Genomic DNA, 72,089 nt, shown 5'->3' on the forward strand with positions numbered 1-72,089 from the left:
GTTTTTCTCGCATCTCACAGTCAGTGTTTATGATGTCATACTCCAAAACTATCGCGTCCATTAATATAACTTTGTAGGTACATTTAGTGGTAGATGTGAACACTGTCTGCAAAATGCGTCGTCGATGAAGTTAGTAGTGAAGAAGTAATAAATTAAAGCATCATGTCTGATGTGGCAGATTTACCCCATGAACAAAACAAAAAGATAAAAAGGAAAACAAAAAATTGCAGTAAACGGTAAACTTTTTTCCTTTCATCATTTTGTGGAGGTTGTCAGAGAGAAACAGTTTCGCAAGAGTGTGTTATGATATACGGTGTATTTGTAGTTAGGGGCCGGCCGCGGTGGTCTAGCGGTTCTAGGCGCGCAGTCCGGAACCGCGTGACTGCTACGGTCGCAGGTTCGAATCCTGCCTCGGGCATGGATGTGTGTGATGTCCTTAGGTTAGTTAGGTTTAAGTAGTTTTAAGTTCTAGGGGACTGATGACCTCAGATGTTAAGTCCCATAGTCCTCAGAGCCATTTGAACCATTTTTTTGTAGTTAGGGTGTGGTCCCCCATTCTGCTTAAGAAAACGTTGAACGTGGAAGGTCTATGAATGCGAATATTAGAGGTACAGATCGGAAACGATTATTGTATCAGAATGCCAATGCACCCTGTCATAAAGCTGCATCTGTAAGGCAATTGTTTGTGGACAGTAAATTACCAGAAATGGAAGGACTGCGAAGTGTCCCAACCTGGACCCTCCAAAAAAATTGAATTCACTCCCTCCCTAGCGTCCAGCATCACTACTTTGTCTGTTTTCGTCTCTTGGGGCAGAATGGGATGTATCACTGTTGTTGCTGTTGTGGTCTTTAGTCCAGAGACTGGTTTGATGCAGCTCTCCATGCTACTCTATCCTCTGCAAGCTTCTTCATCTCCCAGTACCTACTGCAACCTACGTCCTTCTGAATCTGCTTAGTGTATTCATCTCTTCGTCTCCCTCTACGATTTTTACCCTCCACGTTGCCCTCCAATACTAAATTGGTGATCCCTTGATGCCTTAGAACATGTCCTACCAACCGATCCCTTCTTCTAGTCAAGTTGTGCCACAAATTTCTCTTCTCCCCAATTCTATTCAATACCTCCTTATTAGCTATGTGATCTACCCATCTAATCTTCAGCATTCTTCTGTAGCGCCACATTTCGAAAACTTCTATTCTCTTCTTGTCCAAACTATTTATCGTCCATATTTCAGTTCCATACATGGCTACACTCCATACAAATACTTTCAGAAACGCCTTCCTGAAACTTAAATTCATACTCGATGTTATCAAATTTCTCTTCTTCACAAACGCTTTCCTTGCCATAGCCAGTCTACATTTTATATCCTCTCTACTTTGACCATCATCAGTTATTTTGCTTCCCAAATGGCAAAACTCATCTACTACTTTAAGTGTCTCATTTCCTATTCTAATTCCCTCAGCATCACCCGACTTCAGTCGATTATATTCCATTATCCTCGTTTTGCTTTTGTTGATGTTCATCTTATATTCTCCTTTCAAGACACTGTCCATGCCGTTCAACTGCTCTTCCAGGCCCTTTGCTGCCTCTCATAGAATTACAATGTCGTCGGCTAATCTCAAAGTTTTTATTTCTTTGCCATGGATTTTAATTCCTACTCCAAATTTTTCTTTTGTTTCCTTTACTGGTTGCTCAATATTTAGATTGAATAACTTCGGGGATAGGCTACAACCCTGTCTCACGCCCTTCCCAACCACTACTTCCCTTTCCTTCCCTTCGACTCCTATAACTGTCATCTGGTTTCTGTACAAACTGTAAATAGCCTTTCGCTCCCTGTATTTTAACCCTGCCACCTTCAGAATTTGAAAGAGACTATTCCAGTCAACTTTGTCAAAAGCTTTCTCTAAGTCTACAAATGCTAGAAACGTAGGTTTGCCTTTCCTTAATCTATCTTCTAAGATAAGTCGTAGGGTCGGTATTGCCTCACGTGTTCCAACATTTCTACGGAACCCAAACTGATCTTCCCCAAGAACGGCTTCTACCAGTTTTTCCATTCGCCTGTAAAGAATTCGCGTTAGTATTTTGCAGCTGTGACTTATTAAACTGATATTTCGGTAGTTTTCACATCTATCAACACCTGTTTTCTTTGGGATTGGAATTATTATATTCTTCTTGAAGTCTGAGGGTATTTCATCTGTCTCATACATCTTGCTCACCAGATGGTAGAGTTTGGTCAGGGCTGTCAGTAGTTCTAATGGAATGTTGTCTACTCCCGGGTCTTGTTTTGAATTAGGTCTTTCAGTACTCTGTCAAACTTTTCACGCAGTATCATATCTCCCATTTCATCTTCATCTACATCCTCTTCCATTTCCATAATATTGTCCTCAATATATATCACTATCAGATCAAATGTATCTGAAAGACCTATTCGATTGGGTACCTATGTGCGGTACGCCCACCACGCTTCACCTTCAGGGCAGCTTTAACCTTACTGGCGACATTTTCAGCGAGGTGTCTGATTAAGAACTTTAGCCATTCTTCCTCACGAGCCGAAACCAGAGAAGGCAATCACGTTGGATGCCGAGGTTTGCGGCGAAATCGCCGTTCAAACTCATCCCAAAGATGTTCCGTTGGGTTCAGTCCGAGCCTCAGAGCAGTGCAGTCCATGCCATGCCTCACAGACATCGCTTTATGAGAAGGTGAACTATTATACTGTTGCAGTCATCACCTTCGAACTCTTCCGCTACTATAAGCAGTGCTGAATGCTGTAAAATATGTTCATATTCTTCACAATTTAGGGCTTTCTTAAGAGCAATATGGGAACCACGTACTAATGACGAAAAACGTCAGCATAGCGTAACACCACCTCCTCCGCACTTCACTGTTGGTACTGTATGTTACGGCAGGTAACGTTGTCCAGAACGTTCTCCAGGCAACTGCCAAGCCCAAACACTTCCACCGGATTGCCACAAGGCACAGCGTGATTTGTCACTTCGAAACACTCATTTCCTGTCGTCTGTTGTCCTGTCGCGTCGTTCTATACACCATCCTCTGTTGGTAGAGAAACGCTGTGAGAGTAAGATCCACGTACCTACCAAAGGCGAGGGGGTGCGTGTGGAAAAGTAGTGTAGCTCACGACGTGCGAATTTGCAGACTTTATTTATCCAGTATTTGAGTATCGAAGTAGTTAGTGGCTTGCATCAACCTTTCCACATAATTTCAAACCATGCGAAACTGTTTCTCGCTGACCAACCCCACAAAATTATGAAAGGAAAACATTTTACCGCTGACTGCAATTTTTTTGTTTTCTTTGTTCTTGTTTTTGTTTTGTTCACCTGGTAAATCTGCCGCATCAGGCATGATGCTTTAATTTATTACTCCTTCACTACTAACTTCATTGACGACGCATTTTGCAGACAGTGTTCACATCTACCACTAAATGTACCTACAAAGTTATATTAATGGACGCGATAGTTTTGGAGTATGACATCATAAACACTGACTGTGAGATGCTTGAAAAACTGCAGCATCGCGCATGACGTTCAAATTGATTATTTCTCCGCTACTAAGTCTATTCGCAAAAAAAATTCGCAGACAGTATCGACATATGCTGGTGAATGTACCTACAAAAATATAGCATTGTACGATGCACACAGTTCAGCAGATTATAATTATTGCTATGCTTGAAAAACTACCATAGCATGCATGGCGGGTCAATTTATTATTTCTTTTATACTAACTATATCATCTGCAGCTCGTGGTCGTGCGGTAGCGTTCTCGCTTCCCACGCCCTGGTTCCCGGGTTCGATTCCTGGCGGGGTCAGGGATTTTCTCTGCCTCGTGATGACTGGGTGTTGTGTGATGTCATTAGGTTAGTTAGGTTTAAGTAGTTCTAAGTTCTAGGGGACTGATGACCATAGATGTTAAGTCCCATAGTGCTCAGAGCCATTTTTTTACCTCTATCGGCTGTCAGTACTCCCATATATCACTGAATGTAGCTACAAAATAATATCATTATACGACCATAGTTCAGGAGGAACGACGTCATAAACATTGAGCAGTGCGAAAATAAAACTGCAAGGCGAAATTCGCAAGGGATACAGGTGAAATACAGGGTTATTACAAATGATTGAAGCGATTTCACAGCTCTACAATAACTTTATTATTTGAGATATTTTCACAATGCTTTCCACACACATACAAGAACTCAAAAAGTTTTTTAGGCATTCAGAAATGTTCGATATGTGCCCCTTTAGTGATTCGGCAGACATCAAGCCGATAATCAAGTTCCTCCCACACTCGGCGCAGCATGTCTCCATCAATGAGTTCGAAAGCATCGACGATGCGAACTCGCAGTTCTGGCACGTTTCTTGGTAGAGGAGGTTTAAACACTGAATCTTTCACATAACCCCACAGAAAGAAATCGCATGGGGTTAAGTCGGGAGAGCGTGGAGGCCATGACATGAATTGCTGATCATGATCTCCACCACGACCGATCCATCGGTTTTCCAATCTCCTGTTTAAGAAATGCCGAACATCATGATGGAATTGCGGTGGAGCACCATCCTGTTGAAAGATGAAGTCGGCGCTGTCGGTCTCCAGTTGTGGCATGAGCCAATTTTCCAGCATGTCCAGATACACGTGTCCTGTAACGTTTTTTTCACAGAAGAAAAAGGGGCGTAAACTTTAAACCGTGAGATTGCACAAAACACGTTAACTTTTGGTGAATTGCGAATTTGCTGCACAAATGCGTGAGGATTCTCTACCGCCCAGATCCGCACATTGTGTCTGTTCACTTCACCATTAAGAAAAAATGTTGCTTCATCACTGAAAACAAGTTTCGCACTGAACGCATCCTCTTCCATGAGCTGTTGCAACCGCGCCGAAAATTCAAAGCGTTTGACTTTGTCATTGGGTGTCAGGGCTTGTAGCAATTGTAAACGGTAAGGCTTCTGCTTTAGCCTTTTCCGTAAGATTTTCCAAACCGTCGGCTGTGGTACGTTTAGCTCCCTGCTTGCTTTATTCGTCGACTTCCGCGGGCTACGCGTGAAACTTGCCCGCACGCGTTCAACTGTTTCTTCGCTCACTGTAGGCCGACCCGTTGATTTCCCCTGACAGAGGCATCCAGAAGCTTTAAACTGCGCATACCATCGCCGAATGGAGTTAGCAGTTGGTGGATCTTTGTTGAACTTCGTCCTGAAGTGTCGTTGCACTGTTATGACTGACTGATGTGAGTGCATTTCAAGCACGACATACGCTTTCTCGGCTCCTGTCGCCATTTTGTCTCACTGCGCTCTCGAGCGCTCTGGCAGCAGAAACCTGAAGTGCGACTTCAGCCGAACAAAACTTTATGAGTTTTTCTACGTATCTGTAGTGTGTCGTGACCATATATCTATGAATGGAGCTACAGTGAATTTATGAAATCGCTTCAATCATTTGTAATAGCCCTGTATATGTACACGTAAGTGCGAAATATGTTAACAACACGTGAATTATATTTGTCATGAACGTATGTGCGCAAATCCACGTGTAAAAAGCTCATCCTAAACCTCTGGAACGATTTCAACCCAGTCTGGTACACATATTGGTTACCGTCTGGAAAGAAATAGTGTGGATGTTAGAACTACCAGCTTCCTGTTAGGTGAGGGTGATAACGTGTTGAGAGAAGGCGGGAGGAGGAGATGGACAGACAAAGGAGGAGATGGACATAGATAAGGAGGAATTGGGGGGAGAAGATGTACACAGAAAGTGGAAGACGGAAATGGACAGAGAGGTGGGAGAGCAGAAGATGATCAAAGAAAGGAAAGATGAGATGGACAGAGAGAAGGGGGAGGAGGAGATAGGAGATCAATAGAGTGTGGAGAAGGAGGAGATAGAATAATGGAACATTGGAATAAATACATAACCAAGCAATGCTGAGACTCAGATCCTATATTTATTTGTTTATTTATTTTCTGCATGTCAAAAAGTAAAGTACCCAGAAGACATGGCCAGAAGTCAATGTAACTTCGTACACCATCAGTAGGTATGAAAATGTTACACTTGAATTCCTTGTGAATGGTAGAATGGTCACCACAGTGTGGTGCGTCAGTGTAGTTGTTCATGTTTAGTGTTGTTAGCAGACCTGGAGAGGTACACAAGCGACGGGAACTGCATCAGATGTTGAGTGATTACTGTGAAGTACACAGAGCTGCCACGTACTCATGGGAGACAGTGTTATCAGCACCTAACAGGGCTTAAAAGGGCCCCCATTGTCGGTGTCCGTTGGGCCAGCTGTTAAATCATCCAGTATCTAGATTTATGGAGCACTCGTATGTGACAGCAACCCTATATTGGACTGTAGAGGAACTTGAAGGCAGGCACTCTCATTGCCAAGGCTACTGCTTGCACCACAACACCAACAGTTGCGTTTGGAGTGGTACCACGACAGGGATGCGTGGACTGCTAGTAAACGAAGACACATTGTGATCAGCGATGATTTGCGGTTCTGAAATACCCAGGATTGCCATCGTCAGAGAGTATGGTGGTGGTCAAGGTCCCATTCTTCGAGTATTTTGGACAGCTGTAGAAACGCTTTCCCTGGCGTTCTGATGCGAGGAGACGTTGATATGACCTCAAGTCAGGCATGACATTGACTGAGGGAGTTTTTAAGGCATAATAGAATATTATAGATATCCTAGGTCCTCACGAGTTACCTCTCGTGTACCATTTTGCAACAGGACAGTGCTCACTCACACGTGGTACATGTCTCTATAGGCTTTCAGCATGATGATGTGATATTCCCAGGGCCACCAAGGTACCCATATCTGCCCCTGATAGAACGTGTGGAAGCAGCTTGGACACTAACTCTATCCCAGTGCCAATAGCTGGGAAGTGAAAAATGAATTACAAACCCAAAGCTTGTAATCATTCCACAGATAAGTGGGCTCATACTACCAAGTTCCTTCTAAATTTGACTCGATTTTGCATATATATATGGTGAACATTAATAAAACCGACAAACTGCAAGGACGGATTCCTGATTGAAAATGGAGGAGAAAAAGTTCTATGAACATGTGTCCACAAATGGTCAGTGTACGCGCGACGACAAGTTGTCCCAGAACAAAGCAAAGAGTCGCAAAAGACGTTCAAAATGGCCTCCATGGGGTTACAGGTAATGGGGAATAGTAGCGGTTGTCATGCAGGACACACATAAATCTATTCTGGCTTACACCATGTTGACGGGCCACTTGCCTGAGGCCTACACTAGGGTTCGCCTCAATGTCCTGTAGAATCTGGTCCTCTGAATCTGGTGTATGCACAGTCTGCCGCCTCCCTGCATTTTCGTCTGTCAGAAGGAACCCATTGTCACACAAACGCCCAAAAAGGACTTGAAATGATGGGTGACGCGGTTGATGTCTCTGATGGTACTTGTTTTGGTACAGTCGTACTGCTTCTCGATCATTTCCACCTGCTTGGTCATACACAAAAACCATTTCGACTTGTACCTGACACGAATACCAGACCGTTCTGCTGCTTACAGTATGCTGCATCAATCACACAGCCTGTAACACACAAGGAACACGCAGCACTTGGTCAGAGGAGCTGTCATTCATCAGCACCGTCTACCGTGACCATGATGCCTTTCTGGACACATATAAATAGGACCCTTTTCCTCCATTTCCAGTGAGGAATCCGTCTCTGCAGTTTGTCGGTTTTATTAATGTTCACCGCATACATGTACACGCTAGCTGAGTTTCAATATCCATCATTCACCCTGTTAATATAATAAGTTCTTCTTTTGCACCATAACTTCCCACTGCTGGTTTCTTGTTTTGTATAAATTTTGTATCATTTGTATAAATTTTGTATCAAAATTTCAGCTCATACAGTCACATACATTCGCATATGAGCCTGGGTCACACGACCGTATTTGTCTAAGTTATGTACTGATGAAGTAATATATTGTCACATTGTTTTTTATTTAAAAATCTCCTGGAATTTTCGATAGTGCTGTCCTTTCTTCAAATGTCGCATTTTAACTATGACCAAAAGCCAGTATTGCGTGCGGTTCCAGCAATCTACATGTAAATTGGTTAAACATCGTGTTTCCATATGTGCGATATACATATATTTTAAATTCATATTATCTTTTTTGATGGTGATAAGGAATGTGTTACTCTACACCAGATGCTTTGGAATTCTAGAGTACGTTAGACTCAAATAAAAAACATCCACCCTCATGAGGAAACCAGACAGAAATAATTTTCGTAACCGCTGCTGATTTTCAGTAGTGATATCTGACAAATATAAACAAAATATTTCATTACTTCCTAGTCTGGTAAAGGAATTCTGTCACTTTCGTGGAATGTGAGGTAAGTTACCTCATCAATTTCTGGTTGCAACTTTTGTAGTAGCTAGTACATTGACTGAAATAATGTTTCTGAAAATACTATATATGTTCAAAGTGAACTCCATCATTTGTGTAAGTAACGACATGTCAACGCTCATCTTACTGCAATATGAATTATTCACCACAATCACTCTTATATTTACCGGCAGTAGCAGTCCCGTCTGCCTTTCCATTGCAAAAGTATTATCACTGCATGTCCAATCATCTACTACATATTCATTGCGAAGCAGTTGTTTCATTTACCGAGCCACAATAATAACATTAACACTAACATTAACAAGTGGTTGATTTTATAGCGAAAAATAAATGATTTTCATTTTTTATGTTGTTTTATTGGCTGCACGCGATACATTATACACTGAAGGTCCAAAGAAACTGGCATAGGCATGTGTATTCAAATACAGAGATATGAAAACAGACAGAATACGTTACTGCTGTGGGCAATGCCTATATAAGACAACAAGTGTCTGGCACAGTTGTTAAATCGGTTACTGCTGTTACAATGGCAAGTTATCAAGATTTAAGTGAGTTTGAACGTGCGATAGGCTTCGCCGAGGTAACGATGAAGTGGGGATTTTCTCGTACGACCATGTCACGAGTGTAACGTGAATATCAGGAATCTGGTAAAACTTCAAATCTCCGAAATGGCTGCGGCCGGGAAAAGATACTGCAAGAACGGGAGCAACAACTGAAGAGAATCCCTCAAAGTGACAGAAGTGCAGCCCTGCCGCAAATTGCTGCAAATTTCAATGCTGGGCCATCAACAAGTGTCAGCGTGCGAACCATTCAACGAAGCGTCATCGATATGGGCTTTCGGAGCCAAAGGCCCATTCGTGTACCCTTTACGACCGCACGTTACAGAGCTTTACGCCTCGCCTGGGTCCGTCAACAAAGACACAGGACTGTTGATAACTGGAAACATGTTGCGTGGTCGGTCAAGTCTCGTTTCAAATTGTATCGAGCGGATGGACGTGTCCGGGTATGGAGACAACCTCATGAATCCATGTACTCTGCATGTCAGCAGGGGACTATTCGAGCTGGTGGAGGCTCTGTAATGATGTGGCGCGCGTGCAGTTGGAGTGATGTGTGACCTCTGATACCTTCAGATACGACTCTGAAAGGTGACAAGTACGTAAGCGTCCTGTCTGATCACGTGCATTGGGCATTCCGACGGACTTGGGCAATTCCATCAGAACAATGCGACACGCCAAAGTCCAGAATTGCTACAGAGTGGCTCCAGGAACAGTCTTCTGAATTTAAATACTTCCGTTGGCCACCAAACTCCCCAGACATGAACATTATCGAGCATCCAGAACTAAATTTTCACTCTGCAGCGGAGTGTGCGCTGATATGAAACTTCCTGGCAGATTAAAACTGTGTGCCGGACCGAGAGGTCACGAGTTCGAGTCTCGGTCCGGCACTCAGTTTTAATCTGCCAGGAAGTTTTATTATTGAGCATATCTGGGATGCCTTGCGACGTGCTGTTCGGAAGAGATCTCCACCCCCTCGTTCTCTTACAGATTTATGGACAGCCCTGCAGGGTTCATGGTGTCAGTTCCCTCCAGCACTACTTTAGACATTAGTCGAGTCCATGCAACGTCGTGTTGCGGCGCTTCTGGGTGCTCGCGGGGGCCCTACGCAGTATTAGGCAGGTGTACCAGTTTCTTTGGCTCTTCAGTGTACTACATACGCATGTTTTGTTAACCTTAAAATCAGAAATTACAGTACACTGAAAGAAACAGTCAGTGCAAAATCACTCGTAAAATTCTCCTGTTGGCCGGATAATGATGTCGTGAACCTGAAACAAATTAAACACACTAGTTAAGAGGAGAAGTAAGGAAGAAATTAATGATAATGCCAAATACATTCGGTTTTCATAGCTGCTCTTTTTTCATTGGCTTAGAGCAGGAGTAGTGGACGTTTTTTACCTATAGCCCCCTTCGGTATCTCTGATAGCAGTAAAATTTTCTATCTGCTCATTGGCCCCGAGAAGATGTATGTACCTGAACTTCAGCATGTAATTAATAACTTTAGTAATACTTATTTACAAAAGAGATCAAACACTAATTGTAGCTCTTAGTAACGCACCTTGATTGAACTACTGACATGTATCATATCATAATTAATTGAGCTGTGAGACACTTTTTAATTTAACTTTAATTAAAATCTGCATCTAATTTAATACAAGATACATATGCCATTAGCAAGGCAGCATGTCTTGGTGGACATAATGACAAACCTCGTCCAACATCTGGTCCGTAAGGTTTTCATTCTATTAATTTGCTGTTTACTTATTTGCGTAGTTTCGCCTGCAAGCTAAAATTAACTTTACCTAGCATACTTCTGAGTAGTTCAATGGAAAGAGAGGAAAAATCCCATAAGAATATGGCGCCATGTGCATATTTACTGTAATAAGTTACAGCACAGAGATTATGAAATGATTTTCAGCACAGCACCAAACCTTTGCATTAATTTAACTGTAAATTTTGGGCTAACTAGTGCACGTAAAATTAAGCGTATGGTTTCTGTCTTGTTTAGAATTTTAGTGCACAGCTAATGGAACAAATTTTAGATATCATACATGTATTAAAAGTTGTGAATCTGGTTGTTGAATGTACAACATATTAAGTAACGTAGATTCAGGGTGTTTCCATTAGGGGGAGGTCTGGGGTCTTAAAAGAGCGACAGCCATCTCGCAGTCGCTCACGGTTTGGTATGAAGCTGAAGAGGCAACAGCTATGTTGGTCTGTGTGGTATATCACCTGTACACGTTTCCGATGATAAGAGATTTTCTTGTGTCTTCAGTCGCGACCCTTGATAATACACTCCTGGAAATTGAAATAAGAACACCGTGAATTCATTGTCCCAGGAAGGGGAAACTTTATTGACACATTCCTGGAGTCAGATACATCACATGATCACACTGACAGAACCACAGGCACATAGACACAGGCAACAGAGCATGCACAATGTCGGCACTAGTACAGTGTATATCCACCTTTCGCAGCAATGCAGGCTGCTATCTCCCATGGAGACGATCGTAGAGATGCTGGATGTAGTCCTGTGGAACGGCTTGCCATGCCATTTCCACCTGGCGCCTCAGTTGGACCAGCGTTCGTGCTGGACGTGCAGACCGCGTGAGACGACGCTTCATCCAGTCCCAAACATGCTCAATGGGGGACAGATTCGGAGATCTTGCTGGCCAGGGTAGTTGACTTACACCTTCTAGAGCACGTTGGGTGGCACGGGATACATGCGGACGTGCATTGTCCTGTTGGAACAGCAAGTTCCCTTGCCGGTCTAGGAATGGTAGAACGAAGGGTTCGATGACGGTTTGGATGTACCGTGCACTATTTAGTGTCCCCTCGACGATCACCAGTGGTGTACGGCCAGTGTAGGAGATCGCTCCCCACACCATGATGCCGGGTGTTGGCCCTGTGTGCCTCGGTCATATGCAGTCCTGATTGTGGCGCTCACCTGCACGGCGCCAAACACGCATACGACCATCATTGGCACCAAGGCAGAAGCGACTCTCATCGCTGAAGACGACACGTCTCCATTCGTCCCTTCATTTACCCCTGTCGCGACACCACTGGAGGCGGGCTGCACGATGTTGGGGCGTGAGCGGAAGACGGCCTAACGGTGTGCGGGACCGTAGCCCAGCTTCATGGAGACGGTTGCGAATGGTCCTCGCCGATACCCCAGGAGCAACAGTGTCCCTAATTTGCAGGGAAGTGGCGGTGCGGTCCCCTACGGCACTGCGTAGGATCCTACGGTGTTGGCGTGCATCCGTGCGTCGCTGCGGTCCGGTCCCAGGTCGACGGGCACGTGCACCTTCCGCCGACCACTGGCGACAACATCGATGTACTGTGGAGACCTCACGCCCCACGTGTTGAGCAATTCGGCGGTACGTCCACCCGGCCTCCCGCATGCCCACTATACGCCCTCGCTCAAAGTCCGTCAACTGCACATACGGTTCACGTCCACGCTGTCGCGGCATGCTACCAGTGTTAAAGACTGCGCTGGAGCTCCGTATGCCACGGCAAACTGGCTGACACTGACGGCGGCGGTGCACAAATGCTGCGCAGCTAGCGCCATTCGACGGCCAACACCGCGGTTCCTGGTGTGTCCGCTGTGCCGTGCGTGTGATCATTGCTTGTACAGCCCTCTCGCAGTGTCCGGAGCAAGTATGGTGGGTCTGACACACCGGTGTCAATGTGTTCTTTTTTCCATTTCCAGGAGTGTATTTTGCACAGGTTTGTTGGCGCTTAGAGTTTTGATGCAATAGCCAGGACTCTGATTTATTTCTGTCAACAGTTCAGCAGAACCTTTAATTTTGCGTCTGAAGTTGATTTGGACTCTGAATTTGTGCAGTGAGTCTGGAATTTGCCCCATTTTGCCAGTGTGGGACTTCGAATAGTTTCTTCAACTGATCAAAACTTGTATTTAGTGTATCGTGCGCCAGTTAGACTGTTGTTATATATAAGATTGTGTGCTTAGTTTCTGTTAATTTCTAACTGTGAGCACTGTTTTTTCCGCTATTGTATTTCTTACTTTCACGTAGTGTGTTCACCAGCCACTATATTGGGAGCTCGAGCTTTTTACAAATCACTTACGTACACAGACACTTTTGCTAGCCTATGTATGAATTTTAAAGACAATAAACTTTTTCAGTCGAAATTTAATCGATGCAGTTGGGATACATTATTTACCGTTGGTTGCACCTACATTCAACCTTCTATCACGTATCAGTACCGCCCTACGTCTCAAAGTTCGAACGGAATTGCGAATTTCCGTCAGAAGACTACAGTGGTCGCGCAGGACCTGGCGGACCCAAATGAGCTGCCCCTCAACAGTGACTCCGTACCAAGAGCGCCCTCTGCCGCCACGATGCAGGGCAGCCGGTGGCAGCCGCACAATCCACCCGCACCTGGAGCCTCTTCGCCGCATGACACTACGCAGATGCCGCCTAGTCACGGCTCAGACAGCATCATTCGTGCTTTAGTTCAGAGAGCCTATCCTTGTTCCTTTTGTATGAGCTAGACGCTCACCTCGGGGTATGACAATGCGGTGCATTTGACCCGCGGTCGTCGCACGGTGGCGCTGGCACCACTCCACATATGCAGAGGTGTGTTGGTCACGTCAGAGTACGGTGCAGCGAGTAAGTGTGCAGACGTTTTCAGACGTGCTAATGGTGACTGTGTGTGGAAAATTGCTCAAAGAACACATATTGATGACGTTATGAGGGGTAAAATACTAGGGAGACTGGAGGCTGGTCAAACACAGCAAGTCGTAACACGGGCCCTCCGTGTGCCACAAAGTGTGATCTCAGGATTATGGCAACGATTCCAGGAGACAGGAAACGTGTCCAGGCGCTACAGTACGGGACGTCCACAGTGTGCAACACAACGAGAAGACCAATATCTCACCATCAGTGCCCGCAGACAGCCACGGAGTACTGCAGGTAGCCTTGCTCGGGACCTCACTGCAGCCACTGGAACAGTTGTCTCCAAACACACAGTCTACAGACGACTGAACAGAGATGATTTATTCTCCCGGAGACCTGCAAGGTGCATTCCACTGACCCCTGGTCACAGGAGAGCCCATAATGCCTCGTGTCAAGAACACAGTACATGATCATTGGAACAGTGGTTCCAGATTATGTTCATGGACGAGTCTAGGTATAGAGTGAACAGTGATGCTCGCCGGGTTTTCATCTGGCGTGAACCAGGAACCAGATACAAACCCCTTAATGTCCTTGAAAGGGTCCTGTATGGAGGTCGTGGTTTGATGGTGTGGGGTGGGATTATGATTGGTGCACGTACACCCCTGCATGTCTTTGACAGAGGAACTGTAACAGGTCAGGTGTATCGGGACGTCATTTTGCACCAGTATGTCCACCTTTTCAGGGGTGCAGTGGGTCCCACCTTCCTCCTGATGGATGATAAAGCACGGCCCCACCGAGCTGCCATCATCGAGGATTACGTTGAAACAGAAGATATCAGGCGAATGGAGTGGCCTGCCTGTTCTCCGGACCTAAACCCCATAGAGCACGTCTGGGATGCTCTCGGTCGACGTATCGCTGCACGTCTTCAAACCCCTAGGACACTTCAGTAGCTCCGACAGGCACTGGTGCTCGACCAGCTGATCCAGAGCATGCCAACCCGTTGTGCGGCCTGTGTACTTGTGCATGGTGATGATATCCCATATTGATGTCGGGGTACATGCGCAGGAAACAGTGGTGTTTTGTAGCACATGTGTTTCGGGACGGTTTTCTCAATTTATCAGTAATACCGTGGACTTACAGATCTGTGTCGTGTGTGTTCCCTATGTGCCTATCCTATTAGCGACAGTTGTGTGTAGTGCCACGTTGTGTGGCACCGCATTCTGCAATTATCCTTAATTTATGAGCATGAGTGTAATGTTCGAAATAACATACGTTCCAAAATCCTGCAGTAAAAGTATGCTACTGGCATGGGTCTCTAAATCAGCGGATTACTCCCATTTTCTTTCTTGAGTATTGGTATGACCTGCTAAACTTTCCAGTCTTTTCATACGTATCTTTCATCGAGCGATCGGTTTTATGATACCCACGTAAGGAGCTATGACACTGAGGTTACAAAATTCATGGGGTAGCTCCTAATATCGTGTCAGACTTCCTTTTGCCCGATGTACTGCAGCATCTCGACGTCGCGTGGACACAACTAGTCGTTAGAAGTCTCCTGCAGAAATATTGAGTTACGATGCCTCTATAGCCGCACATATTTGCTAAGGTGTTGCCGGTACAGGATTTTGTGCACGAAGTGACCTCTCGATTATGCCCCGTAAATGTTCGATGGGATTCGTGTCGAATGGTCTGGCATGTCAAGTCATTCGTCCAGAAGGTTCTTCAAACTAATTGCGAACAATTGTGGCCAGTGACATGACGCATTATCATCAATAAAAATTCCATCGTTTTTTGGGAACATGAAGTCCGAGAATGGTCTCCAAGTAGCCGAACATAACCATTTCCTGTCAATAATGGTTCACTTGTATCAGAGGATCCAGTCCACTCCACGTAAACACAGCTCACATCATTATGGAGCCACCACCAAGCTTGCACTGTGCCCTGTTGACACCACAGTCGAACCCTAACATCACCACTTTCCAACAGAAATCGAAACTCATCTGACCAGGTCACTGTTTTCCAGACGTCTACGTCCAACCGAAACGGTCACGCATCCGGGAGAGGCGTTGCAAGCAATGTCGTGCTTTTAGCAAAGGCATTCGCATCGGTCATCTGCTGCATTGCCCATTAACGCCAAATTTCGCCGCACTTTCCTAGCGGATAGTTCGTCGTACGCCCACACTGATTTCTGCTGTTACTTCATGGACTGTTACTTGTCTGTTAGCACTGGCACTGACACTGCGTTGTCCGTGGTGGGGGGTAATGCCTGAAATGTGGTATTCTCGGCACAGTCTTGTCACCACATATCGCGGAATATTGAATTCCCCAACGTTTTCCGGAATGGAATGGCCTATTCGTCTAGCTCCGACTATCTTTCCACGTTCAAAGTCTATTAATTCCCGTCATGCGGTCATAACCACGTCGGAAATCTTTTCAAGCAAATCACCCGAGTGCAAATGACAGCTCCTCCAGTGCACTGCCCTTTCATACCTTGCGAACGCGGTATTACCGCCATCTCTATATGTGCATATCGCTATCCCATGGATTTTGTCACCTCAGTGTACATCAGGATGCTCTTATAGGAACTTAATTGGTTTGCTACCTGAACCTTAAAACCCATAGTGGTCAGAGCCATTTGAACCATTTTTTCTGATTGATAAATGGGTTGTGGCTTTCTTAAATTTAGCTTATTTTTATTCTTATTTCACAGAAGAATAAAACCAGTTATATTATTGCTCTAGCAGAATCACATTTTACTAACATTACACTGACGGAGAAAAATTGTCTTCGCGATTTTACACAAAATTATGCTATTTCTACCTACCCTCTATGAGGTTTTGTGTGTCGGCAGGCTTTAGAACAAAAAGTGCCATTATAACTCTTACAAAGTTGTTGGAAATATGAGGGTTGGAACTTTAATAGAGGCAACTATTTATTTACGGGTCGTACAAAATAGATACTTGTTTCAAAGTTTTACTGACCTTCAGAATAGTCATCATCATTGTGTATAACCCGTCGCCAGCGATGTGGAAGTCGTGGGATACTCTTAGCAGTGCCAGTTATGTTGACAGTTCGAGCGTCGAGGTCTATTGCCTGACGAATTTGTAGCAGTTCTGAAGCGAATGCCCTGAAGTGTTTCCTTCAGTTTAGAAATCGAGTTGAACTCACAAGGGCTTGAGTCAGGGAAGTGCAGTCGGTGGTATAGCACTTAGCCGCCCCATCAGTCAAACAAATCAGTAACAGCTCGCACTATACGTGCTTGAGCATTGTCCTGCAAAACGATGGTCAGGTCCTGCAGAAAGTGTCATCACTTCTGTCTCTATGCTGAACATTTTTGGAACACAACCTACGACCAGCTTAGAGACAGAAGTGATGACACGCCCTCGTGAGTTCAACTCGATTTCTAAACTGAAGGAAACATTTCACGACATTCGCTTCAGAACTGCTACAAATTCGTCGGGCAATAGAGCGCGCCGCTCGAACTGTCAACACAACTGGCACTGCTAAGAGTATCCTACGACTTCCACATCGCTGGCAACGTGTTATACACAATACTGGTGACTACTTTGAGCTGTAAATAGATAGTTGCCACTATTAAAGTTCCAGCAACCGTACTTCTAAGTCCATGTATTTTACAGCTCAATAGTTACGTATCTCCTAGTCAGCAAAATGGAGATATCGTGCCTAAGATCCGACGAAAAACTCCGAAAGCATTTGCCATTTCGCTAATTGACGGGTTATTGATGTTTTTAACTGATCGTTGAGTTATGAAACCATACTCCATTCTTGTCTTCTCTTCTCGTCCGCAGCTCGTGGTCGTGCGGTAGCGTACTCGCTTCCCGCGCCCGGTTTCCCGGGTTCGATTCCCGGCGGAGTCAGGGATTTTCTCTGCCTCGTGATGACTGGGTGTTGTGTGATGTCCTTAGGTTAGTTAGGTTTAAGTAGTTCTAAGTTCTAGGGGAGTGATGACCATAGATGTTAAGTCCCATAGTGCTCAGAGCCCCTTTTTCTCTTCTCTTGCTAGCACAAGCGGCTGTGTCGGAATGTGTTGACAGACAAACTATATCTTTAATATCTCATTATGAACTACTTGCCCAGCACAACTACTGAAACTGGCACCGAGGGCAAACTTCGACATTGTTCCAATTCCTTCAACCTTTCGTGTTTATCCCGTTCTTTTTTTTAAACCTCATAGCTGTTCCACCTCTGTATTTGTTTGTTAAGACCAAACAAATTTTACAGTGGAGTGGGAGATACACGTCCATCTTTTGCATGAAAGTGTTCAAAGCATAGAACAAAATACAGACCCCCGCAATGGCTGCAATAATCACTCGATTCCGTTTTCTTTGTTTCATCGTTGATCAGTGCAAATCTGTGTCAAACAAAACAACAAATGCGAAACGTACTATTTACACTTGTGTCGGCTCACTTGGTAAAAAAAAAGAGTAGCCGAAAATAACAAACAAGCGTCTGCTCACAAGGGAAAGTTAGGTCTTTGTCAACTATTGCTCAACACAGTTATATCCCAATTTCTTGATGATTCCATTTCATACATTTTTGTACCACCCCATCTTAGTGCCATCAAATCCATTCCAGTCTTCTTCTTCTTCTTCTTCTTCATCCACAATTTTACCTTATTCCCTGCTCCAATGTCATCTTCCCACATTCCTCTTTCTTTTGTCCTTGCTATTTCCTTTCGCCTGTCTCAAAACTCCGCTATCACAAATCTGCGACAATGGCACGCAGCCATATCCCTGTTACGATGGCGAAGGCCAACTAGCAGAATTGGTCCTCTTTTCTCACACTGTTGTCAATAACTCACTGTCGACTTCCCTTGGCGGTCACTGAACTTCGTTTGCTGCTTGCGTAAATACTGCACGACTACCATCTCCATAATTACCAGTTCTATAAGTAAACTTTAACCTACACATACCTGCAGTATTTAAAAAAATTAAATGAAAATTTTCGAGCATTTCTGAAATAAGGTAATTTGCAGTAGCAGTAGGAAACTCACCTGAACCCTTGGGGGCTGAGAAAGCATGTAGACCACGGCTTTTGCTATGTCTTCCGCTTCCAAGTAAGGCATTGTCTTGAACGTCTGTGCCCACCTTTCAGACTGGTTCATCGCATTGGTTTTCACGACCCCTGGAGAAATTTGCTGCAAATAGAGGAATTAATTGTTAGTGTTCCATATATGTACAATGATAAGGGGATGTTTGTAATTCTATTTTGCATACGAAGGAATTTTGTTATGTATCATAAAAAATATTGCAATTTTTAATGGTTACAGAATTCTACACGCGTAAGCGCGGAAGACCACAACGTTCTTGGACAGACCACATGAATGGTGTAATGGAAAATCGCAGCATCGACAGGAAGATGCGCTGGATAAAGAGGCTTGGCGGAGGACAACAGGAATTTAGCAAGATGTTATTATTAACCAATCTTTATATTGATTAATTCTTTAATAATAATAATTTTTTTAATGAATGGTGTCCATATTCTTTTTTAATCCAAGCCAATTTAAATCAGTCACAGGACGACAGCATGATTTGTTATCATACCTACCGTAGGAAAAGTACCTTTTTGCTAAACATACCTATACTTGAGCTGAAATCTTTTCTTCTAAGCCAGAGTAATACCTACGCTTAGCGATTTTGACAAAATTATGTCTGAGACGGAGACTTTAAGTCACCTTTCCCATGGGAAGGTCAAATTTGTGGCTTAGAGTCTCCATATAGCACACAGTTTTGTTACGTATGTACTTGTCTACTACTTGTCTATTAATGCAAAATATATTTTTCCCTGTTCATATGTAACGTTGTTGGCAAAACTTACAATTACCAAAATTATGTTATTGTGCTCATTAAGAAGGTGGAACTTATTTTACAGCCGATATATCACTTAATTGTAGATTACAATGGTAAGACACATACTTGGAAACACGATGCGTATGTGGATTACGACCATAATTTATTGGTTATGAATTCCAGAATAAAACTCAATAAATTACACAAATGTAGGAAAATTATTCCAGTGCCACAGAAAGCAGTAACTGACAGTATCAAATATTACCGAACCATCATTTCAATAAGTCATGGTTGCAAAACACGAGTGCAAATTATTTACGGAAGAATTGAAAACCTGGTAGACGCCATCCTCGTGGAAGGTCAGTTTGAATTCCGGAAAGGTGGAGGAAACGCGTGGGAATACTGACTTTACGACGTGTCCTACAAGATAGCCTGAAGAAAGACAAGTCTGCCTATATATCATTCATAGAATATTTTGACATTATTTACTGGAATACACTATTTGAAACTCTGAGAGTAGCGGGAATAAAATACAAGGAGCAAAATGTTATTTACAACTTGTACAGAAGCCAGACTGCAGTTATAAGAGACGAAGGACATGAAAGGGAAGCAGAAGTTAAAAAGGGTCGATGAAAGAGATGAAGCCAAACTTCAGGATGAAGAAATAAAAACTTTGACGTTTAGCGATGACATCATAATTCTGTCAGAAACAGCAGAAGTCTTGGAAGAGCAGTTAACGGAATGGATAGTATTTTGAAAACACAAAACGAGAACAAGTAATAGAACGTTGTCGAATTATAGCAGGCGATGCTGAAGAAATTGGATTAGGGCGTGAGACACTAAAAGCAGTAGATGAGTTTTATTTGGGCACCAAAATGACTGGCGATGGCCGAAGTAGAGAAAATACAAAATGCGGACTGCCGATAGAAAGGAGGGCATTTCCGAAAAGCAGAAATCTGTTTTAACATTTAATATAGATTAAAATGTTAGGAAGTATTTTCTGTAGGTACTGGTCTGGAATGTGGCTTTTTATGGAAGCAATACGTGCATATTAAACAGCAATTGCAAGAAGAGAACAGACGCTTTTGAAATGTGGTGGTACAGGAGAATGTTGAACACTGGACGGGTGGTTCGGATAACTAATAACGAGATAACGAGTCGAACTGGAGAAAAATGAAATGCATGACGCAGGTTAACTAAAAGAACGGAATTATTGATCGGACACATTGGAAAATTTGGAAATTTGTGATAAGATCTTATGAGACCAAACTGCTGAGGTTATCGGTCCCTAATCTTACACAGTACTTAATCTAACTTAAACTAAATTACGCTAAGGACAACACACACACAGACACACACACACAGACACACACACACACACACACACACACACACACACACACACACACACACACACACACACACACATTCCCGCGGGAGGACTCGAACCTCCGACGGGAGGAGCCGCGCGAACCGTGACAGGACGCCCAGGACACATTCTGAGACACAGAAAGGAGGAAAGTGTATGTTGGTAAAAATTGTAGAGGAAGAAAAAAGCTTTACTACAACATTCTTCCTAAAACGGATGTTGGTTGCAGTAGTTGTTCAGGCAAGTGCTCAGGATAGTTTAGCGTGGATAATTGCACAGAACCAGTCTTCGGACTGAAGACCACAGTGACAAAATATTAATCAAAGAATTTCTAGGTACGTATATGTTACTGACAGTACGAGAAATGTTGTCTTACTCCAACACGAATGTTGCTCTTTTTGGCGACGAGGTCCTTCCTGAGTCCTTCAGCCATGACCCTCACGGCTGACTTGTTGGCTGAGTGCATACCGAGGCCGTCACTCAGCGTCGGGATATGGGCCGAAATACTGGAAAGGAAAGTCACTCATACAGCGTCGCCGAAGCTCAGGTTGCCCCGTATCAAGTTCCCATTCTGCAAACTACTGTGAAATTAATGGCAGAGCAAAGGCGGACGGCAAGATTGACTTCCAGTCTGCCTCTACACGAGCCGTAATTAATCTAGCCTTGTCTTCGCAGTACCTATGACAATGATACGTCGGGGGTGCTAGTGTATTCCTAGACTCCTCAACATTGGCTCTTGAAATTTTATAGCTAGTCTTTCGCGGGATAGTCTGTGTCTTTCTTCACGTGCCCAACAGTTCGGCTGTTTCATCGTCCTTGCAAGAAAGAAGTCTGCCACCTGCTTTATCTCCTACTGAGCCTATGCTATCATTCCTTTTCATATCACGACAAATTCCTACATCAAGATATTTGTATGATTTTAAAAAACAGACATAATGTCTGATAGGATAACCGCAGCATGCGAAGGTTGCTGTGTATGGACGGGTTACTACTGTAACCGCAATTGCAGATCTGAAGATGGTTCTAGAGGAACCGAAACTGGACATGTGAATAAACATTTTTTGCAATCAAGACGAATTATAAATAACATTGGATATTTGTATGAGTCGACTGTTTCCAGCTGTGACTCATAGTAATTGTACTCATAGGATATTTTGTTTATGCATTTTGTAAAGTGCACAGTTTTATATTTTTCAATATTTAAAGCAAGTAACCAATCATGGCACCTCTTTGAAACCTTATCAGTATCCTACTGGACATTTCTGGCGTTTCTTTTCAGGTAGTACGTCGTTTCAGATAACTGCCTCATCTGCAGAAAGTGTGAGATTACGGTAATGTCTCCCAGATCATCAATAAATAACGCGAATAGCAAGGATCCCAACGCACTTCTCTGGGCAGACCTGAAGTTACTTTTACATCTGTAGATGACTCTCTACCCAACATGTTGGAACCTCCTCACCAAACAATTCTTAATCCTTTCACAAATATCGTTTGATACTCCATATTGCCGACCTTTCTGTAATAAGTGCTGGTGCGATACAACGTGAAATGCTTTCCAGAAGGTAATAAAAATAGCATGCGTCTCGTTGGTCCAATCCGTTTTCGCGATGTTATGTGAGAAAAGCGCGAGTTGGGTTCTCATGACCGATGTTCGGAAGTCCATGCCACTTAAAAAATGGTTCAAATGGCTCTAAGCACTATGGGACTTAACATCTGAGGTCATCAGTCCCCTAGACTTAGAACTACTTAAACCTAACTAACCTAAGGACATCACACACATCCGTGCCCGAGGCAGGATTCGAACCTGAGACCGTAGCAGCAGCGCAGTTCCGGACTGAAGCGCCCAGAACAGCTCGGCCACAGCGGCCGGCTCATGCCGATTAGAATAGGGGAAGCCATTCTGTTCTAGATACCTCATAACGTTTCATTTCAGAACCGTAATGTATCCTCTCCCTCCAGTGAGGATTTTTGTGATTTTTAAATTTAAATAAGAATGTACCATGCTGACGAAGGGAAGACAAATCACAACGCCAACGAGAAAAGAAAACGTACAGTTATGAAAATTAGGAAAAAGACGTTGAACCTTACACTATTTTTGTGGTATAAAATGAATTTATAAGAGATTATTTCTTTACTCTTGCGGGTTTTGCTACAGGACCAGAAGTGGTCGTTGGTGACGTAAGACTGTGTCATTGTTTTCAGTGCAAAGAAATAGCCTGCACAGTAATAATAACAATAATAATAATTACAATTAGACATCGTTAAAAATATAGGTTCAATTTACAAATGTCGAAATGTGAAAACGACAGCGCGCTTATGACGAGTGATCATTGCGTCACAAAACTGACTACTCCTAACTAATTTAAAAGGCCAAAAGTATACGAAATATTTCATTTTACAGGAATGACAGGGTAATGCACTTCACAACCAAAATAAAGTCGTAAATGGCGTACAACAGAAATCATGGTACCAGAATGAAACAACATTCTAATAGTGAGGCCCGAAGAAAGAGAAAAAGAGGAAAGACTGTCATTTCTCTTATTTTTTAAGAAAAATGATAGAAAATTTCATAGGTGGTTATGGCATCGAAATATAGTTACTAACGCATTTTAAAGCTACATCTATGAAAATTGATAACTGACATCTCGCTTAGACGCAAAAAAAGGAAACATCTTTCAGTGGTTTTGGAAATTCAGCCCCCTAAAGAGGTGAAATTGGGGATGAAAATTTTAAGATATTATTTCATTATGAAAGCAGTTTCAAACCTAAATCTGCGAAAATTTGTATTTGGGTCCTCTGTTAGTAATAAAAATCACATGTTTCACGGGTTTTGAAAATCCAGTCCCACAAAGTATGAAATAGTGGATAAATATTTTTAAGAAAATATTTCGTCATTTAAAAAAAAATTTGAATATAGTTTTATGAAAACTGTTACTTCACTTCTCGATTAGGTATAAAAAAATATGTGTTAGAGGACGAAAGTTTTTATTGAAATATCACCGCAAGAACGCAAAAGTCATGACTAACCAAAAACGTTGGACTCAGCTACCAGAATCGCTTTTTGGGAGGAAGTAGAATCGGAAAAAACCATTCTTCTATGGCTTTAATTGGCGTGAAAAGTTTAGAAGGTTCTAAAATTTGTGAGTAACTTATAAACTCGATTAATGAAAAAGAAAAACCCTCAGTGCATACCACACAGTCTATGCAAGCGAAGCAGCGAACGATAAGCTAGTTATTTAACAAAATAGTTAAGAAAACTTTCCCAGTATTCTTCCTGCAGCTCTCGTAGGTGCCCGACCTTTATTGATCGTTCCCATGCGAACTCAGTATTGTCGAGAAATACCGTAAAACACTGTTCACCAGGTAGATTTTTAGCAACTGTAATTAAATAGTGCAGGTCACATTTTTCTTGTAAGTTGTATGAAAGGTGCCGATGCGTTATGTTTACAGTGCGCTTTTAATTTCATCCGTAAGAGTTTTAGAGCGTTAATAGTCGACTGTAACATTCTATAACCATGGATCAAAAGTTAGTGTTCGGAATCATACTCTTGTCAGTAGATATTTTGATACTTTTTATTAGTGTCAGCATCATTCAGCAAGTGTTAAAGAGAATTACGGAATAAAATTGTTGATGTCAGGCATCTTCCCTGGCTCCAAAGTAACACATGTTGTCACTAGCGTTTTCACCATAGGATAAAAAATTCCCACTCCCACTCAGACACTAATCAACAGCGATATTCAGAAAGATTTAATAATTAGTACGAACAGATCGACTAACACTATTTTAAACCAATTAACGGACATATACGTACGTTTTCCGTTGTATCTTGCATCCTTGGTGTGTGACATACAACATTAGAACCATATATCTACTACCGATACTCTCGGAAAAAGTACACAAAAGTAATTACTCTTCAGTTAAAGATATTCCTACGACGGTTTTGCGGACAAGAAGCTATCAGCCCATAAAACACGCCAGGGAGACATGTGCAGTCTCATTTGTAAAATTAATACAGATCAAGTGAGTATTCACAAGAAAATAAAAGTGCCTTTCCTACAATTTTTAGGTCTGAAGCAGAAACTCAACCAATAGTGTTTAGCAATATTTTACAGAAAAAGAAACGATATAAAACTTAGTTGTCAAAATATCTTTGTTTTAATAGCTGCAACTTCGAGCACTTGACAAGTACGCAATTTTCAATCTAAATCAACAATAGTTCGAGTGTGCCAGTCGATATGAGTAAGGACTCTTAGGACTTATGTTGACCCATTAATAAATTTTGTCCTGCTCTGTGTCAAGAGACGACGTTTTTTGCAGATTTAGATCAGGTCTTGCATCCGTGTAAGAAGCCTGAAGTTCGAACCACTTGGGACTGAAATCGAAAGTATTTAAATTTGGCATCAATAAACGCAGCTAGGTCGAAAAAGAACTTCTTTCTTGTGTGAAATATCATAATGTACCATTGACACCCACACTTTATGTACAAATGTATACGGACGTCGTATGACAACAAAGAGTGTAGCAACGTTCATCATCAGTATCGAGATTGCGAACTCTGTACGTCAGTAAGCATTTGATTTTTGGTTACCAAGAATTTTGGGAACGTTAGTATCACTAAAAGAAGAAAAGTAGTATATATCTAAATGTCAACAAGGATGTAAAGTACTGCTTGGGTGACAGATGAATCACTACTAGAATTAGTCCCACTACAGTCACTACTGCAGCATCTACTTACCAAATTATTCACAGAAGTTTGTATATATATATATATATATATGTGTGTGTGTGTGTGTGTGTGTGTGTGTGTGTGTGTGTGGTGTGTGTGTGTGCGTGGCCGCTTGTAGGGGCCTCATCAAAGTCCTGGCTCCTACCTGCTTACGTGAAAGTGTGTGTGTGTGGGTAGGAGGTGTGGGAGGGGGGAGGGGGGGCGGTCGCCTTTAGGAGCCTCATCATCTACTTGCTTACGTGTGTGTGTGTGTGTGCGTGTGTGTTACGAGCGTCGCCACGTAAGCGCTGGTTCCTACCTGCTGATGTGGATGATGAAGCCGTCGTCGACGCCCCTCCTCATCATGTCCTGGACCGCCTCCCTAGTACAGATGGCCAGGCCAAGCTCGTTCACCTCAAACATCTGTCTCCAGTGTTCTGTTTTACCGGCTGTACAAGTCAACACAGTTGAACATCAGTCACTTTTCTAAATATGGTTACATAATTTAAATCGCAGTTTGGCGCAACAATTTCAGAGCAAGAAGCAGGTTATAAAAGTATGCTTAAAAAAAGAAATCTATCAAGAACAAGTTAAAAGGAGCCGTGGTACGTGTTGTGCTAATGTTGAATTTTCATTGTTCATGACTCGTTACTTTGGTTTTAAGGTTCGCCGTATTAGAGGGAGTGAGAATGAAGTAGCCGACGCTCTGAGTCGCGTATTTTGAGGCCATTCCCCGGAAGATGAGGAATCAGTAGAACCTAGCCTTGAGACCAATTTTCTTCTGTCCGAAACTCCTGGGCTATTCTGTGACCTAGCCGCCAAACAGGCCCAAGATCCGCGCTGGGGACCCATCAGGCAACAATTGGCTTATGGAGAGGTTGTCCCGGGTTATTGTCTTCGAAAGGGGAGTCTCTGTAGACTGGAAGATCAGGATCAATTTAAGGTATGTGTCCCTCAGGAGTTAATTGGCATGGTGCTTAGGTACTTTCACGATTCAGCCGTTGGGGGACATTTAGGATTCTATAAAACTCTGAACCGCGTTCGTGAAAGTATGTTTTGGCCCAAGCTCTACCGGGACGTTAGGCAATTCGTATGGGACTGTGTTCGATGTAGGCGTGCCAAACCGGATGCGGGTCCGAGCAAGGGGTTGTTACAGTCAGGTAGGGAAGAGTACCCCCTGGATCGAATTTTTATCAATTACATCGGCCCTCTGCCCCGTACTAAAAGAGGAAACAGGTACATACTGGTTGTTGTTGATGCCTTCACCCGTTTCACGTGGGTTCTGCCCACTCGTGGCGTTACTGCCGAAATTACGGTGCAACAGCTGTCTAGGATCATCTCCTGGTTTGGCCCTCCAACAACGCTCCCACCTTCTTATCTAAGGTGTTGAAAGGGTTTTGCCTTGCTAATGGTGTCAAACACATCACAACTACTCCCTATTATCTGAAGTCATACTTCGCGGAGGGTGTCAATCGGAATTTGAAGGCCGCTCTCTGCATTTATCATTCACGAACACCTACGCATTGGGATGCTACCTTACCCTGGCTAAGCCAAGCCTTCAACTCGCCAGGCATGAGTCCACGGGCACTGCGCCTAGCCGTTTAACGTTTGCTTATGTCCCGAACTCGCCACTCTCCAATTTATAGGACATTAACGACCTTCTTCCACGCCAGGTTACTCCGGCGAGTTTTGCGGGAAAATTGGAAACGGGGTAAAAATAATATCGATCTGGCCCACCGGCGCCAAGCCACTTGGTATAACAAAGGTAGGCGCCCCTTTCAGGGTAAGGTCGGGGATCTCGTGTTCGTCAGGGATGTTGCTGGCGGTACTGGTTTTGGTCCAAAAGGCAAGCTTATGCCACGATTCAGGGGCCCGTGCCGGATACTGAAAATCATTAGTCCAGTCAACCTTGTAGTCAAGGATCTCTCGTCTGGCCGTAATTCCAGGGTGCATCTCAGTCAGGTTAAACTCAGGAACCGGGGTACCCCACAGTCTGCCGCGGTTCCTAACAATCCCCCCCCCCCCCCCCCCGGTCATCTTTGCGGGGGGGAGATTGATCCGGTGGGTTTCTGGCGCCAGGCGATATCGTTTCTTACTTCCATCTTTGATCGTTGTCCATGTGCCTTGTTCTCTTTGCGTCTTTGAAGCAGGATTTTTATGGTGGCGCGCATGCTCAAGTCGAGGAGGGTGCGTCCGCCCATGAGCCGAGTCAGTCTGTGACGTGACGTGCTTTCGATGTTGTCGTTGTGGGGAGTTGCCGACACGATGTCACGTGGCACGGCCGTATGCCGTGAGGACCAGTTGAGTTGGAGCAACGAAGAAGCATTGGCCGCTGCCGAAAAGTATTAAAGTTGTATTGACATGGCTGGCCAGTGGCGAACAGGATTTGCCAATACCTCGAGAGCTATGTGGATGGATGGCGTGTGAATTTCACATGAAGAAGAAAAAGTTAATCGCCAAGCTTTCGTGGTGGAGTTCTCCTTCTATATATAGTGAATATTATTGTGTACTTAAGGACTGTTGTCTGTTGCAGTTGCTCGTGCTAGTGGCCAGCAAAACATTCACTACAGTGGTGGCAAGGCGAGTTATGTTCTGGGACGGCCATGAAATTATGTTACTAAAGTGGCTAGAAATAGCGCCTCGCATTTGTAAGTTTGGATTTGGTGCTTAGTGGCATGCTGAAGGTAGCTGGATCACTTGAACGTCATTTCTTAATTTAGTTATAGATTTAGAATTTTCTGGTTTTACGAATTAGTGGTAGTTGCTGTTTCTTAAAAATTTCTTGTGTGTATGGAACGCAAGTGGCCATGATAAGTATAGGTCACATTGTGTTTTATCGTCGGATAGAGACAGTGTGTATTTTGGTCTGTGGCCATAGGGGCCGTGCTTATTGCATTAGCGAGCTATTGAAGTGACATTAGTTTTCTATTGCAATTTCATGTACCTATCTGAAGGTTGATTTCACGTTAGGTACTGCACGAAACAAACACATTTTTAAGTCATTTTTTTATTTGGCATTTGTGCTACTTTCGATAGGTATCACTGAGGAGGCGCAATCTCCAATTCATAATTTGTAACTCACCAGACATTTTTATGTTAAATACAGATCTGAATGTCATTTTCACCACAGTTGTCACACACCACAATAGAGGAGATCGTCCTGTGAATCATATAAATTGTGTTAAGCATTTATTGTGTTTCTGTGGAATAACAGCTCAGGAAGTCAACCTGTCATTTACCATACGAGTGTGGACGAGAGATCTTGAGGCTGCACCCAACCCGGCCAGAGTGCCGGACCAGTAGGCGTTAATTCTGTTCGCAGTGGCGACACACGTCTGATTCGTCTCCTTGTCTTGACGTGTATCGTACTTCTTTGTCGATATTAAAATGTATAGATACGCTGCAATATTAGTAAATTTTTACTGTAGCTGATAATGCATTCAGAATGAATTTTCACTCTGCAGCGGTGTCTGCGCTGATGTGAAACTTCCTGGTGGATTAAAACTGTGCGCCGGACCGAGACTCGAACTCGGGACCTTTGGCTTTCGAGAGCAATTGCTCTGCCAATTGAGCTACCGAAAATGCATTCACGTTTCGGAGGCCGCGCTTTGGCATTTCAGTTTGTGGAGCACTTGCCCATGAAAGGCAAAGGTCCCAACTTCGAGTCTTGGTCCGGTAAACAGTTTTACCTTTCCAAGAAGTTTGATAATGCATTTTTCACATTTTTGATCATTTATACATTAATTCAAGAAAATTCTTTAAAATCTGAAATATTTGCATACATACATATAAAATCAGTGTCGTAGTCGGTACCAGCGCTGTTGACCAGGATGTCGACTCCATTGAGGTTTTCCCTAATCCACTTGAAAGCTGAGAGGATGCTTTCTTCTTTTCCCACGTCTCCCTGAAGAGCGTACAGTTTTCCTGGCGACCCCTTCACTTCAAGGACCTAAGGTAAAACACAAAGAACGCTTGTAAATGCTTCATAAGACAACAATGGCACAGCGATATGAAACATGGCCCTGATACGTTGCTCTACTACAGAATGTTAGACATGTTGTTTCATGCACGGTGCAAGCGCTGGTGCTCTGTTGTGTGGGCAGCCTTGCGGTCGTTGCCTGCCTCTTGGGCCGTCTGTGCGGACACTGTGGCGGGTGGCGTACCGGTTTTAACTGAGAAAGAAGTAGACGAGATAGGAGTGGACTTGGAAAGAGGAAAGGGAAAATCGTTGCGCTGTGAAACTCGACATACTGTTGTGGCAGTGGCCTCTGCTACAAACACCGCTGTTCGCGAATTCAAACAGAAACTTGACAAATCAACGGTAGTGTGTCCATTCACCAAGTCACATACTGCTAGCGCGAAAAATGATTGTCGGTACGCCTCTGTATTGGCTCTTATTTCTCTAATTTTCTCGGCGTAGTCATCACGCGAGGTGTATATGCTGTCAGACTCTTCTCGGAAAGCGCTTTCTCGAAATTTCGGTTGTAAACTTATCCATGATGCGCAACGCGTCTCTTGTAACGTCTCCCAATGGAGTTTGTTGAGGATCCGGGTAACGTTCTGGCACTGACTAAACAATCCTATGACGAAATTATTAATTGAAGCCAAAAAGGGGCGTATTACTGTTAATAATATAATTGAACTATAAAGTTCCAATTAAGGAAATGTAAAGCAAATATGAAAGCTGCTAACTTTTTATATTAGCGGTTAAATTCCGTTAACATTTCTAAAATTTATATAGTTTAAATAAAACATTACATTTTCACTGTAAAAATAATATATCTATATTTATAAATACCTAAAAGTAAAAATACTTCCTTAACATCTTCAGTGTCACGCTCTAATTATAAGCTGTTTAAGTACACGAAAAACAACATCACTAAAATAAATACTCAAAAAATAAAAGTTAAAAGATAAATCTATTAGAATCATATCAACCCTGAATATATCCAATTAAATAAATAAATAATCTATATAAACCTTGGCCACCAAATAACCCAGCTCAACCATAATCAAATGATTTCGATGAATAATAACCTAATTTTAAAGGAATATATCTAACAAACTTAGTTGAAAGAAAAGGTATAAATCATATAGAACCAGAAAATCTAACAAAAGGAAGCATACTTAAAGAAAACAAATTATGAGAAAAATCAAACTTAGAAATAAGATAACCCAAATAAGCATCTAAAACAACAACTGTAATAGTCAAAAACTTTAAATAATAAGGTAAACCAATCATATGAGGAATAGGAAAAATTAATCAAGATAAAAGACTACCACCAAAAACAGCAACAAACAATAAACCAATCATACCAAACGAAATACACTCCTGGAAATGGAAAAAAGAACACATTGACACCGGTGTGTCAGACCCACCATACTTGCTCCGGACACTGCGAGAGGGCTGTACAAGCAATGATCACACGCACGGCACAGCGGACACACCAGGAACCGCGGTGTTGGCCGTCGAATGGCGCTAGCTGCGCAGCATTTGTGCACCGCCGCCGTCAGTGTCAGCCAGTTTGCCGTGGCATACGGAGCTCCATCGCAGTCTTTAACACTGGTAGCATGCCGCGACAGCGTGAACGTGAACCGTATGTGCAGTTGACGGACTTTGAGAGAGGGCATATAGTGGGCATGCGGGAGGCCGGGTGGACGTACCGCCGAATTGCTCAACACGTGGGGCGTGAGGTCTCCTCAGTACATCGATGTTGTCGCCAGTGGTCGGCGGAAGGTGCACGTTCCCATCGACCTGGGACCGGACCGCAGCGACGCACGGATGCACGCCAAGACCGTAGGATCCTACGCAGTGCCGTAGGGGACCGCACCGCCACTTCCCAGCAAATTAGGGACACTGTTGCTCCTGGGGTATCGGCGAGGACCATTCGCAACCGTCTCCATGAAGCTGGGCTACGGTCCCGCACACCGTTAGGCCGTCTAACGCTCACGCCCCAACATCGTCCAGCCCGCCTCCAGTGGTGTCGCGACAGGCGTGAATGGAGGGACGAATGGAGACGTGTCGTCTTCAGCGATGAGAGTCGCTTCTGCCTTGGTGCCAATGATGGTCGTATGCATGTTTGGCGCTGTGCAGGTGAGCGCCACAATCAGGACTGCATACGACCGAGGCACACAGGGCCAACACCCGGCATCATGGTGTGGGGAGCGATCTCCTACACTGGCCGTACACCACTGGTGATCGTCGAGGGGACACTGAATAGTGCACGGTACATCCAAACCGTCATCGAACCCATCGTTCTACCATTCCTAGACCGGCAAGGGAACTTGCTGTTCAAACAGGACAATGCACGTCCGCATGTATCCCGTGCCACCCAACGTGCTCTAGAAGGTGTAAGTCAACTACCCTGGCCAGCAAGATCTCCGGATCTGTCCCCCATTGAGCATGTTTGGGACTGGATGAAGCGTCGTCTCACGTGGTCTGCACGTCCAGCACGAAAGCTGGTCCAACTGAGGCGCCAGGTGGAAATGGCATGGCAAGCCGTTCCACAGGACTACATCCAGCATCTCTACGATCGTCTCCATGGGAGAATAGCAGCCTGCATTGCTGCGAAAGGTGGATATACACTGTACTAGTGCCGACATTGTGCATGCTCTGTTGCCTGTGTCTATGTGCCTGTGGTTCTGTCAGTGTGATCATGTGATGTATCTGACCCCAGGAATGTGTCAATAAAGTTTCCCCTTCCTGGGACAATGAATTCACGGTGTTCTTATTTCAGTTTCCAGGAGTGTATAATAACCCTTATCATCAAACGAAAATCTAGAATAAAAATTATTATCCCCAGATATCGAATAATAAAATAAACGAAAAGAATAAGAAACAGTTAAACTAGTAGAAAAAAATAAGGAAAAATAAATTAAACAATTAATTCATCTTAAACAAACCATTTCAAGAATCAAGTCCTTTGAATAAAACCCTGCCAAAAAAGGTATACCACACAAAGATAAACTAGAATCATTAAAACAAACAGAAGTTAAAGGTATAAAATTAACAATTGAGCCTATAAAACGAATATCCTGAGAATCCTTTAAATTATGAATTATTGAACCTGCACACATAAATAATAATGTCTTAAATAAAGCATGGGCTAATACTCTCTCTCTCTTCTATCAGTTCCTACCTGGTCAGGATCCTATATTGATGAACAACACTCAAGTATCGGTCAAAGAAGTGCATTATGAGCCACTTCCTTCGTGGGTGAGCTACATTCGCATGAATATCAGCCTGACACGCACTTTTCCTTCCAATTGTTTTATGCTACCATTCCACTAAACGTCCCTCTGGATAGTTACTCCTAGATATCGTTTCCAGCAGTCTCTCACGAATAGTGTAGTTGTACTGTATTGGCTTTCTTGTCCTACGTATGCGCAACTAGTTACAGTTATTTACGTTCGGGGTCAACTGCTAGAGCCTGAACCACTGATCAGACTGCTGTGAACGTCATTCTGAAAATCGCTACTGCCTTCTGGCGTTGCTATTTTGTTATAGATAATCACATCATCTGCGAACAGTCTTAAAGAGCATCCAACGCTTTCTACTGGATCATTTACATACGGCATATTTTAAACAGCACTGGTCCAAGTAAACGTTGTAGTTTTGAAAATCCTCATCAGTTACATGTAGAGGATTTATATTATGTAAAAATCTGACTGTGGTCAGTAATTAGTGTAATATAAATTACTGCAATAATTTTTTTTCCGCCTAGTTCTGGTAGGCACTCGAACAATATATTGCAGCCTATCCTCAGAGATCTAATAACTGAGGAAAAGAAAGTTATTTCAGGGAGGGAAATGCTAGAGCACACATCGCCAACGCGTGTTTGACAGTATTACGAGATGTTATTATGGTGGGATTGTCCAACGACAGGATAGTTCTTTATGCTCGCAGCCTGCATGCTGCGTCACTGATTCCCGCGCATTGTCATAGCGAAATATCCTGTTTATGCCAGCTAATTTATTTGTACTTTAGTGTAATTGAAGGGGACGGCTGAAAAAAGTGATAACTCACATGAGCATATTTTGAGGTATTCTGCACAAAACCTCCCCGTTCTTTACCTTATCAGTCCACCTAATTTTCTACACTCGTCTGTAGAGGTTCATCTCAAATCCTTAGATTCTCTATTGTTCCGATTTTCTCACAGTCCATGTTTTTGTAGCATACAGTGCTGTGCTTCTTCCTCAAATTTAGCTCTATGTTTGACACTAGTAGACTACTCTTGGGCAGAAATGCCCTTTTTACCAGTGCCAGTCTGCTTTTTATGTCGCCCTTGCTCTGTCTGTCATGACTAGGTAGAAGAATTCCTTAACTTCACTTACTTCCTGACCATCAATTCTGACGTTAAGTTTCTGCTACTCCTCATTACTTTCGTCTTTCTTCGATTTACTCTCACAAGGGAACCTCCCCATCGCACCCCCCTCAGATTAAGTTATAAGTTGGCACAGTGGATAGGCCTTGAAAAACTGAACACAGATCAATCGAGAAAACAGGAAGAAGTTGTGTGGAACTATGAAAAAAATTAGCAAAATATGCAAACTGAGTAGTCCATACCCAAGATAAGCAACATCAAGGACAGTCTACACTCAGGAGCGCCGTGGTCCCGTGGTTAGCGTGAGCAGCTGCGGAGCGAGAGCTCCTTGGTTTAAGCCTTCCCTCGAGTGAAAAGTTTAATTTTTTATTTTCAGACAATTATTATCTGTCCGTCCGCCCGTCCGATGCGAGGTAACTGCGCCGTAGTATGGGGACGCCACACCTAAAGAAACATCGAAACATCCACAAGAAAACCTAAATCGGGCAAGGTAGAAGAATCTTTTTACCCATTCGCCAAGTGCACAAGTTAGGTGGGTCGACAACATATTCCTGTCATGTGACGCACATGCCGTCACCAGTGTCGTATAGAATATATCAGACGTGTGTTCCTGTGGAGGAATCGGTTGACCTATGACCTTGCGATCAAATGTTTTCGGTTCCCATTGGAGAGGCACGTCCTTTCGTCTACTAATCGCACGGTTTTGCGGTGCAGTCGCAAAACACAGACACTAAACTTATTACAGTGAACAGAGACGTCAATGAACGAACGGACAGATCATAACTTTGCGATAATGAAGGAAGTAAATTTTTTACTCGAGGGAAGACTTGAACCGAGGACCTCTCGTTCCGTAGCTGCTCACGCTAACCACGGGACCACGGCGCTCCTGAGTTAACAGAATTCTTGATGTTGCCTATCTTGCGCATGGACTACTCAGTTTGTATATTTTGCTTATTTTTTCATAGTTCCATACAACTTCTTCCTGTTTTCTCGATTGATCTGTGTTCAGTTTTTCAAGGCCTGTCCACCGTGCCAACTTATAACTAAACCTGACCGGGGTGCGATGGGGAGGTTCCCTTGTCAGTTCATATTCTACACTCATTAGACTGTTCATTCCATTCAGTAGATCATGTAATTCTTCTACGCTTTCGCTGAGAATAGCAACGTCACCAGCGAATCATATAACTGATATCCTTTCACTATGAATTTTAATTCCACTCCTGAGCCTATATCTTATTTCTATTATTGCTTTTTCGATGTATAGATCGAGCGGTAGGGGCGAAAGACTACATCCCTGTCTTACGCTCTTTTTAATCTAAACATTTCATTCTTGGTCTTCATAGCATCAGAGAATAAATTATTTTTTTAAATGTAGAACTTGTTTGGAATATAATAAATGGATGTGTCGTTTAGTACAAGTGTGCCGTGAGTTACGACAGACTGCATTTCCGTCCGTTGCGATGAGTCTTCCTGTCACCGAGTCAGTCAGAGGTCGCCACGCTCGAGCTGTGTGAAGCCTTGGCCGGAGAGGAAGGCAGTCCGTGCAGAGCCACTGGAAGGACAAGAAGGGAGCAACTGAGATGGGCGAGAGCTGTAAGGGCGGAGATGCAAGTTCGCGTGGCCAACAGTGGAACAGGGTGGTTGAGTCGGGCGAGAGCTAGCAGTCAACGAACCTTGTTGTCAATGCGCGGACAAGGGTTCCTGTTTGGAGTAGAAGGACGGCGACTTGCGTCTTGGCTCCAGAGGTGGCTGTGCTAATACACTCAAGTGGACAATCGCTGTGGTGTGTCCTCTTGAGCAGCAGTGCACACGAAAAGTATCGTGCCTGTGGTACTTGACGAAAACATTGGCTGTAGAGTCACTTGCATTCTGGTTGCGATTCACCTCCAGTCTGAGCCAGCAGTTGGAGGAGTCAGTGATTTCCTATCTACTACTGTCAGTGGGGCCGCTGCAAGGCCTATGTGTGTTTAGATGGAATACGTTTTGGTTGTTAAATATTTGTGTGAACTGGACCTAGAGGGGATGCTCTAATACACTATAAGACACACACACAAAAAAAGAAACGAAGCACCACCAAGGGATTATCCGAACGCGCCGGAAGTCGGTAGAAGTGATGTACTAGTACAGACAAGCAAATGATGACAATTCCAGAAAAGTCGGATGATTTATGCAAGAGAAAGAGCTTCACAAACTCAACAAGTCAATAACGCGTTGGTCCAACTCTGGCCCTTGTGCAAGTAGTTATTCTATTTGGTTCAAATGAGTCTGAGCACTATGGGACTTAAGTTCTGAGGACATCAGTCCCCTAGAACTTAGAACTACTTAAACCTAACTAACCTAAGGACATCACACAGATCCATGCCCGAGGCAGGATTCGAACCTGCGACCGTAGCGGTAGCGCGGTTCCGAACTGTAGTGCCTAGAACCGCTCGGACATCCCGGCCGGCTATTCTATTTGCCACTGACGCATTTGCTGGATGTCCTTCTGAGGGATATCGTGACAAATTCTGTCCAACTGGCGTGTTAGGTTGTCAAAATCCCGAGCTGGCTGAAGGGCCATGCCCATAATGCTCTTAAAGTTCTCAATTGGGGAGAGATCCGGCGATCTTGCTGGCCAGGGTTGAGTTTGACAAGCACGAAGACAAGTATCGGAAATGTAAACGTAGGCTTCCGCGACCGTTGTCACGGTCATTAAAATTCTTCTGGGTTTGAAGCCGCATTGTCATCTGTAAAATTCCGACGTTTCGGCGACTGTTGCAAGGCGCCTTCCTCAGGGTATGTTGCTAACTGCTGAATGAGCAGTAGTTTGGATATTTATATACTATGGAGGAGTGCTGTCATTGGATGTGAGGGTGAGGAGGAAGCGTATTAGGAGTTCATTTTACTGGTCTTTGCATTACGTATTGTCATGGGTGGAAATGGGCGTTTTCCATTGGAGTTTCCTTTACTGCTTACCATTGGTGGAAATCGGTGAATAGGAGACTGAGAGGCGACTGCAACTGCCTAGTATCGCCTAGGGCGCGTCAGCGCTCTGTGTACCCTCCACCGCTGTGGCCAACCGCGCGCCTGTTGCTTTCCGAGAGCTGTCCTTCCGCAAAGCTGTCACTGCTCGCTTGCATACGCGGAAGTGTTAAGACGTGCTAAGCGGTCGCTCTTCCGTGTGACGCTTGTGTTTACCTACTGGTGCACAGCTTTCGTTTGGTACGGTTTTCTGTTAGGCACATTAACACCTGACATTACTATCGGTGACGGCAAGCCCCGCCATGTATGATGGGGTGTACGGAGAAGGGGGTGGTGACTTCGACGCCCCTATGGGACAACATCAACAACAACCACCTGCCCAGCGGCTACATCCAGATGCAGCACCCTTACCAGCTCCTCCAGGAACTACATTGGACAACACGACGGCTGTGATCAGCCACTCGTTAGCAGTTGTTCGGGGAGAATCTGGAATACAGCCGGCAGAAGAGCATATGGATTTATCGGAACAGGATTCCTCCAGCTTCTCCGCTACGAGAAACAAGCGACAAAGTGAGGTTAGTCTGGACTTAAGAAATTCCAAAACCTTCATAGCAGACGCTAATCAACTCTTACCTGTAACTGACGTTTCAAATGTAGCTGACCCCCTGTAGCAACTGCTTCTGGGCTCACTCCTAACCAACACGCTGCAACTAACACCCCTCCTGTGGGACCTGCACCTACTCCGAGGTCTCTCAACTTTTACAAACGTACAGATAGGGGACCATTCGTAGTTTACATGGAATGTTTGGACAAAAACTTAGGCCGCTTGCACCCTATGGCACTAGGGAAATTATTGCATATTTACTTGCCAGAAGTGAAGAATTCTATACTTAACATCTCTTCAGCAGGAAAAACAAAAGTTAAGGTGGAACTGAAAACTCCAGACAAGGCTAATTTCCTAGTTACCAGTGAGGTATTAAAGTCAAAAAATATAGAAGCTTACATTCCTTCCTTTGTTGTCCATAAGGTGGGAGTAATCAGGAAAGTAGACACCAACTTTGAAGAATCGGAGATTTTGGAAGTCGTACAACCTCCCTTCCCTGTTGTAGGCGTTCGGAGGTTTACGAAGAGATATGGTAAAGACCAAATCGTTAAATTGCAGACCTGTTTGTTAACCTTCGACTCTCAAACCTTACCGGAAGCCGTGTCTATTCACTGAACAAGATGTCCCGTAGAACTTCATGCACCAACTGTCAGGCAGTGCTTTAATTGTCTTCGTTACGGGCATATCAGCAAACAATGTCGATCTCAGATGAGATGCATTAAATGTAGTGGTCCACATAATGTTGAATCCTGTGTCTCACCTATCACTATTTGCGCTCATTGCGGGGGACAACACGCATCCACGGACCGTTCCTGCCCGGAATACCATATACGGCGACGAGCTCAAGAATTAGCTACGCTCAACAACATTGACTTCAGGGATGCGCTGTCTATTGCTCGTATGCATCCGTCACCGGGGTTCAACAACATCACTTGCCGGCTCCGATCATTCCTGTTCCAACAAATTTGAGCTCTCCGGACTTTCAAAACCCACAACTCTTCCCGCCGCTGCCCGTCGCAAGCATGCAGTCAACAACGCGGAAGTGGGGACGCAACTCAGTGCGCAACTGTGCCCCAGCAGACACACGTCGCTTACCGGCCTCCCTGGCGGCAGGCGCAAGTAAACAACCAAAGTAACGTTCGTGAGTGGTCTCAGTACCGCAGTCTGTTATACCCCATGCAACATTCATTCACTCCTATCAGCCAAAATCCATACCAGCCTGCTGCTCACAGATTAGCAACCCCACAAGCGCCGAATCAACGACAGCCTCAAGGTCATGCTAAACTTATAAGATAAGATAATAAATGTGATTGATATTGTCATGCAAAACATGAGACGAAATAGTGCTATGAACGATTCCGATATCCGGCACCTCGTTACTGGCATATTTAAATCTCTCTCTCCCTAAATTATGGTGGCTTTAAAAGTACTGCAGTGGAATGCGAGATCGGCTAATTCTAATAGAGAAAGCTTGCAACGAGAACTGTTCGTAAGTCGGCCTGATATCGTTCTGTTATGTGAAACTTGGTTCAAATTCGAACGAACTGTTCGCTTTCAAAATTATTCTATAGTAAGGGAAGACCGTCTCGATGGGTGGGGTGGCGTAGCTATACTGGTAAAAACTTCGCTGCCGCATCGACCACACCCGTTACACGTACCTGTCACCAACCTCGAATTAGTTGCTGTGGAGATACGAACTGCCCACAAAACCTTTACAGTTGTCTCGTTGTATAACGCTCCCCACCACAGTATCGTGGAAGATGACTGGAGACAATTAATAAGTCAGCTTCGTCCTCCCTTTATCGTAGCTGGAGACATGAATGCCCACCATGTAGTGTGGGGAGGAGACGTGACAGACGGAAACGGCAGGACCTTGATAAGCGTTATCGAAGATAATAACCTAGTGATACTCAACGATGGCTCTCCTACTATGATAACTTCACCTCTCCGTAGACCCTCCGCAGTTGATATAACTCTTTGCATCTCCTGCTTTACTGAAATATCTAATTGGTGCGTTAAAAAGGATTCAATGGGATCCGATCATCTCCCAATAGAGTTTCACATTAACATCAGCGTCTACACTACGCACATCTGTTACTCTAATAGTACGTGGAAAATCAAGGAAGCCAATTGGGCCTCTTATCAGGAAACGGTTCGGCGGGCACTCGCAAATATGAGACGTGACTTACGGGACGAAGATGCATACCCAGTTTTACTCAATGCTATGAACGTCGCAGCTGGCATCAGCATCCCTAAGAAAAAAGAGTTTACAGTAATGAAGCACCGTTCTCCTCCTTCGTGGAATTCTGAATGCTCTCGGGAAATTGCGAAGCGACGACTCGCCTTGAAAACCTATCGTCAGAATCCTTCATTGGACAACTTCTTGGCTGTGCAAAAAGTGAATGCGCGAGTTAACAAATTCCTGAAGAAAAACAAGAAGGGCAGTTGGAAACAATTTTGCCTGTCCCTAAATAATGAAACCAGTATGGCAAGCATCTGGCATAAAATAAAAGCTTTTATAACAAGAAGACTGTCTTCCTCCCCCTCCCCCCCCTGCTACCACGGCCTGGTTAGAGAAATTCATAGGTACAATCGCTCCTCCCACGGTGTCATTTTTAAACCATCGGTTCCCTGCTGAAGAAGACCGCTATCATGTTCTCCTTCGTCCTTTCTCTAAAGAAGAACTCAACGAAGCTATTAAAGTATCGAGCGACAGTTGCCCTGCCATTGATCATATACACTACTCTATGCTTGCACACCTGCCTATAGAAGCGAAAGACTTTCTCTTGAACATTTTTAATCAGTACTGGATGAAGAAAGGCCTCATATCAACATGGAAGACGCAAGTAATAATTCCAACTCTCAAAAGTGGTAAAGATCCAAATGTCGGTATTAATTATAGACCTATTACCTTGTCGTCGTGTGTTGCAAAAACACTCGAACGAATGGTAAAAAGGAGACTAGAATGGTGGCTTGAAAAAAGTAATTTGTTGCCTCGGAGTCAATACGGCTTCAGAAAAGGCAAAGGGACCAGGGATAACCTGCTTTTGCTTAATATGGATATCACGTCAGCCTTTCAAACGAAAGAGACAGTAGTGGCAGCTTTTCTTGACGTTAAGGGTGCATATGATCACGTACAAATACCGGTACTCTTGGACAAGCTGTCAGGATTTGGAATTCCTTCACGGATGGTCTACGGTATCAGTACCCTGATTACTCAAAGAACGATCTACGTCCGTTTCAAAGGTACCATGATCGGACCTTTTTATGTCTCCCAGGGCTTGCCGCAAGGTGCAATTTTAAGTCCTCTCCTGTATACGCACGACCTAGAACGCATACTTACTCCACCCACAAAAATCCTACAGTATGCTGATGATATATGTGTTTATTCTACTGCTGCTTCATATCTTCAGGCCAAAACGGCATTAACCACAACCATCGCGGACATCGATGAGTGGCTCTCTCTCAATGGGCTGGAGATCTCGGCTGAGAAATCAGCAGTCGTTCCCTTCTCCAAGTCGACGACAGCTCGCACTGAAGATCACATTACCTGTGGCAAGTAGACCTTCCAAATAAAATCTCACGTTCGATTTCTGGGGATGATTTTTGACTCTCGGTTAAGCTGGGCGCTCCACATCCGATCCACCGTTACCAAGTGTGAAGAAGGTTTAAATGTAATCAGATCACTCACTCGTGTCTGGTGGGGAGCGCACCAGAGTGTTTTACTCACCGTGTACCGAGGAATAATTCGATCTCGATTAGACTATGGCTGTCAATTCTACCACACTGCGTCAAAGATTCATCTCTCCAAATTAGATACTCTTCAATATAGAGCCATTCGTACCTGTCTTGGAGCCATGCGATCGAAGCCCACCAACGCCCTTTTAATAGAAGCAGGGGAGATGCCCTTGAGCTCTAGGCGCCAAATCTTATCGGACAAATTCTACATTCAAGGCATGGTCATTATGGATAGTTCCGTCTATCAAAGTAGAGACTGAATTTATCGACTTTGGATTGCATCCCACAGAAGGAATAAAGTGCCAGCCGTTTGTGCCAGCTTTGACACTTGGTCACCTGTCATACATTCTATACGGTGTTCAGCGCATCTACCTGTTTTTGAATATGATCTTCAAACGCTCTGCTCCCATATCCCAGTCCATTATTTAAGTACGACCTGGCTGGACAGTACTAATGTCAACGTTGGCTTCAATCGTCTCGTTCAAGCACAATGGCCGGGTTTTCTCTGTGTATATACCGATGGCTCCAAAATTCCGCAAGAAGAGTGTACAGGATGCGCTTTTTTCTGCCCTCAGATCCAGATCCGCAAAACCTTCAAACTGCCTACGAGCACTTCTATTTTTACGGCGGAGACAGTGGCAGTTTTGGAAGCACTTAAGTTTGTCTCTAGCACTTCCTTCCCCAAGATATTGATAGTATCTGACTTGCAAAGCGTTCTTAAAAACATTCAGTACAGTCGATGGAACAAAACAATCAACAGTTATACCTTGGATGTGATATCTGAATATATTCGCTGCACGAGCCGGACGATCCATTTGTTGTGGGTACTTTCCCACTCTGGTATCCTCTATAATGATGAAGTTGATGCATTAGCCAAACAAGCGGCAACCTTAGGCACCGTCCTGGATCTGCACCTTCCTTATACAGACTACTTATGTGAAGTCAAGGATCACGCAAGACAACAACGGCAGGAAATGTGGAACGTTTCTCAACAGACAAAAGGCGGTTATTACGCAGTGCTACAACCTCGGATTCCTTCACAGCCGTGGTTCATGAGGACACATCTGGACCGATCCACTATTTCTACCATCATAAGACTCCGCTTCAATCATGCCTCTTTCCCACAACATCTACATCGGATCAACGTTTACAGTTCACCAGCATGTGAGAGTGATCCTGAGTCGGAAGCTGATGTCAACCACATCTTATTTATGTACCCCAAATTTGACCGTGAACGGTTGGTCTTTCTGAAGACATTGCTGAGTATGGGCTACCATCTTCCTCAATCAGCTTGTTCTCTATTGTGTACCAAAGACGTTCGTCTATAAAAAGTGATAGTTAACTTCATCAAGAGTACTGGTTACAATCTGTAGGTTTTAATGGTATACGTAAATTATAAATATGTCTTGCTGCTGAAGATATTTCAGAATTGGTGTGAATTGTAAGTCAAGACACTTTTAATTATTTTCCAATGCAATTCAATTCAATTTTTAAAACATTATGTACAAAACTGTAACAGTTAAGCTTTTTATTCTTGTAAATATGCATTTCTATATTTGTTTATTCAATTATGTGTACATTGTCACTATGTGTTGCCGATGGCTAAATTGAGTACACACTCAAAGGCCAAATAAACAAAACAAAAAAAAAAGCTGTCACTGCTGGCAGCCAAGACGCTGGAAGTCGGTGCCCGTCTTCTCTATTCATATTGTCGGGTCACTTGGCTATTTCTATAGCCTCTCTAATCTTCCTCCTCCAACTAAACGGCTGTTTCGCCTGTACGCGGGCCTCTCGAAATTCCATTTTCATCCTGCACTGTTCCTGATGTTCTGCCACCGCTGACTTGTTGTACTGTATTTGACGCGGATATATCTCTCGTGTTCAGTTAACCTTGTGCTTATTGGACTGGCGCCGAAACGTCGGTGTTTTACAGATGAAAATGCGGCCTCAAACCCAGAAGAATTTTATTGAATTAGCGGAAAGTCTCGCAGTGTGCGGGCGATCACTACCTTGCTGAAATGTAAGCCCAGGACGGCGAGCCAATTGGCTGGCTCTGAGCACTATGGGACTCAACTGCTGAGGTCATTAGTCCCCTAGAACTTAGAACTAGTTAAACCTGACTAACCTAAGGACATCACAAACATCCATGCCCGAGGCAGGATTCGAACCTGCGACCGTAGCGGTCTTGCGGTTCCAGACTGCAGCGCCTTTAACCGCACGGCCACTTCGGCCGGCGAGCCAATTGGGGAAACAAAATAGGGCGTAGATTAACGTCAATGTACCACTGTGCAGTAAGGATGCCGCAGATAACAACCGAAGGGGTCCTGCTACGAACAGAAATGGCACCTCAGACCGGTAATCGAGGATCATTCAGAAGCAGGGCTGATACTGAAGACAATTCTACTCTCATCAATGCCAGCCGGAAGACGTGTCTGGAGTCGACCCGGAGAATGGTGGGATACCAACCTGCCATACGGCCCGACAACCGCCAGTTATGGTCTGCGGTGCCATTTCTTTTCTTAGCAAGACCCAGTTGCTTGTCATCCGCGGTACCCTTACAGCACAGCGGTACCTCGACGACATTCCGTGCCCCGTTTTGTTGCCCTTAATGCCACGCCACCCTGGGCTCACATTTCAACAAGATACTGCTCGCTTGCACTTTATGAGCGTTTCTACTGCTTGTCTGCGTGCCTGCCAAACTCTGTCTTAGCCAGCGAGGTCGCCAAGTCTCTCCCCAACTGAGAACGTTTAGAGCATTGTGGGCAGGGCCTCCCAACCAACTCGGGGATTTTGACCATCAATCGCGTCAGTTGGGCAGAATTTGGCACGATACCGCTCATCAGGACACGCAACAACTAAATCAACTGCATAATGGCGAGAGGTGGACCAACGCCTTATTGACTTGCTCAATGTGTGAAGCTCTTCCTTTTGAGTAAATCACTCATTTTTTCTGAAATTGTAATCATTTGTTTGTCTGCTTAGAGAGTATTTTCACGTCGTAACCAGAATCAAATCCAAAACTGAAAGCAGGGTCATCAATGAAAACACTACTGAGAAAACGAAGTTATGGTTTACATAGCGTATGTTTTCATAACGGATTTGACTGGTCTTTCCAGACACTGCCTTACCTCTAGTCAGTTCCAGTGGGAAGATGAGTTTTATGAGCAGGTTGATGGTGTGACCATGGATAACCCATTACGTCCTACGATTGCAAATTTTTACATGGAAAAATTCGAACAATTAGCTCTGGAAAAAGCGAGTAAGAAACCATGTCGATGGTATCGATATGTGGATGATACATTTGTTTTTTGGTCACATGGCAAGAAAGCTTTAGAGGAATTTTTCTGTTATTTAAATTGTATAAATCAAAAAATCCAGTTTACCATGGAAATGGAGAAAGACAATGCAATATCCTTCTTGGATGTCTTCTCACGAGACAGACTGATCGCAGCTTGAAACATAAAGTCTTTCAGAAGGTTACACATACCGACAGATACTTGCATAAGGATTCCAATCATCATACACAGCAGAAAAGAGGTGTAATTAAAAGTCTAGTGGACAGAGCTAAAAGGATTTGTGCGCCGGAACACCTCGACGCCGAGTTAAACATCTAAAGCAGGCTTTTGAGAAGAATGAGTACTCTAGTAAGGAAATAAATAGAGTTCTGCGACCGAATAATAGGAGGCCTAAGGGCAACGATAGGACACAGCGATGGAAGAACACGGTTTCTCAACATTTCATGAAAAAAGTAACGGATCAAATTTGCAAGATTCTAAGGAAACATAATGTTCGACCGATTTTCAGACCAACTAAGAAAATAGGCCAAGCACTTCGTTCCGTTAAGGATAAACGACGCCGACCATGGTGGCCGAGCGGTTCTAGGCGCTACAGTCTGGAACAGCGCGACCGCTACGGTCGCAGGTTCGAATCCTGCCTCGGGCATGGATGTGTGTGATGTCCTTAGGTTAGTTAGGTTTAAGTAGTTCTAAGTTCTAGGGGCCTGATGACCTCAGATGTTAAATCCCATAGTGCTCAGAGCCATTTGAACCATTATGATAAACGTCCCCCTCTGTCTGCAAGTGGTGTATATAAGATTCCGTATACGAGTGGCAAGGTCTACATTGAAACTACAAAGAGAAGTGTGAACACACGGTTGAAGGAACATAAAAGTATTTGCCGACTAGGGAAAACAGACAAATCAGCCGTGGCGGAACATGCTCTTCAATCAGGTGATCACGTAGTAAAATTTTCGGAAACTGAAGTTTTATGTACTATGACGAACTATTATTCACGCCTGTATAGAGAAGCCATTATTCCAAATGTAACAAATATTTGTAAATATATGTATACCAATATCAGTGTGCTAATGTACTTCTGTGAGTTTCAGATTACCAAATGTACTGTAAATGTAAAGATGTATGGAGAAAAGGGCTGAAAAGAAATAGCAAATGCTGTAAGCCAGATAAAAGATGAGACTGCCGAAAACCAAAGTGGGCAGTATATGAGTCATAATATAAAGGACTGCCAAAAATCAAAGAGGGCAGATAAATAGTTAAAGGAGAATTGTAAGTGTGATGTAGGAGATGTGATAAAAGGGTGCGAAATGGACTGCCCAAATCTGAATAATAGGCAGCAAATATGTGTAGTAAATTTTCTGAATATTATTGTGTGTTTATTAGTAAGTAGGGAAATGGACTGCCATTCAATGCAAGCAGCAACAAATTGTCTTATAGTGTATATAGGTATTTGTATTTGCTTTTGTAGCTAAGTTTTTGTGTTCCAGATTTTGATTTTTTATTTCTCTGAGAAATTTAATAATGATAAGTAATTTGCTATTTAAATAATGTTGTGATAGGAGGTTGGACTGTGCCAAAGGCACTTAAGCAAACGATGGGTAAATGTTCTTGATATGTTAAAAAGTATAGACCTAAATAATGTGAGTGGAAGGAAGTTTGTGGTATAAAATTTTTGATGGGACATTCACACAAAGATTCAGAACCACTGTATAAATGTAAAATTTAGTGTTCCCATCAAATGTGCACTTAGTGAAATTTACTGGAAACAGGGGCATGTGTAACAGCAACAACGCTGTACTATTGTACATATAATTTTTTTTTCTTCTGATTTTCGATAAATTAGTGTAATCGATATTCTGATTTCATTTCTTTTCTTTTCATGTCATTGTGTTAAGAAAACTGTAAACAAATTTCGATGTGAATATTAATGTTTATGTCAAATGTCAAACAATACTGTAACAGAATTGAAATGTAAGAAATGTTGAAGCTGTTGTAAGATGTTAAAGTTGTAATTGTGCGTCTCGTCCATACGTAGGCAATGTATTGGGATATGTAGAATGCAAAACCTCTGGTGAATACGCTGTCTGCAGGGGAGCGGTAAAAGGTGGATGGCAGGCGAGCGCGGGAAAATGCACACGGGCGCTGCACGGCATAACGGGCTCAGCAGTAGTAGTCGGAGTTGGGCATCGGTCTGAGCCACACGTTCTGGATCGAGGAGGCTCTCCTGGAAGACGTAGTTTCATTGAGCCTCGGATGTGCCGTCCCGACGCCTATACAGCATGGCAAAATTCCATAGGCACTAAATGGAAACGAATTGCGACGCTAAGAAGAAGCAAAGTGCCGATACATCAAGAGCCATAGCTGTGATTGTATGTGTGCCCTGTGCCTCGCCATCTCGCTACCTGCCGACCGCCGCATCGATACGAACAGGTTGAAACTTTTAGTACTGTATTCGTGTGGACCAGTGTTACTTTTGTTCCATACTGTTCAATAACAACTTAAATTTTACCAGAACTGTCCTATCATTTAATTATCCTCACAACTAACCTAGACAGGGTCCTTTCCACATGTTGTGCAATCCGAGTGTCCCGAGATGAAGATTTAAAGTTTATGTTAATAATAATTACTTGCAGACCTAGCTATGTGAATGATGTTTAATGATCTGTTTTGTTAATGAATCTATAGGTAAATAACAAAGGTCTGACAAAGTGGGAAGATAATTTTGAAATTGGTTTAGTAATGAAGTTTAATTATTTTGAGGCAGATATAATGGTAATTAAATGAGCAGGAAATAAGCTAAAAAGAGTAGTAACTCATATAGTGGAAATTTTTAGTGCTTTCAATAAATTAATTGTTTTAATACAGTGATCGTAACAGTTTCAGGGTCCCCCCCCCCTCTTTGTTATTCATTTGAATTCAGAAGTGTTCTAAACTGATTGGACCAGCAAAGTTAAAGCCAATACAAAAACCAAAATTTATCAGTGTTTTACATTTATAAAAATTGACATTGTGTGTGTGTTTCGAAAGTGCTATTTCAAGGGTAACCTATGCCCGATTTTAATCAGATCAATAGACAGTACGAAGTTTTGTAGTAAACATTATAGTGTAGTGTTATGTATTTATGGTTTACCCCTATCAGTACAGAAAGTGAAATTATCAGTTCAATAGATTTTCTGGTTCTAAAATTTACCATATTATACTGTGTTACTACGTGTTGTTTTGCTTGAACGTACATCAACTTGTACAGGGAAGAAACTCAGTTAATGCCTAATTAGGCTGGCGACCGTATTATTAACAAATTGGTAGCATCTTCTGTGTTGTTTCTTGTCCGTCCTGACGTGTAGTTGCATTTCGGACTTGCTTGACGTATCATTGTTATTACAGAGTGGGTGTAAGTCTGATTTGCCTCCATTCAGGTACACGCGGTCAATTTCTATACAAAAATCCTTTCTCATAAGGTGAAGCCCGTCAACTTACCATAGTACAGGCTTTAATGAGTATCGTGCCCCACGCGCGCGTTTACAAGTTCTACTAGCACCTGACCAGTTTTCTTCTAATATTTGTGTATCTTCTACTTCGTTTTCTTTTCGATTTTTTTTAATGCATTGTAATGCAGAAAGCAACTTCCTTGGTCCATTTTTCACCATTCGCCTCACTAGTGCCCCACCCAATCGCGTATCATTTTCATTGCGGTCAGAACTACACGTACCGCACCAACCTATTTCTCTTCCACGTGCTTGTTTTATTCTCTCTCTCTCTCTCTCTCTCTCTCTCTCTCTCTCTCTCTCTCTCTCTCTCTTCTCTTTTGCCCTTAGTAAACCGCAACGTTTCTCTCCGCTACTCTGAACAACTCTCAATTACACATACAAAGCGAAGACTGCGTCGTACCAGTGCTACAGATTTTCCGTCCTTTCATTCGCATATTGAAGAAAAAATGGCATACCCTAATAACTTTTATCTTAGAGAGGAATTCTATCTTCTGCAAGACACATTTGTAGTTTTGCTTTGATTCAGATATGCTTCAGCACTTTTGTACTATCGTTCAGTGGGTTTATTTATTTTCTTTCTAAATTATTGTTGTTAACGTCTAAAAGAAACTTTTGGTTCAAAATACTTATATTTGTAAAATGAATGATTATTGTCAAATATTTTACATTAGTTTGAATACTGCACGGAGTTGAGACATCTATCGCTGAGTTGAAGTTGTTCGTTTTCGATAAGTCTAAAAGTTCTAGTTTCATAGTAAAGCCGCGCGGAGTGGCCGCGCGGTTACAGGCGTCATGTCGCGGATTGCGCGGCCCCTCCCGCCGGAGGTTCGAGTCCTCCCTCGGGCATTGGTGTGCGTGTAGTTCTTAGCATAAGTTAGCTTAAGTAGTATGTAAGTCTAGGGACCGATGACCTAAGCAGTTTGGTCCCTTAGGAATTCACATACAGCTGAACATTCATAGTAAATTTGGGAATAAGGTGGATAAATTCGTATACATTTGTTTACATGCCTCACATGAGGCTTCTGGTTGTTAATTTGGTAGCTTTAGATCTACTACGCAATCTGTAGCTTGTCACCTGTAAGCAGCAGAACACTTTTATTTTTATGCTTATTATTATGCATTTCCGACTGATAATCGCTATACAGGGTGGTCCATTGATCGTGACCAGGCCAATATCTCACGAAATAACCGTCAAACGAAAAAACTACAAAGAACGAAACTTGTCTAGCTTGCAGGGGGAAACCAGATGGCGCTATGGTTGGCCCGCTAGATGGCGCTGCCATAGGTCAAACGGATATTAACTGCGTTTTTTAAAATAGGACCCCCATTTTTATCACATATTCGTGTAGTACGTAAAGAAATATGAATGTTTTAGTTGGACCACTTTTTTCGCTTCGTGATACATGGCGCTGTAACAGTCACAAACATATGGCTCACAATTTTAGACGAACTGTTGGTAACAGGTAGGTTTTTTAAATTAAAATACAGAACGTAGGTACGTTTGAACATTTTATTTCGGTTGTTCCAATGTGATACATGTACCTTTGTGAACTTATCATTTCTGATAACGCATGTAAATACCACATTACTGCAATAAATGCTCAAAATGATGTTCGTCAACCTCAATGCATTTGGCAGTATGTGTAACGACATTCCTCTCAACAGCAAGTAGTTCGCCTTCCGTAATGTTCGCACATGCATTGACAATGCGCTGACGCATGTTGTCAGGCGTTGTCGGTGGATCACGATAGCAAATATCCTTCAACTTTCCCCACAAAAAATAATCCGAGGACGTCAGATCCGGTGAACGAGCGGGCCATGGTATGGTGCTTCGACGACCAATCCACCTGTCATGAAATACGCTATTTAATACCGCTTCAACCGCACGTGAGCTGTGCCGGACATGCATCATGTTGGAAGTACATCGCCATTCTGTCATGCAGTGAAACGTCTTTTAGTAGCATCGGTAGAGCATTACGTAGGAAATCTGCATACATGACACCATTTAGATTGCCGTCCATAAAATGGGGGCGAATTATCCTTCCTTCCATAATGCCGCACCATACATTAACCCGCCAAGGTCGCTGATGTTCCACTTGTCGCAGCCGTCGTGGATTTTCCGTTGCCCAGTAGTGCATATTATGCCGGTTTACGTTACCGCTGTTTGTGAATGACACTTCGTCGCTAAATAGAACGCGTGCAAAAAATCTGTCATCGTCCCGCAATTTCTCCTGTGCCCTATGGCAGAACTGTACACGACGTTCAAAGTTGTCGCCATGCAATTCCTGGTGCATAGAAATATGGTACGGGTGCAATCGATGTTGATGTAGCATTCTGAACACCGACGTTTTTGAAATTCCCGATTCTCGTGCAATTTGTCTGCTACTGATGTGCGGATTTGCCGCGACAGCAGCTAAACACCTACTTGGGCATCATTATTTGTTGCTCGTCGTGGTTGACGTTTCACATGTGGCTGAACACTTCCTGCTTCCTTAAATAACGCAACTATCCAGCGAACGGTCCGGACACTAAGATTATGTCGTCCAGGATACCGAGCAGCATACACAGCACACGCCCGTTGGGCGTTTTGATCACAATAGCCATGCATCAACACGATATCGACCTTTTCCGCAATTGACAAGCGGTCCATTTTAACGCGGGTAATACATCACGAAGCAAATACCGTCCGCACTGGCGGAATGTTACGTGATACCACGTACTTATACGTTTTTGACTATTACAGCGCCATCTATCACAAAGCGAACAAAGTGGTCCAACTAAAACATTCATATTTCTTTACATACTACACGAATATGTAATAAAAAATGGAAGTTCCTATTTAAAAAAACGCAGTTGATATCCGTTTGACCAATGGCAGCGCCATCTAGCGGGCCAACCATAGCGCCATCTGATTTCCCCCTTCAAGCTAGATGAGTTTCATTCTTTGTAGTTTTTTCGTTTGGTGCTTATTTCGTGAGATAGTTGGCCCGGTCACTATCAATGGACCACCCTGCATATCGGCTTATTACCTTGTTACTTAAGAGTTTTTGATGTGTTAGTGTTTTTCCTTTGTTTGTGTCGACGTAACATGCTTATTTCTTTCGCTATGATCGTTACACATGCACTTTCTAATATTTATACTCCACGCATAGAGTTTCCGCCGCCATTACTTGTTATTATGACCGTTTGGTGTTCTTTTGCCTCGTGGCATGTTCGTTTGGAATCTGGCACGTCGATTTGAAGTGTTGTTGACGTCTGTGGTGTTTAGATCGTGGCACTTATTGGATGGGGGTTGTTTATAAAGTTATTTTATTGTGGCAAAGAGGGTTTTTTGTTGCACAGTGATGTCTACGCTTATTACTTTTCTTCATTGGACTATTGATTGTTGAGTGTGATAATTTGTTTTTATTTGTTAATTTTTGGTATAGGCTAATACTAGTTTTAGGATATTTTAAATCAGTCTCCATGTTTCTTGCGCCGTGAATCTGTGCTATTAGGTGATCTGCAAATGTTAAGTGTGAACCAGTATTTTTCACTGTTATGAGGTGTTCTGTATACATGATTCTAAAATTCCTGCGTGTTTGACCCACATATACAGATTGACAGCAGTTGCATGTTAGTCGATATATACCAGACTGGCTGTATATCTCAGTGTTGGTGGTATTTCTTCCAAATCTGTTCTCTATTGTATTGCTGGTTCCGTTTCTCCAGAAGCTAAAATACAACAGTTTTGCAGAAAGAAGTAAACTAACAAGTTAACTGAAGGCAGCACAAAAAGTGCTGAAACATGTATGGGTGAAAATAAAACTACAAAACTGTATCTGGCATAAGGCGGAATTTCTCTCCAATTTTCCTGGCATCAGTGAAAAAAAGCAGAACCGCAACATTCACAAGATAATCACTGTCTTATTTTCGTGATCCCTTCGTGACACATACCACAATGACCTTATAATGGTCGAACTGTATTCTTCAAATATAGTTTCTCTAAATTTATCCAACAGAATTTCGCGAGAACTAGTCGTAATTCTTCAAAGGATTACCCATTTAAGCTGCATCGGATTTTCTGCTAATCTTCTGCGTCGGCCAGATCGACCTGTTACAATCCTGGCAGCGCGTCTCCATTCCCGTGCGATGTTCTTTGTTGTGTCTGCTTAATAGGGACTGCTGATACTGTAACAACACTTTGCAGTCCTCTGACGGTAAAAGCCGCAACACCAAAAAACAATTAATGTAGCGTAATGAACTTTCGTGGATAAATTTGTCGAGGTAACGTAATTGACTAACATTGCAAGATAACAGATTAATGTAAGAGAGAGATACGCCATTGCAAATGACAAATGCTGGTACATTAATAATCGGTCTAACCGCCAGAACGTTGAATGCAAGCATACAGCCGGCCGGAGTGGCCGCGCGGTTCTAGGCGCTACGGTCTGGAGCCGAGCGACCGCTACGGTCGCAGGTTCGAATCCTACCTCGGGCATGGATGTGTGTGATGTCCTTAGGTCGGTTAGGTTTAATTAGTCCTAAGTTCTAGGCGACTGATGACCTCAGAAGTTAAGTCGCATAGTGCTCAGAGCAATTTGAACCATTTTTTTGCAAGCATACAAAATGTGAATGCATTGCGTCGTACAGGTGCCGGATGCCACTTTGTGGGATCGAGTTCCATGCCTGTTGCACTTTGTCGGTTATTAAAGGGACGGCTAGTGTCGGTTGTGGATGACGCTGGAGTTGTCGTCTGATGGTGTCCCATATGGGCTCTATTGGAGACAGATCTGGTGATCGAGCAGATCAAGGCAACAGGTCGACACTCTTAGAGCATGTACGGTTACAACAGTTAAATGTGGGCGAGCGTTATCATGTTGGAAAACACTTCTTGCAATGCTGTTCGTAAGTAGTAGGACAACAGGTTGATTCATCAGATTGACGTACATATTTGAAGTCAGGGTGCGTGGGATAATCGTCAGAGTGTTCCTGCTGTGGTACGAAATGCATCTCAGACCCATAACTCCAGGTGTAGGTCCAGTGTGTCTAGGGCGCAGGTTAGCTGCAGGCTCTCAACTGGACTCCTCCTGACCAACACATGGCCATCAGTGGCATCTAGGCAGAACCAGCTTTCACCAGAAAGCACAACAGACCTCAAAGCCTGACCTGTAATGAGCTCTCGCTTGACACCACTGATGTCGCAGACGGCGGTGGTTTGGGGTCAGTCCAGTGCACGCTACAGGGAGTCTGGCTCTGAGTTGACGGTGGAGTAACTGTTTGTAACAGTTCGTTGCCACTGTGGTGCTAACTGCTGCTCAAATTGCTGCCGGCGGCACAGGACGATGCGCCACAGCCATACGCCGAACACTACGGTCTTCCCTCTCGGTAAATCCACGTGGCAGTCCTCAATCCTGCATCTTGCGCCCCAAATTCTCGTGATGCCCCTGCCAGCAATCATGTACAGTGACTACTTCCCTTCCAAGCTTTCTATAATATCGTAGAAGGAACATGGAGCTTCTCGTAGCCCTATTACACCACCTCGTTCAAACTCGGTGAGGTGTTGAGAATGGCGTCTTCGTCGCCTTAAAGGCATTCTCGACTTGTTTCTCACCATGTCCAGTCTCAAACATAACTAAAGCTCACGACCGTTACAGCGTATATTTGAAGTAAACCTGATACGTATCCTCATAGTGGCGCCATTAGCGCCTTCTTATGCGTCTGGTTTGAAATTTGAAGAGACATAATCTTTCAGATGTAGGACCACGCATACCAATTTTAGTTCATGTCGCACAACTCCTTCCTGACGTTGCGATTTTTTTTCCGTCAGTGTATTACGAGAACGTAGTCTGAACGAACCTCATTCGTAAACGTATTGTGTTTTAAGTGACCTCTATTACACGTGCTGACTGGCTGTATGAAAGGGGAATTCTTGTTTATGATGTGAATGGCTGACGCAATGTACTCAACAGTCTTCTTCGTTTCTCTTGTTTTGTTTAAAGCAAAGCGTTTATACAGTACGCAAGTATGGTATCTTAAAGTAAAGTGACTGACGGTATAATGTCGAAAGTAAAGTCAAATGTTCGCTCTCCTTTGCAACTATATGTTGCTGAATCTTTACAAGCAGTGGGAGAATTCTATTCTGTCAGAAATGTGGGAACCCTGTAAGCGCAGACCAGCGATCTCAAGTACTACAGCATTTAGCAGGTATTAAACAAAGAACAATCCTTTCAAGTACAACTTCTAGCCAAGCTTTTTTTAGGTGAAGCAGCTTCCTGTTCACACACTCTAGTTTCAAAAAGTTCCGAATATTGCGCAGATATATGCACCACTTTTCTTTCGTGTGATATTTCTTTATGTAAATTGAGAAGTCCAGCGTTCAGAAATTTTCTTACGAAATACACAAATTTTGAAACACCGGACGAATCAACATTAAGAAAATTGTATGTGCCTGCCTGTCACGAATAAATGCTAAGAAAGATCAGAACAGAAGGTGAAAATTTAAAGAAAAATGGGTAAGCTTTCACGAATCACCTGACTGTAGAGGTAGCAAAGTGGGAAATGTTGCGCGAGGTGTGCTAGAAAATGATGAAGTAGTTTCCAAGCTTTGTTTTCTATCGATATATAAAGAAATATCAGCATCGAATCATTTAACAATGGCTCGCTTACTCAACGAATCTCTGCAGTAGTTGTGGCCGAATGGGGTGAAATTTAATAGGGTTCTACTCTTACTTACGGATGCTGCTCCATATATGGAGAAGGCAGCCGAAAGCCTCTCTGTAAGCTTCCCACATATGATATACGTAACTTCACTTGATATACGTAACTTGTATAGTACTTGGTTTACACACAGTATGTGAGCAGATATGTACATTGTATCCTAAAGTGGACAAATTGGTCTCAAATGGCAAAAAGGTAACTGTCAAAGCGCTATCAAGAATTGATTTGTTCAGAGCCAAAAATCCACATCTTGCACTTTCATCTAGACCCATAGTTACTGGTTGGGGGACTTGGTTGGAAGCAGCAGTGTATTATGCAAACAATTTTGAAAATTTTAAATCGGTAATTTGCGAATTAAATAATGATGACTCTTCTTCAACTAAAATTCCTCAGAACTTGCTCAATGACAGTACACCAAAAGAAGAAGTCTTACATAACTGAAAATTTCAGTTTTTTGCTTCACGCTATCAAAAACTTTGAGACATCGACCAGCCTGTTAACTGGTACAGTTAATGAAGTGCATCGCACTGGAAAAAAATTAATGCTCTGGAAGCCGCAAAAGTGAAAGCTTCTAAACAGAAATTTAAAATTGCGTTCGAAAAAATAGTGGATTTCACACTAATAATGGGCCGAATTTGTAACAGACGTTTCAACGTTTACAGCTGCCGAATTCTAACAGCGACTACTTTTTGTAATGAAGCTATGTATATTTTCTGTAGCATTGAAATGAGCCTTGGAAGAGTACTTAGACATAACATTTACGGAACTTAATGAAACAGTTGCAATTTAATACCGTCTTGGATATGGGAACCAGTAAATAAATGATACCACGAAGAAATTTCCCAAAAAATGAGTCCGCTGTCCAGGGACGAATTATATTCCGCGATCGGTGAACAGCACATTGAAAATATCCTGGGAAACAAGTCCAGCAGTCCTGATCATGGAAGGTGACAAGAGACTCAATCCCCAAAATGTGATACGGTGAAAAGGAGAATAATAGCTCTATAATAAGGTGAAATATACACAAATTTACGTCCATGGAGGCGAGTGTGCGAGATGTAGTTTTAGTGTGTGTGTGTGTGTGTGTGTGTGTGTGTGTGTTCCACCATGACTATGGCACGTCACATATGATTTCCTATCTGAAAAGAACACTGTGATTATGGTAATACGTTTAGGGTGAGTTTGAGAAGGAATGTGGTGACCCATAAAAAGAATCGAAATCGATTACAAGAGCCGAATATCTGCTCCTTAAGGTCGGTAGCCTGATTTTTAAGGATTTGATGTACATTTTGGAGGCTCAAGAACAGTGAATTAGAGGCCGCCATGTCACTCCCTCAGGTAATTTTAAGTTGCTTGCTGAAGGGTGGGTGTATTCAAGCAGTTTCTGTAAACTTGCTTCTAGATGAAAACTAACAACGTTAATTACAAGAAATTTAATTAAATGTTATAGTAACTTTATAACAGCTTTCGTTCATTTTCTTTAACTACACAGCAGAGAAAAATTTTAGTTCTATTTTATTTCTTTTCTTGCGAACAACGTCAGGTAATGTTAATACAAACATTTAGGTAAATGGGCATCTGTCGAGGAACTACAACAATAGACAGATGCAACATGACGACACAGGCGAGATTTGGTGATCATTCTCTGCCGAGGACAGTGTGTTCGTATTTGCCATACATGTCTCAGGAATGATGAACTGTCGATTCTCTTGCCGCTTATCCAAAGGAATAAATACGGATGTATCGTGATAAAGCATGTGTACATGACTGGGTTGTCAGTGCTATTGACAAGTGATTTCAGATCGATTTCGTACTTTCGGATTTTCGGAAGGCTTTTGACACTATACCACACAAGCGGCTCGTAGTGAATTGCGTGCTTATGGAATATCGTCTCAGGTATGTGACTGGATTTGTGATTTCCTGTCAGCGAGGTCACAGTTCGTAGTAATTGACGGTAAGTCATAGAGTAAAACAGAAGGGATTTCTGGCGTTCCCCAAGGTAGTGTAATAGGGCCTTTGCTGTTCCTTATCTATATAAAACGATTTGGGAGACAATCTGAGCAGCCGTCTTCGGTTGTTTGCAGATGACGCTGTCGTTTATTGACTATTAAAGTCATCAGAAGATCAAAAGAAACTGCAAAACTATTTAGAAAAGATATCTGAATGGTGCGAAAAGTGGCAGTTGACCCTAAATAACGAAAAGTGTGAGGTCACCCACATGAGTGCTAAAAGGAACTCGTTAAACTTCGGTTACACGATAAATCAGTCTAACCTAAAAACCGTAAATCCAACTAAATACCTAGGTATTACAATTACGAAAAACTTAACTTGGAAGGAACACACAGAAAATATTGTGGGGAAGGCTAACCAAAGACTGCGTGTCATTGGCAGGACACTTAGAAAATCTAACAGACCTACTAAGGAGACTGCTTACATTACGCTTGTCCGTCCTCTTTCAGAATACTGCTGGACGGTGTGGGATCCTTACCAGATAGGACTGACGGAGTACATCGAAAAAGTTCAAAGAAAGGCAGCACGTTTTGTATTATCACGAAATATAGAAGAGAGTGTCACAGAAATGATGCAGGATTTTGGCTGGACATCATTAAAAGAAAGGCGTTTTTCGTTGCGACGGTATCTTCTCACGAAATTCCAATCACCAACTTTCTCCTCCGAATGTGAAAATACTTTGTTGACACCGACCTACATAGGGAGGAACGATCACCACGATAAAATAATGGAAATCAGAGCTCGTACGGGAAGATATAGGTGTTCATTCTTTCCGCGCGCTATACGAGATTGGAATAATGTGAAGGTGGTTCGATGAACCCTCTGCCAGGCAATTAAATGTGATTTGCAGAGTATCCATGTAGATGTAGATGTAGATGAACAATATCTTCTACAATGGAATTGTGAAAGAGTGCATTCTGAAATTCATTAGTGGAGCCTTCCTCACTCTAACTTACTGTAGTGATCATATAAACATTAATTGTGCCTCTCTTGGGAATTAGAAAATTGTCACATGCAGCATGTCAACACTAGGATCACACAACATAGGCGGCACTGCAGGATGGGGCAGGTGGAGAAATCAGCCGTGGCAGAGCACGCACTGTGTGAGGCCGACCACATAGTAAAATTCGCCGACACGGAAGTTCTGGCTGTAGAGAAACTCTATCAAATCCACTTCTTCAGAGAAGCTACAGAAATACAAAAACATGAGAATAACTTCAACAAGAAAGAGGAAAGCCTCAAATTGAACGGATCCTGGACTCCCGTACTGCATCAATCGACCGTTGCAGGTAGCAAGAGGAGAACCGCACTGGAAATGACCACGAAGAAACCCTTGGACGTTGGCGGGCCAAGTACACATAATCTGATGCGGCGAGCTCGACCCCAGTCCATCACCAGCAATGGAGGGTGAAGCTTTGACAATGCCAGCCATTCGTGCAGGCGAAACGTCAGAAAAATCATCAAATAAACGTCGGCTGACGAACCCAAAACAGAAGCCAACAAGAGTTTGTCAACAAGTGCCCACGAAAGCGTTGACAATTTTGTAGATATTATAAATCTTGCGGTGGGTAATCGTCTATTACTGTCGACTATGTGTAAAAAGTTTGCTATACACTTCTCGAAAAGGAGGAACTACAGCAAAATGGCTCTAAGCACTATGGGACTTAACATCTGAGGTCATCAGTCCCCTAGAACTTAGAACTACTTGAACCTAACTAACCTAAGGACATCACACACATCCATGCCCGAGGCAGGATTCGAACCTGCGACCGTAGCGGTCGCGCGGTTCCGGACTGAGCGCCTAGAACCGCTAGACCACCGCGGCCGGCTGAACTATAGCATATCTTGCTGGAAAGCTAATGGATTAGCTACGAATTTATCGTGACAATATACGGAAATTGTTGCGTAAAGATATAAGAGAGTGCCTTCCGAAAGGAATTGTTGCAAAGTGTCTTGTATTCTTCAGGAAGGTCCTAAATCTAGTTAGGAGTGTTCCACAGACTGACCTTGATCAGTTCCACCCTCCTGGCGAGGCCGACCACGTGAATGCCATTCTTCAGCAGTTCCTGAGCGATAGCGGCGCCCATGCCGGAACTGGCGCCAGTAACCAGGGCAACGCGGCCAGCGTACTTCTCGATGCCCATGTCTGACGCTGCTGTCTACTGCTGCTGCTGTCTGGTGCTGAGTGTCTCCCCTAGCATCGACGGATGACATTTATAGTGCTGAGGACGGAGCACGGACGTAACGCAGTCCCGCCCTCCTCCCACCCCCACTCCACAGCAGAGTACGCCGCCAACGTCACGTGACCGCGCAGCGCCGCTCGCCAGGCGCGAAGGCCATTGGTACCGCTGCCTGACAGAACGGTTGAACATTGCGAATTCTGCTACGCATCGTTATGTCGCTTTCCTTTATCGACAAAGTAGCTGCTCTCGATAACTAAGAAACGCGAAAACCCAAATAAGAATGTCATGATAATTTAAAGTAGGGAAGTGTTACCCTGACAGGTACGACAACTTTGACAATAATATAACACCTTAAAGTTTTGATGAACACCAAATTCAGTAATTACTGAGTATGTCATGATATAAAGCTAGAAAGAAAGAAAGGTTATTTTTAATTAGCTATCAAAAATCTTAGTAATAACTGCAAATCGGTACGACGAAAGTTAAGTCCAAAGTAATATGTCGGTCAGAGATAACATTTATTGTGAAAGAGAGTTGTGTAGTGACCTATTTCTGACAATCGATCCCTACAAGTGTACAGTGCTTCATAAACATTCCGTGAAGGGTTAATTTACGTGCAGTGATATAGCTATTATTTGACTTAGCTTTTGTTAGTTATTCCGTGCTGTTCATGTCTACACAATTCATTCATGTGTGTAGTGTTAAGTTATTGCTAAATATATGTGGGAATAAAGGAACTGTTTTCTCCAACACCCACAACCTGATTAGCCTTGAGTAAGAAACATTAATACGACCACACGAAGATAATACAAATACGCCGATTGAAAAAGTTGTCGTAATTGTCACGATCACCGAACTGAAAACAATCGTAATTGATCTGATTCATCGGTGTACGTGTGGTGTGATGATTATAAACTAACTGCTAAGAAGGAAAAATAAAAAAAATTGTTCGTCAGTAATGGAAATCTCACGTGTTGGCTCCATCATTAATTGAACTGTGTGACAGTTGATGATCAAAATTAATTAACTGTGAACATTTTAATTGAAAGAGTGACTTGATGAACATTGAGCATTGAAAGGAGTGTTTTGCCGAAATAATATTACGACGCACGAAAGCAAGATAGCATTATAGATTATCTTTGGATTTGCGTCGTGCCGTATTGAACATTTCTGCCTAGCAACGCAACAACTGATACTGAACCGCAAATGAATTTTTCCTCGCTTCAGTGGTGTGAAACGACGCCGGTGATGAATGATTCACTCAATACTGCAATAGCCGGCCGCGGTGGCCGTGCGGTTCTGGCGCTGCAGTCCGGAACTGCGGGACTGCTACGGTCGCGGGTTCGAATCCTGCCTCGGGCATGGGTGTGTGTGATGTCCTTAGGTTAGTTAGATTTAAGTAGTTCTAAGTTCTAGGGGACTTATGACCTACGATGTTGAGTCCCATAGTGCTCAGAGCCATTTGAACCATTTGAACCAATACTGCAATAACTAACTAACCGGGCATAGCAAATCATCATAAAGCCATAACAGACAATTAAAATCAGCAGTTCGCATCGCTGAGAAGACTGTACGGACTCGCAAACTGACTTTCATACATTACGCGAGGAACAATTTTCTTTAGAGATTTTCAGGTGCTGTTCCGCGTTATCCGACGGGGACAACCACCACTGCGCGACGCGTCTCCATTCCACCGACCGAGCTGTAGCAGTAGCGGCTCAACATCAACGGCGACAACAAAAGGGGACAGGGGACGTCACACGACGTTCAGTTACTTGCACAGGTCAGCAAAGTGCTTCCGTGGGATTGACAGTTACTTCGTAAATTAAACTTGTGCTACAGTTAACATTATCTTACTAGCTGACAAACTCAGCATTCCTGTTGTTTTCATTTTGTCAATTTTCCATTAGGAACGAAAACAAAAAACGAACAGTGTTCGCAGCGTAGTATCGGAAAAATTCCATTTCTACATCTACATCTACATCCATACACCGCAAGCCACCTGACGGTGTGTGGCGGAGGGTACCCTGATTACCTCTATCGGTTCTCCCTTCTATTCCAGTCTCGTATTGTTCGTGGAAAGAAGGATTGTCGGTATGCTTCTGTGTGGGTTCTAATCTCTCTGATTTTATCCTCATGGTCTCTTCGCGAGATATACGTAGGAGGGAGCAATATATTGCTTGACTCTTCGGTGAAGGTATGTTCTCGAAACTTTAACAAAAGCCCGTACCGAGCTACTGAGCGTCTCTCCTGCAGAGTCTTCCACTGGAGTTTATCTATCATCTCCGTAACGCTTTCGCGATTACTAAATGATCCTGTAAAGAAGCGCGCTGCTCTACGTTGGATCTTCTCTATCTCTTCTATCAACCCTATCTGGTACGGATCCCACACTGCTGAGCAGTATTCAAGCAGTGGGCAAACAAGCGTACTGTAACCTACTTCCTTTGTTTTCGGATTGCATTTCCTTAGGATTCTTCCAATGAATCTCAGTCTGGCATCTGCTTTACCGACGATCAACTTTATATGATCATTCCATTTTGAATCACTCCTAATGCGTACTCCCAGATAATTTATGGAATTAACTGCTTCCAGTTGCTGACCTGCTATTTTGTAGCTTAGTGATAAGGGATCTATCTTTCTATGTATTCGCAGCACATTACACTTGTCTACATTGAGATTCAATTGTCATTCCCTGCACCATGCGTCAATTCGCTGCAGATCCTCCTGCATTTCAGTACAATTTTCCATTGTTACAACCCCTCGATACACCACAGCATCATCTGCAAAAAGCCTCAGTGAACTTCCGATGTCATCCACAAGGTCATTTATGTTTATTGTGAATAGCAACGGTCCTATGACACTCCCCTGGGGCACACCTGAAATCACTCTTACTTCGGAAGACTTCTCTCCATTGAGAATGAGATGCTGCGTTCTGTTATCTAGGAACTCTTCAATCCAATCACACAATTGGTCTGATAGTTCATATGCTCTTATTTTGTTCATTGAACGACTGTGGGGAACTGTATCGAACGCCTTGCGGAAGTCAAGAAACACGGCATCTACCTGTGAACCCGTGTCTATGGCCCTCTGAGTCTCGTGAACGAATAGCGCGAGCTGGGTTTCACACGACCATCCTTTTCGAAACCCATGCTGATTCCTACAGAGTAGATTTCTAGTCTCCAGAAAAGTCATTATACTCGATTTCCATGTAATCGTGAAAACATCTTTGAAACTGTGCAGCATTCTCGGTGTGACACGATCCCGGACAGTTTCTGCACGCTGGGCGCACGTGCATCGCGAGTCTTTAACGCGATTTTGTAAACGTCTCTACGGCAACACCTCTTCATAGCTGTATAGAATATTATTGTTTTCGCCTACAGCCACTTGCGCTTCGTAGTTGAAAGTTGTCAAAAGCGTTGCCAGCTGTTTCCTTAGGTTGACTTCCTCAAGTTGATTTCCGTTCAAAAAATGGTTCACATGGCTCTGAGCACTATGAGTCTTAACATCTGACGTCATCAGTCCCATAGAACTTGGAACTACTTAAACCTAACTAACCTAAGGACATTACACACATCCATGCCCGAGGCAGGATTCGAACCTGCGGCCGCAGCGGTCGCGCGGTTCCAGACTGAAGCCAGCGACAACGGCCGGCTTCATTTCCGTAAGTTGACTCGACTGCAGCAGTGTCTTAGAAGTAAACAATAAATGTATTAAAACTTTATGCATTCTGCGCCATTTTTTTCACACATCTCTATGTTTATGACGTCATATCTCTTGAAGTATGCGCCATACTTTGGTATATTTCTGTACTGTGAATGTTCAGCGGCATATGTGTATACTGTTGGTTGGTTGATTCGGGGTAGGAGAACAAACAACGAGGTCATCGGTACCATCGGAATAGGGAAGGACGGGGAAGGAAGTCGGCCGTGCCCTTTCAAAGGAACCATCCCGGCATTTGCCTGAAGCAATTTAGGAAAATCAAGGAAAACCTAAATCAGGATGGCCGGATGCGGGTTTGAACCGTCGTCCTCCGGAATGCGATTCCAATGTGCTAACCTAAGTGGATACTGTCTGCCAGACATGTTGTGAACAGAGTTAGCAGCAAACAAGTAGCAAATTTAAACGTCATGCACACTGCGATAGTTTTTGACGCATCTCAGTGTTATGAGGTCATATCTCCTGAACTGTGTGATATTATGACGTAATTTTGAAGATCCATTTAGAGGCATATGTGAATAATGTATGTGAAATTATCACAAATAGACTTAGTTGCACAGAAGTAATAAATTCAAACCTCATTGTCATGCATGATCTGGCACATTTTCATGCACCTCATTGTTTATGACATCATATCTTCTGATCTATGATAGCTCAGTGGTTTTCAACCCCACAGCGATTGTTAGCTGACAGTAAGGAATACATGTAAGAGGTTTGGTTGAAATCGGTCCAGTAGTTTAGGAGGTTGATGTGGAACATACACACATACGAACACACACACATACGCACATCCATTTTTTTAAAAATATCTATAGATTACTCTGCGATCAATTGCTATTTTTCATCAGACATTCAACATGTTTAGTTTCCAAGTACACTGGTGCACAAAACTTAAGGAGGGATGTGACTTTCGCATGATGTGTTACCGCCAACCAACATAGCTGGATGAAACTTTTATTCATAGATAGTAATTACGTACAGTCACCGCGACTTACTGTCGTCTCCAATACATTACAAAAGCGAGGACATGGTTCTTAAAGGGACGTGTGATCGCCAAGGAAGGCAACGCACGCTCTGCAAAATCTCCCGTACTGGTCACAAGGCTGTTATGGATTTCTTGTGGTAGGTCGTTCCATTCTTCCACGAGCGCCGTGAATAACTGGTACATGGTCTTTGGTGCGTGTGGACGTGCTGCAAAATACGTCTCCCCAACGCATCTCAGAGGTGCTCAACGGAATTTCAGTCGGGGACCCTGTTCTGCCCTGACTTTATTTTTATGGCTGACAAGGCGTAATGGCATGGAACAGCTCATCATCCCCACCGCCCCCGGTCACCAAATCGCACGACGATGCCCATTGGAAGTGTGTGCCTACGGTACATCGGCCAATAAACTATCCAACTGATATCCTTATCAACTACAAAAAGGACTTCAGGACGCAACCCTGTACTCGAGGTACGAAATCCGTTGAGTTCCTTATGAAATGTACACATCAAGCTTCTAATGGACTCAACAGAGCAGCAAGGTGTTTTGCTATACGGGATGTTGGAGAACCAGTGTTACTAACTATAGCCCTAAGAGGAATCCTTTCGTTGAAACAAAAGCGAAAGTCCCCCCTGTCGGATTTGAGTTCGTTCCGGCGCGTAAGCTGTTAACTTAGGGGAATACAGCCATGTGACGTCTTTGACAAACATCCTTTCATTTCCAAACCACCAAATTTCTGAGTAATTTAGGACACGTGACCAACGGTCTCCGGTGGAGCATTACACATTAATAACTTTGTTACGATTTATTTTGACTGTTAACGAAATTAGCTTTGTTTCTGTGAAAATATCTTTACAGTGAAAATGCCTGAAAAATACCAACAGCAAACGTACAACTCAAGAGTACTGCAATAACTCTCAGATGCAGAACAACTGTGATGTGATTGCCGACGCTGCGGTTAACAACTTAGTATACAGGGTGGTCCATTGATCGTGACCGGGCCAAATATCTCACGAAATAAGCAACAAACGAAAAAACTACAAACAACGAAACTTGTCTAGCTTGAAGGGGGAAACCAGATGGCGCTATGGTTGGCCCGCTAGATGGCACTGCCATACGTCAAACGGATATCAACTGCGTTTTTTTTAAAATAGGTACCCCCATTTTTATTACATATTCGTGTAGTACACAAAGAAATATGAATGTTTTAGTTGGACCACTTTGTTCGCTTTCTGGTAGATGGCGCTGTAACAATCACAAACATGTGGCTCACAATTTTAGACGAACAGTTGGTAACAGGTAGGTTTTTTAATTTAAAATACAGAACGTATGTACGTTTGAACATTTTACTTCGGTTGTTCCAAAGTAATACATGTACCTTTGTGAACGCGTGTAAAAAATCTGTCATCCTCCCGTAATTTCTCCTGTGCCGAGTGGCAGAAATGTACACGACGTTCAAAGTCGTCGTCATGCAATTCCTGGTGCATAGAAATATGGTACGGGTGCAATCGATGTTGACGTAGCATTCTGAACACCGACGTTTTTGAGATTCCCGATTCTCGTGCAATTTGTCTGCTACTGATGTGCGGATTTGCCGCGACAGCAGCTAAAACACCTACTTGGGCATCATTATTTGTTGCTGGTCGTGGTTGACGTTTCACATGTGGCTGAACACTTCCAGTTTCCTTAAATAACGTAACTATCCGGCTAACGGTCCGGACACTTGGATGATGTCGTCCAGGATACCGAGCAGCATACATAGCACACGCCCGTTGGACATTTGGACCACAATAGCCATACACCAACACGATATCGACCTTTTCCGCAATTGGTAAACAGTCCATTTTAATACGGGTAATGTATCATGTAGCAAATACCGTCCGCACTGGCCGAATGTTACGTGATACCACGTACTTATACGTTTGTGACTATTACAGCGCTATATAGCACAAAGCGCAAAAAGTGGTCCAACTAAAACATTCATATTTCTTTACGTACTACTCGAATATGTAATAAAAATGGGGGTTCCTGTTTAAAAAACGTAGTTGATATCCGTTTGACCTATGGCAGCGCCATGTAGCGGGCCAACCATAGCGCCTTCTGGTTTCCCCCTTCAAGCTAGACGAGTTTCGTTCTTTGTAGTTTATTAGTTTGATGCTTATTTCGTCAGATATTTGGCCCGGTCACTATCAATGGACCACCCTGTATATCCGTTGTGCCGCTCTTCCACTGTAGTCAGTTAATCCCTAAACGAAGTGCGTATCAGATAACTCATCAGTAGCCGTATTCATACATCTCCGTATTACTGTTAACATTGAGCTAGCACTACCGGAAAAACAAACCCAAAACAACATCAGTTAGTACTGAACGCGTGCTTGGGAGCGAAGAGTTAAATGTGAATTACTGTTGTCAAGGGAAAATACGATGGGTGAAAGGAACAAGTTTGTTTACAGACAAGACACACAGCGCATGCCGTCGACATGTAGACTTGAATAATTGTGATCAAAGGAATGGAACGCAAATTGGGTAGGAAATATATAGGAAGGAAATAATGACTTCCAGCAGCACAGGGCATTGTGGCAATGCATCGGCGAGAGTTGAAAATTTGAGCCGGACCGGGACTCGAATCCAGATGCTCTGCTCCTCTGGAACCGTTGTCTTAACCATCTCGTCCATCCGGAAGCGTTTTTCACCAGGCCCAGTTTCCCGCTCGCCTCACCGCCACGACCCCCACCCATTAAACCTCCTACTTGCAGATTTCTGACTCCCTTAGAAGTTCGGATGTTGCTTGTGCTTCCGCACTGAAACTTTTTCATCAAACAGCCGTCGCGTCCATAGAGTTATAGATATGGGTTTTGTCTGTCCTGTCGCACATGCCGGATATTTCTAAAAGACATGTGGAGTGTTACACAGATACTTCCAGTAGAATGCAGATAAACGACTATAAGAAATCAAACGAAAAGTATTTAATCTGTAATGAACTACCAGAGGCCACTGTTTCTGCAAGATAAATGTTCCTGAACAACCTCTAACATTTTTGTCAACTCAGTTCGGTTCCACTCCGTATGTGCTATACGACCGTAAGAAAGAGGGAACCAATGTGCGGTTGAAATGAAGTAAGCGATAAACATCAACATTGTGGACCACGCTGTGAAAGAATGAAGAAATTCTCGTACCTTGGAAGAAACACATGAAGGATGGGTCGAGGAGGACACGAAAGCAGGCTGGCCCAGGCAAAGACTGCATTCCTGCCAAAATAAGTCTGCCAGCATCAAAGATAGGCCTTAATTTGAGGAAGAAATTTCTGAAAGCGTGCGTTTATTATTTGAGTGCAGGATTGTATGGCAGCGTGCAGGTCGCCTAACCAATCTAAGAGTTTTTGTTGTTATTTCTAAATGTTTTGTCACTTAAATTGTCATATGTAATGTTCGGATATAATTCGTTGTGGCCAACACGATGAACAGGAGTGCCGCTTCAGCAGAGGCTGTTTGCTCGCGTGGAATGTGCTGATCAGCAAGCTACACTACTGGTCATTAAAATTGCTACACCACGAAGAGGACGTTCTACAGACGCGAAATTTAACCGACAGGAAGCAGATGCTGTGATATGCAAATGATTAGCTTTTCAGAGCATTCACACAAGGTTGGCGCCGGTGGCGACACCTACAACGTGCTGACATGAGGAAAGTTTCCAACCGATTTCTCATAGACAAACAGCAGTTGACCGGCGTTGACTGGTGAAACGTCGTTGTGATGCCACGTGTAAGGAGGAGAAATGCGTACCATCACGTTTCCGAAGGCCGGCCGCGGTGGTCTAGCGGTTCTAGGCGCTCAGTCCGGAACCGCGCGACTGCTACGGTCGCAGGTTCGAATCCTGCCTCGGGCATGGATGTGTGTGGTGTCCTTAGGTTAGTTAGGTTTAAGTAGTTCTAAGTTCTAGGGGACTGATGACCACAGATGTTAAGTCCCATAGTGCTCAGAGCCATTTGAACCATTTGAACCACGTTTCCGACTTTGATAAAGGTCGGATTGTAGCCTATCGCGATTGCGGTTTATCGTATTCCGACATTGCCGCTCGCGTTGGTCGAGATCCAATGACTGTTAGCAGAACATGGAATCGGTGGGTTCAGGAGGGTAATACGGAACGCCGTGCTGGATCCCAATGGCCTCGTATCACTAGCAGTCGAGATGACAGGCATCTTATCCGCATGGCTGTAACGGATCGTGCAGCCTCGTCTCGATCCCTGAGTCAACAGATGGGGACGTTTGCATGACAACAACCATCTGCACGAACAGTTCGACGACGTTTGCAGCAGCATGGACTATCAGCTCGGAGACCATGGCTGCAGTTATCCTTGACGCTGCATCACAGACAGGAGCGCCTTCGATGGTGTACTCAACGACGAATCTGGGTGCACGAATGACTAAACGTCATTTTTTCGGATTAATCCAGGTTCTGTTTACAGCATCGCGATGGTCGGATTCGTGTTTGGCGGCATCGCGGTGAACGCACATTGGAAGCGTGTATTCGTCATGGCCATACTGGCGTATCACCCGGCGTGATGGTATGGGGTGCCATTGGTTACACGTCTCGGTCACCTCTTGATCGCATTGACGGCACTTTGAACAGTGGACGTTACATTTCAGATGTGTTACGACCCGTGGCTCTACCCTTCATTCGATCCCTGCGAAACACTACATTTCAGCAGGATAATGCACGATCGCATGTTGCAGGTCCTTTCTGGATACATAAAATGTTCGACTGCTGCCCCGGCCAGCACATTCTCCAGATCTCTCACCAATTCAAAACGTCTGATCAATGGTGGCCGAGCAACTGGCTCGTCACAATACGCCAGTCACTACTCCTGCTGAACTGTGGTATCGTGTTGAAGCTGCATCGACAGCTGTACCTGTACACGCCATCCAAGCTCTGTTTGACTCAATGCACAGGCGTATCTAGGCCGTTATTACGGCCAGAGGTGGTTATTCTGGGTACTGATTTCTCAGGATCTATGCACCCAAATCGCGTGAAAAAGTAATGACATGTCAATTCTAGTACAATATGTTTGTCCAATGAATACCCGTTTATCATCTGCATTTCTTCTTGGTGTACCAATTTTAATGGCCAGTAGTGTACTATGCACCGCTGTCAGCAGCCAACAGGGAGCGAGGGAGAGGAAGGCCGGGTCGTCTGCCAGCCATTGCCGCAGCGCCGGAGAGTGACTGGACGCTCTCTCTGCCTCCGGCTTTCAGCTGGCTACGATGTGAACCATCTCCTCTCTCTCATGTTTGTGCTGACTTGGTTACGACAGCAAAATTACGTTTTCCTGTGACTACCTTGGGGCTAGCGATCTCTCACGCTGACAAGGGCACACGCAAGTGTATCCAGAATCGCAGAATGTATTAATGTGGTTTCTTTTTATTGAAAAGAAATCCCTTCAGATGGCCACATTCTAAACTATCCTGGCCAGGACACACTGTGATTCACTGATTCCGGGAATATCGCAAAAGAAGAGAATCGATGCGTTTCAGAAGGGTTGCTATGCAAGGATATTGAAAATTAGATGGACCGACGAGATATGGGATGAGGATGTTCTCTGCGGAATCGGCGAAGAAAGGGCCATACGGAAAATACTGACAAGAAAACGGGGCAATATGATAGAACATGTGTTAAAACGTGAGGCGATACCTTTCAAGGTGGTATAGGAAGCTGTAATGGGGAAGGTAGCGATTGGAATATATCCAACGAACAGGTCAGAAACATTTTAAATTTTCGGAATGCACTTGAGAATCGATACAAAGCCGGAATCATGATTGTGTAAAATAACTTAACAATTAACAGTCAAATGGCGGAAAACTCTTTCAAAAAAATAATTCAGACGGTGGCTGCAAGTACTACTCTGAGGTAAAGAGGAATTGGTGATGGGTCACATCGAACTCGTCAGGTGCCGATATACAAGGTGTTACTTCTTCCAGGAGTTAGTACTGGTTCAAAACAAGAGCAAAAGTCCTCTGAAAGTGTGACTGGAAAGGAATACTCGTAGATGAATGGGCCATTCCTGTTGACACTACATGTGGCGCAGGCATCCTGCAGCCCACTTTATGAAAGAACCTCGAATTCGCATGAAAACACCTCTTAAGGTTTTCAATTATTTCCTGCCAGTGTACGTATTTCCCCTCTCTGTAATGGGACAAACATGCTTGAGCGAGAGTAACGGGTAGTGAATAAGATCCTTGTTTGCGTGTTTAATGTAATCTGAGGTGCGCTTGGTCAGCAATCGGTTGTATAGCATTAGAGCATTCTTACTAGAGGTGTAATAGCGGTCACTTAAGCTTCAGAGAAGAAGATCTGATATTTGTGCATGTGAGAGAAATTATCTGGAATAATTATAGAGATGAAAACTTGTCTGTAAAGATATTTTCTTCACTGTATGGTTGGAAAAGGTTATGTAACAAATGCACACGCAAGAAAGAAACGTTCGTTTTCGGAACTATTGATTGAAGGAAATCTTTGTCCCTCATAGCTAATAATACTCATGATTAGTGTTAATTTTTATCTCTTTGTTTTCATCTTGTCGTAAATAATGCAATTGATTTAAATGTTTGTTATTTTTGTAATGGATGAATTTCATAATTGTTAGAGCCTTCTTATGTTGTACGGTCTTTTTGTGCAATAATCACAGTTTCATTTTTCTAAAACCCTTTTCTTTAAAGTAAAATCCTTCTCCATCATTATTAGTAAAGTTCTAAATACTTTGGTCGTGTGTGCATTGCACCTTACGCCACACGCAGCCCAGGTTCCTTCTGACAAGCAAACTAAAATTTAGTAGTGAGTAGATTATTTTTCTTTAGCTGCTGCATTTGCTGATTTCAATTTGATTTCGAGAACGTCAGTACACCAGACACAAAACAGCACGCCAAGCACGAGGCAAGTCACTTCTTTTTCAGTGTAGATATCACTTTGCATTCTTTTGAGCAAACAGTACGTAGTCAGAATTTTTAGGTATTGTGCTAACTAAGCAGACTAGTTCTCGGTGAACTATGTAAGTAATCTTAAAGAGTTATTTTTTTAGAGTTGAGCACTATTTTATTTTGTGGATATTTCAAGTCACACACTGCACTACATGTACGTAACTTTAATAACGTACTTCAGTATTGAGTTTCAGTTAAATAGTTTTCAGTGGGTGCACAATTAGTTTCTTTTGAGAGTTAATTAGAGTCATTTTCGTTATTTCAAATTCAGCATTTCAGTAACATTAAAGTTTTGTTTCACGAAGCTGTTCATGAGCGCAATACAGAGCCCATAAACAGAGTTGTTCAACAATTGAATATGATATCATAAGGACGCCTTGCACGAGGAGAAAGTTATTGAAAAAGAATTTTCGATATTTCAGATACATGTAAATTACATAGAAAGCTTACAACCTGGCTGCTCTCAGATTGTGTCCAACACACATGGCCGGACGCTGTGGCCGAGCGGTTCTAGGCGCTTCAGTCCGGAACCGCGCTGCTGCTGCGGTCGTCGGGCATGAATGTGTGTGATGTCCTTAGGTTAGTTAGGTTTAAGTAGTTCTAAGTCTAGGGGACTGATGACCTCAAATGTTAAGTCCCATAGTGCTTGGAGCCAACACACATGGGACACCATTCTCTGTAAATGTACACGTTGTCGTTAGAAGTGGAATACTTAAGCGTTCTTAAAGCCTTAGCTCTAAATCTGATTAAGGTCGAATGTGTTGGGACGTCATGCTACTGGATATTCCCAACCTATCTATAACGAAACGTTTGTTATGGGTACTGCCTACGAGGCGTAGAAATTGGGGTGCTACCCGGTGGTGCATAAAACACATCTCTTTCTGTAAAGGCAACATGTGTAATTTATCGAATAGAACGTGTCAATTTATGCGGTAAAGTTTACGGCCCTTTACGTCTATTACCCACAATCACTGCACACACATTGATACTAAAGCAAAGCTGATGACTTGCTTCCATCATCGCAAGGAGATTATCATATGCCTACACGTGGCTTTTGTGGTACAATGTTGTCCTACTCTGTGTGAAATCATCTTCAGTCTGTTGCAACAGTCACTTCGCAACCTAGCGAACAATGCGAGGTCTACCACGAGACCTGTTCACATGATCCCATATTAGCAAGTCGCTGGTTCAACCTCTGCGTAACTTTACGTACGAACTGCGGCGCTGAGGACGTCATCGGATGAGAGAGCCGTAGAGCAGAATACAACACTACGTGATCAAAAGAATACAGACATCACCATCAACGAAAAACTGACCACTGGATGCCAGGAGAGACTGACTCACCAGTATAAAAGGAGGAGGGGAGTGTTCTGTTGTCAGTAGAGAAGCAGTGACAGCAGAATGGATCAGTCAGGAGAACTCACTAACTTCAAATGTGAACTAGTCACTGGATTTCATATGAGTAATAAATCCGTCAGAGACAGGTAAACCCTTCTAACGCTGCCCAGGTCGGCTGTTGGTGATGAGATCGTCAAATGGTACCGCGAAGTGACAGCTACAGCTAAGCCACGACCAGGCAAAACCTAACGCTCAGACGGACAGGGACTGTCGAGGATTACGGACGGTGGTTGTAAAAAAATCGCACGTCATCAGCGGACGGAATCTTTCGTGAGT

General features: G+C 43.4%; 1 protein-coding gene across 1 annotated transcript; it reads right to left on the reverse strand.

The window, feature by feature from the left end:
• Nucleotides 1-9,950: 9,950 nt before the first annotated feature.
• LOC124777107 (dehydrogenase/reductase SDR family member 11-like) lies at nt 9,951-58,768 on the reverse strand. Its single transcript, XM_047252390.1, has 6 exons — nt 58,569-58,768; nt 29,229-29,391; nt 25,762-25,891; nt 21,113-21,242; nt 18,572-18,715; nt 9,951-10,188 (listed from the first exon to the last, which is right to left on the reverse strand). The coding sequence occupies exons 1-6, from the start codon at nt 58,704-58,706 to the stop codon at nt 10,144-10,146; spliced, it is 750 nt and encodes a 249-aa protein (XP_047108346.1). The 5' UTR covers nt 58,707-58,768; the 3' UTR covers nt 9,951-10,143.
• Nucleotides 58,769-72,089: the final 13,321 nt, after the last annotated feature.

This window comes from Schistocerca piceifrons, chromosome 2, assembly GCF_021461385.2.
Source record: "Schistocerca piceifrons isolate TAMUIC-IGC-003096 chromosome 2, iqSchPice1.1, whole genome shotgun sequence".
In the NCBI taxonomy this organism is placed as follows: domain Eukaryota; kingdom Metazoa; phylum Arthropoda; class Insecta; order Orthoptera; family Acrididae; genus Schistocerca; species Schistocerca piceifrons.

Bases quoted from the DNA above. Each gene is read 5' to 3' on its own strand.
- LOC124777107 (XM_047252390.1), bottom strand. From the start codon at position 58,706: ATGGGCATCGAGAAGTACGCTGGCCGCGTTGCCCTGGTTACTGGCGCC. The intron at 29,392-58,568 runs GTCAGTCTGTGG...GTTTTACCTTAG, and splicing joins GGAGGGTGGAACTGATCAAG to GTCCTTGAAGTGAAGGGGTC. The intron at 25,892-29,228 runs GTATGTATGCAA...TGACTTGTACAG, and splicing joins CTACGACACTGATTTTATAT to CCGGTAAAACAGAACACTGG.